Source organism: Rhipicephalus sanguineus, chromosome 5 (genome assembly GCF_013339695.2).
Source record: "Rhipicephalus sanguineus isolate Rsan-2018 chromosome 5, BIME_Rsan_1.4, whole genome shotgun sequence".
Classification (NCBI taxonomy): Eukaryota; Metazoa; Arthropoda; class Arachnida; order Ixodida; family Ixodidae; genus Rhipicephalus; species Rhipicephalus sanguineus.
The window spans coordinates 185,094,917-185,164,370 of record NC_051180.1 but is presented as its reverse complement, the minus strand read 5'-3'; the positions used below and the strand labels follow the sequence as shown (position 1 = coordinate 185,164,370).

Genomic DNA, 69,454 nt, shown 5'->3' with positions numbered 1-69,454 from the left:
TTAGTGTCCCTTTATGTGTTAACAGATGTGTTTGGGACGATCATAGTGCAGTGGAAGCCAACGTTTGTCTAGAACTGAACAAATGCTTATGACTGTTATACAATAAATTTTTGTTCCGAGTGTATTTTGGGCATTATTCCATATGTAGAAGCCGTAGCTTCACGCTCAGGTGCCTCGGGAAACAGTACGCTGTGCCAAGATCTTAGTCGAGCAAGTGTGCCCGTGGTGTGCATGTCTCGGGAAAGTGTTTGCTGCCGCCCCATCAATCAATATCGCGATTAAATTATTCATTCTTCCGAATTTGGAGAGTTATAATTTTCCCCACACAAAGCACTTGTGCCGCAGTGCTACAGATGACCTGCCGAGGGGGGAGGCGAACCCCTCCTTGAAAAATGGCAGGGAGGCCGGAACCCCCCCCCCACCCCCTTGATTTCATCCTGATCAGCCCATAGACAGATTGTTCTTCTCGTACCAGTAACCCTTGTTCATTCAAAACAAAAGCTACTTTGGACCATTATTCAGTATTAGGCCTACGCTCGATTTCTTTTTTCGTATCGTCTATTTCGTTTGCTCAGTGTTTTCCTCCGAACACGCATGCTGCAGCATACGTCGAAATACGAATATAACCGCAGTAAGGTAGTCCACCGCCTCCACCGTTTGCTCCAGTGTGTCCGACTCATGAAATGTCCGCGTGAAGGGCCTCGACAACTGACGACGCATCGCCACTTTTTCTTTGCGCACTATGTGCCGATGACGACGCGGATGCGTTGCCGCTTGTTCGTCCACATCTCCCTTTTCCAGCGCAGGTACGACTCGTAGTCCGGAACCTTAAGGTCGCTGCCGCTGCCAGCGGCACAAGACACGGTAACCTGCGCAATGGGCAACATGCAGACATCGTCATCGATACCTGGTTTCTCACATTGTAGCCGGCAGTCCGCGGTTCATAAACAACTGCATTTGGGGAGTTTGTGCACCCTCATAAGCTTCTAAATACATGTAACCTTATTAGACAGATACATTGTGGGTAACAATGCAAACTCATTAACATCGGAATGCACAAGTGACGACGCGTTAATGTACCAAGATGAAGATGCAGGCGATAATACTGGTTATGAACAGGTGAGGTCCCCGTGGACGGAAGCAGCCGCAAGTTCAACTGTCGTTTAACGACAGTGTAATTTTTCTTGGCATGCGGCATTGGTGTACTTTGCGGATCACTTGCTCCGCCTTCATTACTTAGATCTGGGCTAAAACACGTAGTAGGGATAAGGGCGCACAAGAGACTGGCCATCGGTGCCTATTCAGTTGGGCGCAACAGAAGCGTAATTACGAAGAAAGGCGTCAAGTATCCCTTCGCCAGTGTGCTTGTATATGCTTTCGTTTTTCAGTATACTCTTGAGCACGTACACTCTAAAAAAACTCACTGGATCCCTTATGCACTCAATTAAAGGGGCCCTCCACACTTTTCTGAGTTTTTTAAGAAATATCTCACTATTAGCGCATGACGCTTCAAGAGTCACGTGCAGCAAAGTTTTAGAATCGGTCGAGTAGTAGTAGTGGTTCTGGAAAAGGAAAAGGGCGCTAATTTCTGTCTGCCTATAGGCGACACGGCTAAGCGCCCTGTAGGGGTAGGGGATGGGATAAAAGAAAAGTAGAGAGAAAGAGAAGAAGTTAGAGATAGTCGGCAAGCAAGAACGACGAAGAGAAAGAAGGCAGGAAAGATGGGGGGCCGGTCACAAGAGTTCAGGGACGGGACCACGATTCAGCCAGGGGCACGATGCACGTCGGTGACGAGGCGGCGAAGGCCCCCGTCGATGAGAGGCGCCCGCATGGTGGTCGAGGCAGCCGTCACGGGGCGTCGACAGCGAGAGGCACGAGGAAGATCCGGGGTCGCGGACGATGCGACCGTTCTTCAGAAATCCTGCAATCAACTCGCTCGGTCGAGTACGAGCGAAGTTACAGGCATTTTTTCGCATGTTCCAAGTTGCCTTCTCTTTCCTCTCGTACAGCGAGCGCTCTGAAAGCTACCAGGATGGGGGATGACAAAGGGCGAGAAGAGGCGTCCTCGTCAGTGCGCGTCACGACCTTCAGCACTTTTCTTCGTGTTTTTTTTCTCGAAGACGCGCTTCATTTCAGTGTGATCGCGAGCACAGGCACGTGGCGGCATCTCGCGGCGGCCACGGTAACTGCCAGGCCCGCGATGCTCAAAGCACCAATCCACGGACTTGGATATATGGCGCACACGAATTTGGGTATGGATGCATCAGAGGAGAACGATTTCTAGCTGACTGAGAATTAATTGTAAATTCCAGGCCGCGTTCAGCGCTATAATATTTGACCCGAGTGTCTCGGTAGCCTCGACTACCGATCAGCAGGGGACGTTAAACCCCGTATTTATTATTATTACCGATCAGCAGCGTTTCTGACCATGCTGGAAAAGTGGTTGTAGGCCGCTTTAATTTTGAACTGTGACTTCCTCAAAACAGCAGCAACAGCGAAACGAACGACTGTGCGGTAACATTGCCGTTTTCAAACTATCCTAGAATGCCTAAGGCAAGTACAGTTCTTAAGTGCCCACTACGCATATTCTTCCTTTTGTGAATCAGCGAGGGGCCCACTACGCGTCCGTAAGGCAACGCGAACCTTCGCACTGCTCACTTTTAGATGCTTTTACAGCTGATGATGACTAAATATCTGAGTGTTTGTAATGGGCTAGGCCTTTAAAACACCCACTCGTGGCGCGATTCACATGTTTGACTCCTGGCGCGATTCTACGCTTCTTCCACCAATAGTCATGCGTTAAGGAGACTCCTTCCACTATACATGACATTCATATAGTGTTTTTTTTTTGCTGAAGCGATTTCAAGTAATACCGTGGTCTGTGGTAGAACACCTGCTCGCCACGCAGACGCCTGGTTCGATTCTTACTCGAACCGAGTTTTTATTATTTTCTTTAATTTGCATCTTTCTCGATTTTCGTCACGGACAAGATGATTTTTCCTCGCAAACCAACGACGCCGACACCAGACTCTAAGGCGCTCTACAGTGCCTGATATTCGCCTACGCCGGGGACCTCACGAGCAACTACTGTTGGAATTTAAGAGCGCTCCATCACATCTTCGTGCAAGGACATGACATCATCTTTCAGTGGCTTCCAACTCTCTGCGCATATGGGCATGACATGCCGACGCAGCTGCTCGAACTGTACAGAAGACGGCGTACAAGAACCCATCCCGTTCAAGACGGATGCTACAATGAAAATTCGGAAATTGCCAATGAATAAAATCCTTGTGGAGCACACCAAGTTTACAGCACACACGACTGCTAGACTGGACCCGTTTCGTCGACTTCGGCCTCCGTCCGAACTCTCTCGACACGAGGCAACGGTGCATTGCCGACTGTGCTTGGTGTTGCTTTCACTAAAGCTTTTGCGTTCCGAATCGGCATGCTACAGTGCTGGCTTGCAGCCAGTGTGACAGCGAGAGAACGATAGACCCGTTCTTTGCCGCTGCCCTCGCTACAGCTCGCACAGACTGTCGCTAGCTGCTGTGTTGGCCCGCCTTGACGACCGACCTCTGTTGGAAAAGTCAGTGCTAATGCTGACCCGCGCTGTCTTCACACCGAAAATCAATGAAGGCCTTACTCACCTTTTTTGCGTGCCATGGCCTATTGAATAAGCATTAGTACTCCCGCTCTGCACCTTCCTTTTGCTTATATCTTTTTATCGCGCGCCTGCTCTTCTCTCCGCTTTCATTTCCATCTGTCTTTCCCTTTCCCCCTCCCCTTAGTGGTAGAGTAGCAACCGGATTCTACAATCTCTGGTTGACCTCCCTGCCTTTCTCTCGTTTTATTCTCTCTCTCTCCGTGACTTGTTCCAGCTGCGCGCTGGGGTGGAACTGATCGCGAAGGCCACGCTTTAACAGAGCTGATGCGCCGATGACGCGCAACTCGAAGATGACGTCACGCCTTCGCTCAGCAGCTCAAGAAACCCTGCGCTGCAGCCGCTTTTTTTTTTGCCAAGAAATCCTATTGCGTTTCCTATGTGAACTCTTACATTGGTTTCGATTCAGCAGGGTCAAACTACGATTACACACTCCAAAGCCATTTTTTTAAGTGATTCAGCTTCCCTTAAGAACTTCGTCCTGGCTAAAACCACGATCTAAGCGTCTATCCCAGCCGACAAGATAGTACACAGTATCGGTGCGACACAGGAACTGTCGCACACCACGTTTCTGCGCATAAAGTTTGCCGTCAAAGGTAACAACAGTAGACCCTGAGTAGAATTCCAATACATACATGGTCTTCAACACTAATACCTGCTCTGTTTTGAAATAAACCGTCCCCATAGTTTCAATACAACTCCCTTTCGGCAGCGAACATTTCCGGCATCGACTCGGGTCTTCCTTTGCTGTGACTCGTGAATGCAAGGACTTGCCGTGCGGAGACAAGACGGCTGCAAGTGCGGCGTCTCGAATGTACGGGGGACGCGGAATGCGAAATCTAGAGGACTCGAGGTCCGACTGAGCGACGGGGACCGACGGATGTTCAGGACGAAAGAGCCCGGACGAAACTACAGTGGCTGCTGCAGACAACGCTACAGCTGCGATGAATTTACTCCTCCGTGGTGTTGGAGGGTCCCAAGGCCCTAAGTTCTTCGATGGCGTCGATTGTTTCATCGGACTGCTGCCGTGATGCGTTGAAGGTAAAGCATGCGCCTTGGCGGGGTTCTCGGATGGCCATCCTCAACCGTGTTGGACGGCTAGATGTAGTCCTGTCGCCGCGGCTGGGCGCGGGCGCCTTTTGTGTTGCACTCGTTGGTTGCTCGCTCGAGACGAACGCTCCACACACGCGAGCGCACTCTTATCAGTGATCGAGACAACCGCCTCGTATCACGGGTTGCCGCCGGCGCACCAGGGGAGCTATTCTGTACATTGTCGGATTCCGCCCTTGGTGGACAACACTGGAGGCCAGAGGACTGTTATGACCTCTCTGATTGCTTTATTGGCTTAAAATACTGCCATTACAAAATCTTACAATATGGCAGAATTTGAATGTGTCCTGGATAGCCCCCCAGAATTCTGCCATGTATAGCTCCCCGTTATACATGACCCTCGCGGCAACCTGCCGCAACGGCGCGGGCCGTGGAACGTCGGCCGTCGCCGCCCGCGCGAGAGCTGTCCAACGTGCACGGCAAACTTCGGCGGCAAGGCAATCGCGTTTCCAAAACAGACCGCACTGCCAAAAGCAGTTGTCGTCCACCTCAAATCTATCGAGTGCCGCTGTGCGCTCTGTGGCTTGTCAGCTCCGAACTGATGCTTCATTTGCTCTAATTCTGTCCTTAAGCTCGACAGCAATGTATTTGTCCCGATTCGGCGCGAGCTTTGAGAGCCTTAGTCAAATAATCAATGCTGTAATCTTAGCGAGTCGAGATGGGCGCTTCCAAAATCTCGGAGGACATGATTACGTGTTTTTTTCGTTGTCTATAATCGCTCCTAGCTGGCGCCACTTGACCTGGCCCCCACTTGGGAACCCTTTATTTTGTTTTACGTATTCTCCGAACGACAAGACCGGCTGACGTGCGCGAACGAAACCGTTTGCGCACAGCAGCCTGAGAACGGCAATTGGCCGAGCTGCCGTGCCGCTAGCGTGAGCGGGCCATCACGCGCAGGTGTCTTGCCTTATTAAAATTAATGCAAGTCTCTAAGGAATGTGAATTGCCTCCCGGTATTTTGTACCGAAAGTACGACTAGTTTATGCCTTTCTTTAGTTTCGAAATATTATTTAAATAAACGCCCATAGCAAGCGTTCTGCTTCTACAGCGAAGCTGTTTAGCAAATGTTCATTGTCCAGTGAACCAAACAACTTCATCATCATAAACGGTATCACCACTGGCCATGGTCTCTAAAATGACGAAGGCGACAGTTTAGCCCAACAATGGCTGAAGCGACGGCGGCGAGTCGAAGACCCCGAGTACCTACAACCAGAGAATACTAGGGACGGGAAGGGCACGGCGGCTACCAAATACCCTTAAGCGAAGGAAGGCCTACGCCAACGACGACGTGCCTGTAGATCTATAAGAGGTGGCCAACGCTTCGTTTCAGCGCGAGATCCTGGCTCTGCAGTTTTGGACATCCGTCGTGTCTGTGGCTCGCTGCGCTGAGAATCAACGTAGACCACCTAGCATCACCTACTAAACCCTAGCACGACCTAGAAGCAACGTCGAAACAATCTGCATTACATAGCTAAGGGAAGGAACCCGGTCAGTCTACACAATCGCGCCGTTTTGCTGTTTCAAGCCTTGCGCGTCTTAGTGCGAGCTTCGCCAGTTTTTGATCCCACATCGGAATTACCCCAAGCTTAACAGCTCCGGAGTTTAAACGCCCGCCATCCGCTACTAATGCTTTTTACTGCGTTGCAATCTTCGCTACAACGCACTCATTTGCTCCCCATAATTCATGTTCTGCAAAGATTGCTGTAGACCAGTGGTTTCGACGCTTGCCTTCGGACTATGACGGCCCGGTTTCAAAGGTCGCCTCGCCAAAACAAGTTTGCTTTGTTTTATTTATTACTTATTCTGTTTTAAACGAACGCCGGTGACACCTGCGCAGAGTCCGCAAAGACAGCTTCATTGTAAAACAAACATTCCTTCATACTTCGCCTGATGGCAAAGCACACCGATAGCCCCGCCAGAAAACTTGTTACCACGGCCAGACGCGGCCCGCTGGAACCGCTTGTGCAGAGCTCGACTCTGGCGCCCGAACGCGTCCGTGCCTGGAGCCATATTCCCTGGACCCAACAAATGGCCAAACGCCTATGATCACCGACAATGATGTTTGTTAACAGTATGAGAGGCGTTGTACACGCGGTGCAAAACCACCATAACAAAATTAACGCAACTGCGCACTAATGGTGCCAAGCCTGAAGGAAGTGCGGAGCTGGCGGCCTTCTTTGTTTCCCTTTAGTTCTCTCTTTCTTTCTTCCTGTCTCTTCTCTTTTTCTCTCTTGTCTCTGTTTTTTTCTGTCTTTTTTTTTCTCTGTTTACTTCTATTCTCTCTATCTCTATTGCTTTCTCTTCTTCTCAAGCATTAACCTTTCACGCTAGCATAATTTGTAGTTTGTCGTTAGTACCCCTTTAGGGCTGCTCAGAATACTGACGAACATTACAAAGAAGTCCCCCCCCCCCTTCCGCCCTGAGAACGCGTTCTGGGGAAGCCGCATCCTACAATGAACCCTACACGCTTACTCGACCCTTAGACCAAAGGAGATTTGGCTCCCGTCAGCTCCGCTGCTCCCCATGCTGACAGAATGGAATGGCACTGAGTTCTCGCTTCTGTGAGTTACAGATTTCGGTGGCCGCGGCGGCATAGTTTGCGAGTAACCCCCCATGAGTGTACAGAAGCGGGTGTACGCAAATGCAGCCCTCGAAGGTGCGCCGTCACATGCTTATTTAAAAGCGCCATTTCCAATAATTCTGATCGTGGGCTTGTCAGCGATCAGCCGTTTCTGATATGACAATCTGATCTTTTATATCAAAGTCACTTGTCATTTGAGGTTGCGCGCATTTTAACACGACATTGTTAATGTGCTCGTTTCGCAGAAATTCCGGTGTCGGCGGCGCCGTCGGTGCCGGCGTCGTTGGTTTAAGCGAAAAAATCATCATCTTGTCCGTGACCGAAAAATTGAGAAAGATGCAAATGAAATAATAATACAATATAGGTTCGAGCGAGAATCGAACCTAGGCCCTATTGGCCTCGAGATCTTTAATTGGCGCCCTCTCGCGTGTGCGTCCGAGAGGACACTCGGGTTCCGCTCTTCGCGCGCGCGCTCGCTGCGTGAAGCTTGCTCGACGCTACCGGCCAGTCTCTCCTGCTCAGTTATTGAAACATCAGTGGGCAGCTTCATAAAGCAATTTGTACTGAATGTTCAAGCAAAATGCCCAGCAAAATCGAGCTGAGTTTGCCGTCAGGAGCACGTTCTGTGTCGATTGCTCCTGGTGTCGTCGGCTAGCCACGAAGCCATGACTGTGTACATCTGCATGTATGGCGACGATTTCTTTTCGCAATTGTCCTATGGCTGTGGCTCACTCAAATGACTTTCCGGCCCATTTCGATCACTGATTTCAGCGTTCGGGCTTCGGCTACCGGGTCTACGTTAAAGTGCAATATAACGTATACAGCGTGCTGCGCGTGTTCGTTGCCAAGCCTGCTCCAGGCCGTAGCCAAGGAGAGGGGGTTGGCAGCGTTGAAACCCCCCAAAAAGTTTCAATTTTGCTTGCGTGTATATACCGCACGATCATACATAAAGTATGGTTGACCCCCCCCCCCCCCCCCTAAAAAAAATTCTGGCTACGCCCCTGGCCCGTTCCTTAAATTCAATTCCTTTGTTCGGAGTTTAAGCGCATGACAAGCGACGTGTGATGTCATTCAATAATTAAATGGTCGTTACAGGCAACAACTCTCTATTAAATCCATGTTTTCAGCAGCTGCCGTGTAAGCGCATCGTAAGTACTTGAAGTTTAAACAAGAAATAAAAGGTTGAGAACACTGTCAAAGGGATGCACGACGGTGCATGAAATATTTCGTAGGATGTGCGGAGTATTTATTTATTTATTTTGCAGCGTATAACCCATACGTTAATAATCAACGTTTGCTGACTCGTTCCCGTAGTTTTAAAGGTATGCTGAACAGTAATCATACAAACGTAGATGAATACAAAGCTTTCGCATCAGAAGTCGTAGTAATGTATTGCAATAAATAGTGTAAATCACTCTCAATGGTCGACTCCTGATAGGGCATGATGAGGGTCACTGTTAGTGATGCAGAACTATCGATGGTACTATCGATACTATCGATAGCGGAGTCACTATCGAACTATCGATGTAAAAATACTATCGATAGTGCTATCGATAATAAGTACTATCGATAGTATAAAAACAACAGCGCGAACTCATTGCAGCATAAACTTGGTTCCCCGCGCGCGTGGCGCACAGTGAAGCCGGAGGAGCAGGCTGAAGAGCAAGAAAGTTGACATGCTTGTGTTCTTCACCAGAGTGCTTCACTGACACGTAATCATAAAGTCAAACCGTTCAGCTGTAGCGGAAAGGAAGCCGTTACATGTGATGGAACTGCGCGGCTTCAAATTTATATTGCATTTTATGACTCCAAAATAAAAAAATTATCAAGAACTAAGTTTGTTACGTACGGTGTAACTGGTTGCTTTGAATATGAATTTATTTTTTGGACATATTCCGCCATTTTCACTGCGCATATAATTTATTTCTCTCGACGAAAATTGCTCATAATTAAGCGAAGCGAAGCGTGTCGGCATTTATACATGTGCCGTCGAATATTCCAGCTTTAATCGCTGGCTGTCGCGCAAGCTCTAGAATAAGCTCGAGTGTTTCGCGTCTGCACGCAATCTGTAACAAAACATCTACAACAATCGCGAAGCTTCTCGAACAGTGAAGGCGCAGTTTGCGCTGACGTTGCTGACGTATTTGTGCGCGAAAACCGAACGGAGCAAAAGTGATAATAAGAAACGCACGTGGCAATATGCACGCACCCCCCGATTAGGCGGCAACTGCGAAACCGAAAGCATGAATTTGGCTCTCGAGCGGCAAACCGCAAGAGCGTATCTATCTCTAATCCTAAGGGGTGCGGACTGTACTACACTGCAAAAAATCTGGCCCCTAAACACGGACAAAGCTGAAGGTATAGCGGTGCCGAGCACTTTTCCGCGATCCGAATTAAACGATTTCTCTAAAAAGGAGTCTTCTTACGAAGTGCTTTCGTTACCACAGATAAACAAAGCACTCCGTCACTTTGTTTGAATGAGAGCACTGTTCCGTGACTCAGAATAAAACAATTTCCTTCAAAGAAGGTCTTCTTACGTGCCTCCTACGTTAAGATACTAAAGACTGGTCTGCCCGTACTGTCCAATATATACGGCACATTTGCCTTAATGCAAAATAACTGTTTTGTACCACAACTGCACCATAAAATCCCATAGAAGCTTTGCCACCTATGCAGGTGGCAGTCTCGGTATACGCTGGCAACAAGTGAGCGGAGGTCGACCAGTCCACTAGCCACATACGTCCACGTACACGTTCGGTATGGGTCTGTGGTTGTTGTTTCAAGCAGATGCTTCATGACGCATGAACCATAATTCCAATAGTTTTCCTCCACCTTCGTTCCTGAGCCAGCATCGTCGCATTGTTAAGGTCGAAGCTATAACCTGTCGTCTTGCAGTATTCAACAAGCTGTCTTAAAATGCGCTCCATGGGTGGCTTTAGCAACATTCCCACTTTGTGTTCTTTGAACGTCTTTGGCATTTTCCTGCCCAATTCGCCGATGTAAGTGGTGTCATGAACCCCACAACGTACTCTGTAGAATACCCTGCTCTAATCATCCGCAGGTGTGCGGTCTTTGGGCTTTGTGAACACATGTCCTAAGGACAAGGTATACACAAACACCGCCGAAGATTAGAGCGGGATCATCTACGAAGTACAATGTGGGGATTGCGACACAACTTGCATAGACGAAATGGGTTGAAGAAGGTAATCGAAGGTTAAAGAACACAAAGAGGATGTTGCGAAAACCACCCATGCAACATGTTCTAAGACGGAGCTTGTTGAACGCTGCTGAATGACAAGGCATAACTTTGACCTAATCAATTCGACGATGCTACCTCGTGTACAAAGGTCGGAGGAAAAGAAAAATCTTGGAATCATGGTTCATTCATCACGGCGCATTGGCTTGCAACAACAACAGCAGCCCTCTACGAGATGTTTACAAGGAAATGTGCGACTAATGGACTGGTCAAACTCCGCTTATATTTGGCAGCGTATACTGAAAATGTCGCCTGCATAGGTGGCAAAACTTTCATGTCATTTTGTTAATAATTGTTGTGTTAAGTCAAAGTAAACATTTTACAATCAAGCTACACATCCCGAGCTGGTAGATGTGGGGGTAGCATGCCATGTGTAGATGCACTGTACTGTGTGAACTTGCTGATGGCGGAAGCATACCTGCTGCTTCATGCCAAATAAACAGTGAAGTACACTACTACATGCTTCTTTAAATGCCACTTTGGCAGATGTATTCAGGAACATATTGTCAAAAGTGTTGCAAGCCTGCTTATGAAACTGTGTGCACGGCCCATGGACAGCTCCACTTCGCTCCTTTCTGTACGTCTGAAAAGGAAGTGAAAGAAAACACCTAGAGCAACAGCAATGTTCAGAATTTATACACATTTAAACATTGCCATGGTGCATGTGCACATGGCCTCCCTTAGCATCACTGTTTCAGAAACCAAAAAAGCAGAAACGGTATTTTGCAGATATTTCTGGACTCGTTCTAATTATATGAAGAACAAGCAGCATGATTTCACGAAGACTTATTGCTATAGTACACAAGAACTCAGGGTTAAACACACTACGTTCTAACTGCAAGAGTATTTATTTACGTGCATTACCAATTCTATTCAATTATTGTCATGATGTTGAAGCAAAAGTCTTAACAGTTACAATTTTCGAGAGTTATGTGGGTGAAGAAATGAAGAATTGCGCATGTATAAAATGGAATCGGCTCGCACAAGACGAGGCAAATTGTAGACCACTGCAAGGGCTACTGCTGCAGTGCACATATAATAAGGCTGAAGATGACAAAGATTAAAGCGTAAACGTAAAGGATGAGAATTAAATTGAGAAGCAAGGCTTGCTGTCAATAGCTCTTGAATTCTATCAGAAAACAACATGACAGTTGTATATCCTGTACATCTTAACGCGACAAAAGTTGAGCTGAAGATGGCGGCTTGAATAAATGTCAAACCATTGAACAAAGCGTGTTGTTGGAGCCAATGTTTCAACAAATTGATGTGTCTAAGTTGTTGCAGCAACCTTGATGCAATTCGTTGCCCCTCTAAAGAGGAGTCCTCTTGTTGAATCACTAGCTCCAACAACATTCGTTGTTCAACAATTATTTCATGAGCTGCACATCTCGTTACATTCATTACAAACCTCTACTGTACCAAATGCTACTATGGCAATGATAGTGGGTGCAATACTTAAGCTGCAGTGTCATAAGCAGGTGACCGGCTATTCAGCTCTTTAAATATACCAGATCCATAAAGACTGCAAACCATGAGGCAAGCACAACACAAAGAACAAGCGTAAGGAAATTGAAAGAGGTTAACTTTAATAAACGAGGTATGGAATTAGTCATCCCCATTTTAAGCATAAAAGGTGGTTTTTTAACGAACTTCTTTGCTGTTGAAAAAGATCATGCTGCTAAAAAGATCATACCTGTGGTCAAGTGCTAATTTCCAGGACGAAATTTCGTGATGCTGAGAGCATGCATTAAACTTTATGCACGATAAGCGTTAGGTGCAATGTCAGAGAGGTGGAGATGATTTAATGGATAGCAAATACTAAAAATGAAAAGCTCTGGAGTAACTATCGCAAGAATAAGGACGAAGTAAGGAGGGAAGCATATGATAAGCTAGTGCAATGTCTGAAGCGAGTTAATCTTGTCTTAGAATATGCAGTCATAAAGTGAGATCCAGTAAGTAGGCGTCACATGCACTGATTGTGAGAGATATGGAAATGACGGACCACCTTTTAAATAAATGTAAAAATGTCCACCCATGTACGTGTTGGGAACTAGCTCTCATGAAGCCCTAGGCTTAGAGAAAGCTTGATAAAGATGAACACATCCACAGAGAAATCAGTAAAAGACGGATGGAGGATTGGTAGTGGAAAAGCAGCGAGAACAGCCAAAAACAAACTTGCAGGGTCTTTTGTACAATGCCGAAAAATAAGCTACCTATTATAAGTTTTTTTTAAGGAAAGAAATTTAATTCAGGTAGGAAAGGCATTAAGCCAATTCAAAAATTGAGCTTGGCCACTTGCATGTCAATGCTTCGCTTTAAAGGGAACACACATAGCATCCATCCATCTACAGATGTGAAACTGCGTCATGCAAGATAACTTATACAAAGTTATTGCTTTGAGCAACTAGAGCAAAATATTTCAGGATAGCACCTAACTGGGCTGGTTAGTACATGATTACAACGGGAACAAACAGCGCTGGGCACGGGACGGAAAAAAAAGGTAGACGAAGGCGACAGCACCCTCGTCTATTGTTCTTTCTTCGTCCCGTGTCCAGCGCTGTTTGTTCCCGTTTTAATGCAGAATATTTCTTTCTTTAATCTGAAGGTGGCAGTGTTTCATGGCTAAAATAGTTTACTAATTTGCATTTCAAGTTACATTTTTTCAGCCATAAGGAAACACTGCAAAATGCTGAAGTTCTAATGTTAACATTTATCAGAAGAAAGACTAATTCTTTCGTATGGAATACCGAAGGTTGATTTCCAAAGTTCATTGCCTTTGTATTTTGTGCTGTTCCCTTATCATTTTCCTTAAGACGGTTGTATAGATGTTCTTGGTTTATCTTGTGTTTTGTATATGTTATGCTCCTGTTTTTGCTTAGCAAGATCATTTATGTGTAACTTATCACTGTAGCCCACTTTGCAATACTGCTTACTGGTGTCAGCAGTATTGTCAAGTAATAAATAAATAAGTAAATAGATATCCACTTTGTCATAAAACTACTATAAAAACAAAATAATCAGAAACGTTCCACCCAAACTGTAACAGTCGGAAAAAATAGCTTTTGACCCATATTGCAGCTTAGCTTTTGCTATGTAGCATTACAAACAGAAATGTCGCCAAGACATTATTGTGTGGTATACTTTGCTGGCAATTTATATTCCATTTAAAAAAATATATACTGCTTGGTTGTAAGCAAGGAAAAATTTACTGAAGTGAATAATCCCTAGCCTGCACAGAGTCTCGTTCCTTGACCTTCGCTGCACAGCACATTGGCACAGGATTCACGCGGGTGCCCCTGTGCTCATATAGTGCAAGTCTAAATGTTGCAGATTTAAGCAATACTTCTGTCTGAAATACCATGCAAGAACAATGATGTGCTGTGCAGTGAAGGCAAAGCTCCAAGAAACTTCCACAGCCTTGATATTTTTCATTTGAAAAAATTATTTTCGCTTGAAGATAATATTACACCTTAAAAACTTTGTCTAAATTATCGCACGAGGAAAGCACACTATGATGTGTAGGCAACATTTTAGCTGGGATTGCTACACAGTGAAAGAGAGCCCGCAATATGGGTTCAAAACACTACTTCTTCCAAGTGCCAATTTGAAGACATTTTTGCTTCTTTTTGCCAGCAGCATTTTCAACCCTTGGTATATGCACTGAACGCATACTGTGAATATATTTCACATGAAACATTCAGTCTTTTTACAATATACTTAAAAATGGTGCATTTTGCAATGTTTCCTCACGACTGCAAATAGCATAAATTGAAATCAAAATAAATTCGACTATCATAGTCATGAAAGATTGGTGACTATGTTAAAGAAACAAATGCTTTGTAGTAATAGCTCGACGCAATAACCACGTGTCAATTAATTTGCCTGACACAGCTTCATTTCTGCATGCGAAGTTTGAAAGGTCTTTGCTGCATCATGCAATTCTTTCCCCGAAAATAACGCTTGAATGACTACTTCCCATACTGAAACATAACAGCACCAGTTTTACAAAATATTGGAAATGGTCAAAAAACGACCTGGCACACTGGCGTGAAATGACCCAAATAGGTACTAAAATAAAACAGTGTGCACTGTCAGACACTAAAATGAAGCACTAATCTGCTTGTATTGCTAAATTACTTCAAAACCCTGCTCTGAATAACTGCCCACAAGAAGTTGATTGCGAAAAAATTTACTTTAACCTCTGACCTATTTTTATCTATCTCTAGTATAATGACTCCTAACCTTCGGCACACACACAAAGGCACAAAGCATTTCGTATGGTTCAATGCCTTCGAACAGTACGGAAGGTCATATGTTAAGAATAGCGTAAAATCTGGACTAATTTTAACCAGCTATGTGTTTATAACATGCAAACATCGAGAAATACACAATAATTTAGTAACTCGCCCCCTCTAAAAGTGTTGCTGTCACAGCTCCAAATTCCATTCACGAGCTATACTGGCTAAAATATTAAAACACAGCTGAATTTCCATCACAATGGTGGATGCACACAAGTCTACAATAATTTAGTAACTCACCCCCTATAAAAGTGTTGCTGTCACAGCTCCAAATTCCATTCACGAGCTATACTGGCTAAAATATTAAAACACAGCTGCATTTCCATCTCAATGGTGGATGCACAACAGTCATACATGAACAGGACATGCACTTTAGATTGACTTCACAAGCCAGATATCCGATAATCCTGCCATTGGAGAACGTTACCAAGTGTATGAGCTGGACTACTACATAAGCTAAAATGGATGCTTGTGTGTGTTGGTATGACAGAGCGTAAACAAAGCAGTGCAGAAGACTGAGCACACGAGCACAGCACTGTTTGTGTCTTCCTTTTTCTTGTGCTCCGTCTATTGCGTTTTTTACACTAATGCATTAATTGTGGAAACAACTAGCTGCCGCAATTTGGTCATCTAGGTCGAACTTTTTGGGCCTTGTACCAGACTAAAGAGCTCTGCTGTGAAAGCAACAGGGTATAACAATATTGCACTACAAATCAGGGAATACAAAGCATCGATAAGAATGTTCAGCCAAAATAAAAGGCTTCAGCAAAATGTTTAAGACACATACTCACAGGTTAATGCTCATTCACAGCTTCTACGGCAGCCCCATGATTTCAGTGCGTCCATCTGTGCGTGCCTTCCTTCCGCCTTTGGGCAAGTTCGTGTAGAATGTCTGCCAGGAAAACAAAAACATCAGAAGAAAGTCGACTTTTTTTAGCATGCCTCACATAACCCAAATGAACTTTTCTCTCCCCATGAGGTAGCTGTTTAGAAAGCATCCAAACAGCCTCTGCTTTGTCTATGTATAGCTCATAACCAATAGGTAGCATCCAACACGACACCTGGTCATTGTCAAAGCATACGAGACAATAAACTGAGTCAAGTATAAGCAAAGAGCAAACGGCTATATTTCGCCATTATATTGTTTCCTAATCCAGCCCGATGCATTCATCGCTTAAATTTAATTTACACTGCTATATTGGTGTTCGCCCTAAACTTACTTTCCAAATAACTCACTAGATAACCTATTTCTCTTACGCACTATATGAATACATGTTAAAAAGATGGGGCATGCAAACATGGACACAAGAGAGTCAAGACACCTAAAACGCTGAGATCACTAACTGGAGGCTCATCACCTAATCTACCTTTACATTGCTGAGAGCGTAAATGCACGCCAAAATTCGATGAATGCAGTTTTGTACAAGCACATGAATGAAGAAATGCGTCCAATTGTCGAGGCCTGGCATATCGATAATGGCAGTGCACAAGAGAGCCAACCGTCGATTAACTAGCATAAAGAAGAAATCAAATGCTTGAGCAGTTATCTCTCACGTAGACTATCGCGCGTGCCAGATTGATAGGTATCGCCTCTTGCCTGGGCATGCACAGATAAGTTTCTGTGTCTACTTTATTTTGTGCCACTGTCCACCTTTCCAGTTGGCGTTAGTGGTGTCTTGGTTTCTCTCTTGTGTCCATGTTTGCATGCCCTGCCTTTTTAACATGAATACCTACCAACCAGCTCAGCTGTCTGTTATACTAAATATGTGTACAATCTAGAATTACCACTCTGTCCACTTGCTGATGTAATAATAACAATGGGGTTCTGTATGTAAACGTGAAATTAAAAGCACAGGAACCTCTAGGATTTGCACCTCCACCGAAAGTGCAACCACTCCATCAAGGATCGAACCCGCACAGTTCAGATCAGCAGCTGACCATTATAACCACTGTATTGCAGCGGGGGATGTTCACTTGGTAATGTAGGTTAATGTTAAGGATTATGGAAAGAGCTGTAGGTTGAAGAAAGACATGCAATTAAGCAAGGAGCTGCAGACATTATGCAGTTTAGATGTTTCTGTAATCCAAAGGGCTGGTGCTCAGGGCATGCACCTAAGGAACTCCTGTTCAGCGTCTCTTTTCGAACCAAAGCTTAGCAGAATTGATGTTCCTGTCTAGATATGCCCCTGAAAACCACAGTTAAATAGCTGCAAAGTAAACACTAGAAGACAGAAAAAATCCATCACTTGTATGATATTAAACACATCAAGATGCAATACACCAAACACCCTGGACTGTGAAACGCAATGATTGAAAAGATATCAGTTAAACAAAGCAGCATAGCAATGAACTTCCATGTAGCTGCCACACGGCAAAAAGCAGGTGGCTCTGGTGCCATGAAAAATCTATAATACACTTGTTGAATATAGCAGGATGTTTTGTATGATAAATGTATAAATTACCACTCACAGAAGCTGACATGCTATTTTAAAAATCAGCATTGCAAAAAATAAAGCAAGAAAACCACGTGACGTGTGAATTTACCATTCATAATTTAAGGCTAAAGGGCCCCTAAACAACCCCGGAGTCTAAAATTTGTGTCAACTGCACGCTTGTACAACGTGAACATGTTGTCACATGAATTTTTTCATTAAGTGGTGTAATAATGAAGCCACAGGGGATAGAACGAACATTCCAGCTGGTTTCAGTTTCTCGCTCAGCCTGACCGTCCTGAAGAGGGGCTTCCTCGAAGTGCCACTGTGCCAGAGCGGTGCGGTGAGGAAGCACAGTAAAAGCACTGGCGAGATAAACCAATTCGCAACTCTTGTGACAAACCACAGATACTGCATCATCACAAGCCAAAATGCCGTTTCGTATTGCAGAGGACTATTCAACAGTCAGCGTTACTTATGTTGCTCATAGGCAACATTACACCACTTCGCTAGCAAAGAGGACTGGTCAAGCGCTGAAGAGGAGGTGCGGTTATTGTTTTTAGAAGTGGAGTGTCTGACATTCGGACAATGTGATTCCTGCGGCCCTCTGTACGAATTAGCGAGCTTGTTTGGGAGGTGTAAAAAAAAAGAAGTCGGAGCTTGCTGACTGGCCCTTTAAGAGAATGTAAATATACACTAGAAGGAAGTACACTTGTAGACATATTACTATAAGCTATAAAAAACAGGCAATTAACATGCTCAATCCATGCAGCATAGGGATGTCTCACACCTTTGCAAGAACTTTACTATGGTGGCTGCATGTTTGTGTAGGCCAGAAGCAGCAGGCACGTGGCTTCCATGAATTTGACCCGTTCGTTGAAGGGAAACTGCTGCTCACATCCTTGTAGCACTGCTTTTTGAAGATGCTTCCTGCGATAACAAAATGACCACAACACAATTATGGTCTGCAAATATCCACAGATGACCTAGATTGCTGCCCTTTCTCATTAAATTCAGCTCTAGACTAAACACTGCAATAGCGGCATCCTCCTACATTACAGGGCATCATACTGCTTTCCTTGGCCTGGTTTTTAGTTCAATAATTGTTTTCACCCATAACAGAATGTAGCACTAGTAAAGATTCAGTTGGGGAGGGTGCAGTCGTAAAGTGTGTATGCAAAGTAAGAATATGAAAAAAAAAACAATGGCATAATTTCACATGAGATATAACAATTATCATAATTCATGTAATGTCAGACACCAAGAAGTGTTTAATTGAGCAAGTTTTGACCTTAAGCTATCACAAAACAATGCCCTTTATGGAAAGTGGGATTTTCAGAGTGAACTCTGATGATGAAATTGGCTGCCTTTACTGGCTCTGTAGCTGCAAGTGCATTGCTAAAGCCGCTTGAATGCACTTAACAAGCCTGTGTAATGATATTGACAAATGTACAGAGAAGACAAACTCATTCGTTCTCACTTAGCTGCCATCACAGCAATACGTTGCTTCGTGTCAGGTTTCCTGGTATGCAGAATGCACGAACTTGGTGGCCGTGCCATACCACAATAAACATGATCGACATCTGCTCCAACTGCGCAAGTAGCTGGAAAGTGCTAAATTACACAATCAGCTGTACCATGCACACATAATGTAAATTCTAGCAGTGGCAACATTTCGCACCTCATAATAGCCTATGGGCATTGTACTCGTTGATGCTGCCAGCTGCATTCCCTGTTTTCATTTCTAGCATGCATAGCACATGCACACAAAGCACCCAATAACTGTGGGAAGCAGAGTAGATCGTCCGAGGTAATCAATAAAATTGATTGACAGGAATTCCACACATCACTCAAGCCTGTTGTTTAGCATAAGTGATGAGAATGTGCAGCCAAATGTACACAGCAAATTCAGTATTGGCCTTGAAGAATTGCAAGATAGGTTGAAGCTTTCCAGAAACAAATCGTATACAGTAAAGTCTGTCCCAGATACTGAAATCATGAAGTTATAAATTTTAAAGTGGGCCGCTATATTCTTCAAGCACCATGCATTGCATTTATGAAAACTCTAACATCCCTGTACAACAATGCGTGCTGCAAGAAGTCATAAACCTTAATATTTTTGGCACAATGCCATTTCCCAGTACCACGTTTTACAGAAAGGCAACATTTTCCTTTGCAAAACTAAGCCATGTTCCCAGGCAAAATGCACTGTCCATGGTGACAAACATGAAGTACGCTCCTCTATACAGCTTAGCTGGTTTACTGGAACTAAAAGCTACGGTAACGCTGTCTTAATTGAACTGGCTAGCAAGAGCCTTCTCGCTGCTGTTTATGTGAAGTAATTTCACCTTGGTGGAACGTCACAAGAGTAAGTGGCACATAATAATGAGTGCGAAAACACAGTAACAGGTTGTGCAACGGCTACCAGGTATGCCCATTCGTGGAAACTGTGGGCTCTTCCCCTAAATGAACCAGTTGGAAATAACCCTTTTGCATGAATAAACTTAAGTTGGTTGCTGGCATACATAACATTGTTACTCTGCATTTCCATCTCATTTATCTAGCGCTCATTGTTTCCCTTCGACATGACTAGCTCAAAACAAGATTCTTCTTCATTAAATGGAACTTTGTACATTACCTTTACGTTGGCTACAGATGCTTATTTCTTCTGCCTGAATAAGCACCTCCTATAGCATACTTGCCTCAGCCACCTTCTGGACTGCATGGTCAGCACTCCACTGTTTGTCGAGGCACTGCTGTTTGCTACCTGCAGTACGTTGCAAAAAACTTCAGCATTCAAAAAAAAAAAAAAAGGTTAAGAAAAGCCGAACCAGGTGTGCCAGCGGCACCTTGCCCTTTGAGGAGGGAGGAAGAGCTCTGATAAATGGCTAATTCAAGACAAGCGTCGTTCTTCACAAGCTATTATTATGCGATGAGAGGTGGGACTTCAATACACGGACGCACATATAGTGCTAAAGCAATTGAAAATTCAGCTGAAAGTACGGCTTGTCAAATTACGTGAACGTGCATAAAGGATAAAAATGGGGCAAACCAATTGAACAAAATACAATGTCATGCTGCAGAAATTGCATTTTTAGCAAATCTATGTTATCTATTGCTTGAAAGATGATAAGCAATGTCCAAGAATGCTAACCTAACGCTTTTGAGGGTCACGTTACATAATGACAAATAAAATGCACGCCTAAAGAAAACATCCCTAAATACACTATATTTCTCCCACTGTACCGATTCACGATTCACACGGTGGCTGATGATTATTCCTTCAGAGCTCGTGCGAACGAAATGGATGTTGAAGCTTCGGTTTCACGGCGTTACTCCAAGTAATTTGTCGAGAGACATGCATAAAACGCATGACAATGGTGAGCCTGACAAAAATGTTGTCTCCTTTCAGCAAATATTAGCGTAGAGCAGTGCGTGCAAGCGAGCTAATTACCAAAACTTTATAACACTACCGACTACGTTCTTGACAAATGTCATGCGCGAGCAGAATCCTCACAACTACAACCGCATACACTACCAACACGTTATGCGATTTTCTTCGGCGACAAGGCGTACTACAATAACAATAACTCATAATGTACGAAGCGTAACGTTCACTTACCTCTGGCAATAAAAAATACGCTGGCAGCGTACACTGCTAGATGACCGCCGAGCTACCGGCCGTCCCCGAGCGTCAAAGCATTTTCCAGGGCGACAGAACGCGTCGTCGACAAAGGATTGCGGCGCTGCTACTCACTGACGTGCGGAAACATTTGAAGGTGTTCTTCAAAACTATGAATCGCGTCCGTCGGTCACACCGAACAAAGCAGTCGCAGAGATTGAAGTCGCACGGTCGGCATCTGGTGACTATTTGCCTGGTACCGCGTATACTTGCGCTTACGTCAGTAACCACGAAATACAACACACAATACACACAATGCGAGGCAGCGCGTTAAAAGTCGACCGCACAAACAGAACTCGGCACGACGATCACACGAACGCAGAACTATACGTACGGGCTAGGAAGGTCTCCTTAGTGTCGTGAGCGCGCCTGCCAGGTGGAAAGATTGCGCGATCCAGCGTGCAGACGGCGCTGCCGCTCGCTGGCGTGCTTTCGCGCGTGTGAGCCTGCGCTCTGTGGAGTTTCCCGTTGAAGCCAAGCTTTTTGTTGCGGTATAAGCTCGTCGTGTAGGCCACACATGGCGCTGATAAATTGTAAAACGAAGAAAAGAAAACTCTGGAGACTATGCGGGCAGATTAGCTTCTTCTGAACGGCACATGCTGGCGTAGAGAACAAACATGTAGGAAATTCGGGGTTTCCGTTCTAGTTGATTAACATTCTTTTTCACGCAGTAATGTTTGAGTACAATGATTGAAATATTCATTGACAATTATAGCGGTTACATCAAGAACAAAAATAAAATGAACAGACGCAAAGACAGATATTTTCGCGCAGAATGTAAACAGTGAAAGGAAAAGATAGGTGCATATAAAAAGAAAAATAATTAATTAAAAGTAAGAATCAGCCAACAGTCAAATGAAATTTATGTACACATGAGGGACCTCCCTTGATGTTTCACGCCCACTCTTGCAGGCATGCTGGATCCGTAGAAGCTCTGAATGAGAATCGATGCCTTTTCATTGCACGAGTTCTTTTGCATAACGTCATGGAACAGGTTGTCTTTTTCTTTTTAGGCATGTTGCGTTGGAGAGGCTAGAAAGATTTGCAGTCGCACGCGAGCATGCACGAACCTCTCAAGACGCAGCTCGGAATGAAATTGCAACAACCACGAAAATTCCAGGGTCGGATCTAAGAGGAACAGGGTACCGGTGCCCTTACCCCCTCCCCCCTTTAATTTTCGACGACCGTAGCGGCAGCCGCTACGGGTCGCTGCGAGCGCCTGCACCCTAAAGCTTTACTGCACCCTAGAGTTACTGTAAATGTTACTTTTATGTGGCGGAGTTGCTCATCTGTTTTCAAAACGCCGCTAGCAATCGTGCACTGCAGAGAAGCTGATGCGCAGGCCGCCGCCGCTGCAGCGAACCGGTTTGTACTCCCGTGCCACAGTCCCGAAAGGAGGCTTTCATAAAGGGACGCTTTTCACCAATACGAAGCAGCGCCGCATGTTCCTTGTGTCCTTGTCTATTAGGCACCGTGGAACGCCGCACAGAAGCCTTCGCGGTAGGGATGTCCGAAAAGCAAATTTATTTTAGGTTCGAAGCGAACAGTGATTACCTCGAATAATTTTGAATCGAATAGTTCGAATAGTATGCATCACACATTATATAAAAAAATTAGCATAAATATTGTCGAGGCCCAACTAACCTGCACAGCGTTTTTTTTTTAATTGGAACGAGGCATGTGCGACTGTCATTCTTTTTGCTGCAAGTAAACGCTACTAAACTAAGCGCTACGCTACTAAACGCTACGTTTAGTGGCGTTTAGTAGCATCAAATAGTAGCAGAATTTCAATTTCAGTAAGATGCAAGTTATAACCGATAAAATACGTCACACTATAAAGTTACTATACATATAACATATTATAACATATAAGCCCGTATAACAAGCTTTTAAACTTAAAAAATAATCAGGGGCGTAGCCAAGAAGAGGGTTGGGGGTTTCAACCCCCCCCCCTCGAAATTGTTCAATTTTGCTTGCGCATATATTCACGCACACATACAAACACACGCACGAACATACATAAAGTATGGTTGAACCCCCCCCCCTCCCCCCCGAAAAAGATTTCTGGTTACGGCCCTGAAAATGATTAATCTATGTCGGAGTAATATGTTAATTTAACCTTGAAGTGGGGCTTCGCGGCATTGCGCAATTTTGTTGGTTAGGTGCTTTCACGGCATTGCATTTTCAGGCTGCAGTGAAACCACCTTCACAGGTGGGTTACATGCCATCCAATATACGCCTATTCGTTCATTATGAATACTTTGAAATTTCGGAACCTTAAATTCGTGTCGAAGCGAATTCGAATACTATAATATTCCTTCGAACATTCCTAGTGCTCGAATATTCGCACATGCCTACTTCGCGGCAAACAGACGCAGACAGTCTGCCAGTATGTCAGGACGGCAGCAAAATATTGTCTACCCTCGTTGCTCGCGAGGGTAACATGCACAAAGCAACAAATTTAACCACTCTCGGTTGACCTGAAAAAAAGGTTAAAGATTTAAACCGCTCACATAGAGAACAGTGGTAGTTGCACGCTCCCCAGGCCTTCTGTAAACGCATCGTGTCTGAAGAAAAAAAGATCACAGTTTCACCCCAAGCGCGAAGCAATGAATGCAAAGGCAGCAAATTGTAATGTTATACGAAGGAAGGCTGGCAGCTAACTGTTTTGGATCCGATCTCGCGTAACTATACAAAACGTTGGTGTAAGAGAATACGGCCGCTCCAGGGAGAGGTGCGCTTTTCGCAGTCTCTTTGAGTTGAGAGCGCGCGTAAAAGAGTATACGAGCCGTTTGCTGATGCCTGCGAGATAGCGAGCGCGCAAGCGATCGTGAACGCGCTTTTAGGATCAAAGTTCGCAGTTGCTGCTCAAGCACCCCCCCCCCCTCGCATCCCTCCATGCTCATTCAAGACGGGCGGGGCGTTTCGTTTCTGCTTGAGCAGCATCGACGGCAGGTCTAACACGCGGGGGGATGTTATCGCATGCGCCGTCCGAGTGACGCAGATAGGCCAGCTCGTTTGATCTCTGCATCAGCCGCTATCGTCGCCGCTGCTCGCGAGCTTTTACTCACGGGTAGAACCTACGATGCGCGGTGGGATGTTATCAATTTGGACTTTACACTGAACATGACGGCGACGACAAAAAACCGTCGAGAGTGCCGATATAATTGCTATCGCAAGAAAAGTAGCCACGTGACGGTCTTTGGTTGGAAAATAACTTAACAGCGCAGTCAACTTTAAGACTTTTCGACTTTAGGACTTTTAGGACTTTCTTTTTCTTTAGGACTCTAGAACACTCTCTCCCTAAATGAAAATAAAGCAATATGTCCGTTGGCAGTTACGAATATGTACTCCCTATTTCCATATAATGAGAGCCATCTGTAAGTTCTACGTAGATCTTGTTCGTGGATCTGAAGGAATCTAAAGGACAGTTTTTGCAGTGTACGCGCATGACTGCTGGCGTTTCATTCGGAGCCGATAGTACGTGTAACAAGTTTTAATGTGCATCCAACTCGCCCGCAATAACCCGCTGGCCGATGAAGTCATCAATTTTATTTTGTCGGCAAACGTTTTTTCTACGTGACTACAACTGGGTAATGGAGTGTGAACTTTCGCTCAAGTCTGTTTACATAACGCTAACTTTTGCTGATAAGCCGTAAAATTGATCGCACTTCACTTCCAAAGCAGCGCAGACTCTCTTTAAGTCGCTTGGTGGGACGTTGGCGCTTTCACGTAAGCTATTTCAACGCCATCCAGCCCAGTGAGTGACGCTACGAACTCGGTGGCATGATCCTAACCGCGGTGGCTCTGTGTATATAGAAGATACGTTAAATATTAACGTTTCTTAACCTCCTGTAATGCTAGCAGCCATCTAAAGAACTATCGTTACAAGAAAATACAGCTAGTAGTCGACGCCGTGCGACGTGAGCGAACTGTAAAGAAAATGCTGCTGTTCTAGCCACAGCCTAGCAGACGACAAAAGCCAAATCCCCGCCTTTGCGTCACCGGAGCGCCGTTCGCAGCGCCGCCATCGGTGGCGCACCAGGCGCTATTGCTTCAAACTGCTTCGGCGTAAAATCGCGCCAGGTCTCAAAACACATGAATTGCACAACGAGTGGGGGTTTTAAAGGCCCACCCATTACAAACCGCTCATGACATATTTATTCATCAGCCGCAAAAGCATCTACAAAGTGAGCAGCTGCGGAGGTTCGCGTGCTGCCTTACGGACGCGTAGTGGGCCCTTCGCTGATTCGCAAAATGAATAATTATGGCGTAATGGCCACTTAACAACTGTACTTGCAGCAGGCATTCTAAGATAGTTTGGAAAAGTCATTGTTACGGGCACAGTGGTTTGTTTTCTTACGGCTCGGTTGAGGCATGCACCGAGAACCGAAGCAAGGCTACCGATTGAGAAGGCGATGCGCACGGGGCCCCATAACGCTATCGCGTTCTACTCTTGAACGCGAAGTTCAAGCGTCCTTCAAGTTTTCATTGCTGCCTTTCCTTGTTTCACGAATGACCACCGTTGTTGCCTGTAGCAACAGAAGTGCTGCGCTGCTCAGCACGTGGGTGAAGATCCAATTCATGGCATGGAGGAAGGAAAAAGTTACGAAAAAGGAAGGAAAAGCGCCCGCCGTGTGTACGTCTCTTCTGTTGTCCATGTTTTTAGAGCAGCCATGAATCAAGTTACAAGTTTGCACCAACTGGCCCAAATGAAAGCATTACTGCATTAAAAGGGAGCACTGCGCGATGCGAAAACAAGAAAGAAAGAAAGAAAGAAAGAAAGAAAGAAAGAAAGAAAGAAAGAAAGAAGCCGCAGTTTCGCCGCAAGGGGGAAGCAATGAATGCGACAGCATGAACTTAGAGAATGTCACACGAAGAACGAGATGCAGCTCGATACTTGCAGCGCGCCGCTGAAGCACAAAGGACGCCCGAAAACAATGCACAGACATGCACAGGGCGAACGTAAACTGGTGTGCCCAGTGTTTTGTTGTTTTTTTCTTCCACATCACGAGTGGGTATAGACAGCGCCTCCTCTATTTTTCTGTGCCTGCCGCGTGAGCGGCGTGGCGCCCGCCGAGCCCTCTCCCATTACTCTCTCGATTTCGCCCCCTAGACGCCGCTTGGAGCGCTGCCTTATTACCCTCTTGCAGACGACGCTCTACGCCGCTCGCGCGCCGGCCTTCGGCGCTTTTTCTGTCGTCTGCTAAAAAGAAGCGCGAACGTCGTTCGGAGTTGTTGCCATCACATTAAAAGAGCTAGTATTCATGTGTAAATAAAAATAAAGGTGAAATAAATTGTCAGTATGACTCTTACCGAAGTGATAATTCCTGTGCCAGTCACCTTGCAGACGACAAGTTTTAACCCGTCGTCTGGTCGCAGAGGCAGTTGTATGTCCGTCTGTTTGCTTCGGAGGTGATGTCCTCCTGCCTTTTCATCGGTCGCTATGCGCTGCTGTTGCGTTCCGTTCTGCACTTCTAGCCAACGAAAGAAAGAAGCAGGAGTGTCCTTTCACGAGATACCGGCGAACACGGAGCTACGTGCAAAGCACAGCTTCGTTCGTTTCCTCGGGGAGCATTATTAGGAGCGGCGAGACAAGCAGCACGTCATCAACAAGCGCGTCCGCAGCAGTGAACTTGGCGCAGCACCTACTGCATGAACTCTGCACTTCGACGAAGCCGTTTCTGCCTACGACAGATGTAGCAGCAGTTTCACTCGTCGCAGGATACGCGTCGTGAGCGAGAAAAGTGACTGCGAGCGCTGCGTGTCGCTGGTCTTAAAGGCAAAAGGGAGCAGCACTAGTGCTACGAACGGCTTGATTTCCCACCAGGACAGAGGTGGCTTGTGCTACCCCACTCCGGAGCTCGTGCGCGTTCTCCATGCTCTGAAGAGATTTGTGGACGCGATGCTTTTGGACCGCGTATCTCTCCATAAGCCTCTGGAGACGTGCGTAATGAAGAGTGTAGATGTAATTGTTCGTTTACCAGTACTGCTGTGCGACCGTACGTTGCGACCAAAGCCAACGGCGCAAATGAATATAACTGGTGTGCAGAAAGTTTATGAAGCCGCTGTTCACAAATCATGCTGTCGACTTCACCGACAAAAAATCTGTGGCCAGGCTTTATCAAAAGAAGCCGTTGTCAGGGAAGTTTTTGAAGCTTTGATGCTTGCACGATGCGCTCACCTTCTCTGTGGACTGACGCAAATAAGCGGTTTCAGCTAGTTCACCCGGTTGTTTCTTTACTTGTTCTGACATGGTTTGTTTTTACATTCCTCCTTTGTATATATAAAATTGCTGTCTCGTTTTGTCACTTCCACCTGTGAATTTCATTTATATTTTGATCGGTATATCGATCTCGTCGTTCAGAGTACTTTCCTTCGAGCGCTTACCGTTAGGACGCTCTTTTTCGTGATGGGCTATCATAAACAAATAGGCGAATTCGGAAGTGCCGAATACGAGTGAAATAAATCTTATAAAATTAGAAAATGCGAGCGGCTGCGCAGCATTCAACCATAGCAATCAAGCAAAGAGAGAACGTGAGAGAGGGTAATAACCTGACGCCACCACGCGGTCACTCGGAGAAACAGACCGCCAATCGTAGAGCAATGGGAACTGGCGCGACGCAACAGGCACAGAAAAATAGAGGAGGCGCTGGTATAGAAAAGGGCCAATTTGTCATGCGCCTCTCAAGGGCCGTTTTCACATTGAAAGAAAAATAGGAGCGTTGCGTCTGCAAGTGTCGACAATGGAGAATCAGACGCTCTTAGATATTTCTTTTTCTTTTGACCTGTGGCGCGTGGAGTGACCCCCTGCGTCTCCTACCACACGGGGGCGTCTGATGTAAGGCATGCCCTGTGTTCTTTGTTTTTCTTTTCCTTCCACATCACGAGTAGGTACAGAAAAGGGCCACTTTGTCGTGCACGTCTCAAGGGCAGTTTTCAAATTGAAAGAAAATTAGAAGCGTTGCGTAATAGAAACCACGCTCAAGCTCCTCTGAGATTTGCTTACCACCAGCTGGAAATGATGCATATAAATAGCTCACTGTAATAGAAAACACGCTCAAGCTCCTCTGAGATTTGCTTACCACCAGCTGGAAATGATGTATATAAATAGCTCACTGTTATTTCGCCGGCGCATGCACGGGGTATGGTTGAGTTGTCTAATGCAGCAGGCTGGGGAGCGAGGGGTCGATGGTTCGAATCCCCGGCCCCGGTCGGGGGCTTCGGAATTTTTTTCTTCTGCTTTATTTTTCCTTGCGCGTTTTATACATATACATATCTGGGGCATGACGGGGATGGCAACGGCAAAAATCAGCCCAGAGTGTCCATATAATTGCTATCGCAATAAAAGAAAGAAAGAAAGAAAAACTGTAGGTCAAGGCCCCACACGTGAAGCTTCGCTTGCCCCCATTTAGGGGATGGGCTCCTAATCTTTCTATATTCTTTAAAGGGTCCTTGCACCACTTCTTCAGCATAGTGAGAAAACACTGCCGATTGGTAGTCGAGACTCCTGAGAACACGCGAGCCAAACATTATAGCGCAGCACGTGGCCCGGAATTTACAAATAATTCTCAGTCAGCTAGAAATCGCTCCCTCTTCTCTCGAAAAAATGATGCCATAAACCCAAATGACCGCGCCATAAACCACAATTCCGCGGCCATTGGCTGATTTGAGAGTCGTGAGCTGCTGGATACCGCCACGTGCCCACGCGCGCACGCTCGCGATCACACTGAAAGTTCGAAAAAAAAATCACAGCATATCCACGGAGTGAATCGTGATGAGTGGGCGAAGCTGCGGAGGTTCATCGGTAAACCGTGAATCTTCCGTGAATTCTGCCCAGTACAACATCACCGACGTGAGATCGGGCGCGTTTATACTAAAGGTCCGATGAGTTATGACGACTTGCACCTCACTTTAATTTTACATGTACGCTGTGAATTTTCATTGTTTAGAAAACCATTTCTTTAGAAAACATCTGGCGTCTTTCGTTAAGCAGCTGGCGTCTTTTCGTTTTGCTTTAGAAACATCTGGCGTTCTTTCGTTTTGCTTTTAGAAAACATCTGGCGTCTTTCGTTGGTTTATTTCATCAATCAACGGCGTTTTGAACAAAATTTTTATTGTTTAATCACGCACAGGAGAAATCTCACCAGGCACTACCTTGGAGGTAAACAATGGCTGCTAACGGGAATGAGAGACAGAAGAAGTCGGCTTTTAGCTACCACTTACACTTCTACTAACGTTTCCTACTGGAACATGCCAATGGCTGCTAATGGGGAATGAGAGACAGAAGAATTCGGCTTTTAGCTAACGCGCACGCTGCGAATTTTTTATTGTTCAACAACGCACAGGAAAAATCTCCCACCGGCACCACCTTGAAGGTCAAAGCGTAAGACTGGTTACGCACTACGACTACGAGGGACGAACGGGTGCCGCCTTAAGGAGCTTCGCCCCTAAAAAGAAAGTGCTCACAATCATGACTCACGCTGACGAAGGGACGCATCTTCTTGCCCCCTTGTCATCCCTCTCGCTGCGTATCTTTCGGCGCGCTCGCTAGTAGGAAAGGAGAGAGAACGCGCGTGAAGCGTGCACGACAAATTGCTGTAGCTCCGCTCGTACTTAACGGATTCTAAAAAAAAAATTTGCGCCAGTCGATTCGTGAGACAATAACCTCTTTCAATGACGCCATTCGACGATTAATGGCAAAAGTGTTGCAGGGCCTCTTTCAGAGAGATGCTGTGTTCTGGGAGCCCTCTAATTTGCCGGCTTCGTCAAAATTTGAGTGGTGCCTGAAGTGGTCGCTGTCTGCTTAGCCTTCTCTATGGCCAGTGTGGCATAACAGCTCTTAGGTAAATGAGACAAAGTGGTCTCTCACAGGGGTCCCTGAGAAGCAGCGTGTCCCACAGGATGAGCAAGCTCTGCCTGAAGTCGCGGAAGATCTCGTGGAAGACGCACACCCAGCTGGCCAAGAGCACAGCCGCCAGGGCCAAGCCCACGAGGAAAGCCAGCGTCGCACCGATCAGCCATTGCATCTCTTCGTCCGCCCTGCGCAACACATCGGCGAACTGCGCCACAGCCGCATGAAAGTAAGGTAGCCGTTACGATAGTGACGTCATGGGCAGTCTACTGCATTTTACTTTTCTTATGGCCCAGTATCCGCAAAGGCAGACAAAGCTATTAAAGCTTTATTTAGTTTATCACTATCACAGTGTAGTAGTAGTACAAAACTTTAATTTGCCAGAGAATCACGTATAAGAGGCGGTAGTCTGCCAGGCGATGCCTGTCAGCCGATACCTGACCGGCTCCTTTATGGCCAGTAGCTGGACCTCCGTATTATCTAACGAAAGTATTTTTTGCACGCCATAGGTGGGATAGTGCACTGATATTGAGGGGGGGGGGGGTTCCCTGCAGTTGCAGATAATATTGGAGAGCAAAACCGCCATTTGGGCTAGTTGGTATCGATTCATCTTGAGAGTGAAGAAGGGGAGGCGCAAAATAAAACAGGGACGTAAAGACTGCGTTGTCAGTCTCCTCTTTACGTCCCTGTTTTATTTTGCGCCTCCCCTTCTTTACTCTCAAGATGAATATGGGAGAGGGTGGCTATCGCCCCGCATAGTGAACAACGGGGACTAATGAAGTCATGTGAGTAAACACATGGGGAGTGGATGGCATGCGTCTGGAGACGGCGCCAGGTGATCTCCTGCCACTAGGCCAGCTTGCGGTGGGGTGCTGGTCTTGCTTGTATCGAGATTCGGTAGTAGGTGGTGATGTCGTTGTACGAGGCCAATGGTTCCCGATTCCGGTTTCTCCGGATTGGAGGCCCTATACCCGCCACTCGGTGGACGAATCCTCGAGTATGGTGGTGGGCGGCCTCGTTCTCCGGATTGGGCCGTAACCCATACAAGTTCGATGGGCAGGTGAAGTCGCAATAAAAGTCGTACTTTAACGTTTTCTGCTCGTTTCATGAGAAGTTTTGCGATAAACGAGTCAGCAATCGGCATCTTTTTTTTTTTTTTCAGTCAATTAGTTGCAGTACATTGATCATGCACGTACGGTAAGTGGGAAGTGTTGGCAAAAAGGCACTTTAATGCCTGACAGAGTGCCGTAATCTATCCCAGTAGTTAAACAGCACAAGGAGCAGTAATGTGCACGGCATTTAACAAAAATATATTAACAACGAAGCAGTGATAGTTATACAATGTTTTATAATAAAGATCCCCCCCCTCCCGCACACACAGCCGCCACCACCCTCATGCAATATTCGATATAAAGGAAGGCCTTGAGTATATTTAGTGATGCACGAACGGGCTCTGAGATCGCAGAAGACAACAGCAGCCAATGGCGTAGAGAGAAAGTGGGTTCCACATAATCTCTCAAGCACACGTTGTAGCATTTTCCCTGCCTCTGTATGAAACACTGAAGCGATGAAACTACTCTTCAGATATTTAGAGACCATCGGTCAGCTCGACAAACTTTAATGACACCTTGAGAGCACGTAATGTCACTGTCAGCACACGTCCCGCCCAAGATACAAAAAACTCAATTTGTGTTTTTACCTCTTTTTTATTCTGTTTTAACTTTTATATATTTTTTTCTATATATCTCTCTCTCTTTGTGTCTTTCAGTCCCCAATCCCCTTCCCCACGCAGAGTAGCAAGTCAGCGAATTTACACACGCCGGCTAAATTCTCTGCCTTTCAAGAAAGAGCTCTCTCTCTCTCTCTCTCTCTCATTTTCCCTGTGTGTGCGCGTCTAACCATCAGACAGCTCAAAAGTTAAGGGCAAGTTTTCTAAGGAGCTAGTCCCTGCCGAAACTAATGCTATAAGATGCCTTATAGCTTTTTAAGACATGAAATGCTCTAGAAAGGTTTTAAAAGCCCCGTTGTTGGCGGCCATCACAGAGACCGACAACTGGCCAGAACGTGTGATTAGATCCTTGTGGAAATGAAACAACCGTGAGTTACAGTGGCATATTCAAGCACCGTTCTCGCGATGTGAGTGCGACTTGTATTTTTAAATAACGTTTAAAAGTAAAAAAAAAAACGGTATTTCGCGCAGCCTAGCGGAAGAGCCTTGAAGCTGGATTATGGAGTCCTTCACTTGACTGCTATCGGAAAACCTAGTGGCACTGTCCCAGTGCGTTACATGATTATTGGGCCAGTTTGGCGCTATAGGTACTGGGACGCTGGCGCACTGCACACTGGGACACTCGTTACGGGCCGAAATCGGGCTTTTAAATTGCTTTTAAAAACTGTGGTTATGCCCAGATCGTTGTTAGGGCTGACACACGAGCACTGCGACAAAAAAAACTCAACAAAAAAAAAAGAAAAACGCCGAGCGAGCGGGAATCGAACACACCACCTCGACGCACCGTACATTCCGAGTCCGACACGTTACCGCTACGCCACACCTGGGCTTTTTTCTTCATTTTATAACTACTTCCGGTAGCCATTATTTTCATTTTTCTCGCTTAGTAACGCAGATTTCAGTCGCTTCGTGCTCGCGGCAACCTACCAGAAGATGATTAATTTGTTTATGTGCTGCCTAGGATCAGAACGTCTATCTCGCACGTTTCGCCTCAGAACATATATTAGCGTAACAGCAGATGTGTTGCGGCAATCGCACTGACTCGCTAAGCAGTTAGTCATACCTATGTCGAAAACAATGTGCATGTGAACTGCGCACTGAATACTTTAGTTTCCGTCACCCGTTTGGACATATTTCCTGTACTTTTTGTTTACGTTCCGCGTACTATACAGCCGCAGTTCACTCTAGCCGAACCGACCATTAGGCTTAGAGCTGTACTTCGTGCCCCACGATCGCTGTGGAGAATGTGGATATTCAATTACGAAGAATCTAGTAACCGTTGAAATGTAGTTCTGATCGTACCTGACTCAAGCGAGGTCATATTTGCACCATCGACTACACAAATCAGAAGCTACAAGCGTCGAGATTGAGCATTTCATTGGCTCACTGTCGCCGGCGACGTGCGGCTTTCAGCGTACGAGCCCAGTATGGAAGGACTGACTGCTAGAGTAGGTTGACGTTGATTATCACACTAATACAAATGTCATATTGTGTTGCGAATGATACGTTCTTTCGATGCAGTTATACGAACTACATTCACGACACTCGATCACACACTTCAGAAAAAGCGCACGCGCTCGCGCTCGACAGATGATTGCTTGGGCGTCTACACGTACGTATGTCGCTTAACTAAAACCAAAGCTAGATATGTGTAGTACACACGATAAAATAGTATTTTGAAAATATTCGATAAGTTTTCAATGCGAAGTATTTCTTAGCCAACCTCAGGCACTTTGGCCGTTTCTATCTACGTATCTATCTATCTATCTATCTAGCCGCCTACGTCTGGGCGCTCTCCTGATCGTCTCCATAAGTTGTAATATACCAAAATTGGCATAGTAGGGGATCAGGGTATGAACAACACGATTCACTGGTCATGACGTGAATAACGCAAAGTATCTGTCACGTACGTCATGAAACCCTTTCTCTCAGTCACGTGTGGCACATGCCCGCATACCAGAGTTCATGTTATGCGGGTATGAGCCACAGGTGATACAGTCTCAATCAACACAGTAACCGCGAACATACACATTGACACGCGAATAAAGTGATAACCAACTTTAACCAGTTTTTTACCAGCGTTCTTTATGCACTAACATATCACAGCACACAGGCCTCTATCATTTCGCTTCCATCGAAATAAGACCGCCGTGGCCGGGATCGAACCCACGACCTTCGGCTTATCAACCGAGCACCGTAACCGCTACACCACCGCGGCAGACGCAAAGAAATTGAGGGAGCTGAAGACAAAACAGCCCTGGAAGACGCTCGACTACCATCCACTCGTTCCCGTGGTCCGCAACGTGGACCACGTGGATTGCGCAAAAATCGGGGTCAGTGCGTCCCTACAATAACTCTGCCGTGGGGACCATGCCCCTCATTATTGCCGGTCACTTGAAGATTGATTTATCAAAACCCAACAACGCCTGCTTCTTACACTGCATGAAAGACGGCTTGGATGTGAACAGGGCATCACAAGACCTCGTTGCCAGGTCCACGACAGGAGGAATCATAGATCATCTCTTCGTAAGAGGCATCCACGATTTTCACCAGCTGTACTATACCTTGCACTTCATTACACATAGACTCCTCGTAGCCGGGATCACGAACGGATTCGATAACAAGTCCTGTCCAGCTGCTGGTGCTCACTGATCACGGTGATAATGACCTTGTTCAAGAACTGTCAAAACCCCTACCACACATGCACGCGAGTTCGTGAAACGTGCGTGCGTTGTCCGTCATAACGAACAAGTATAAGCATAACAACTGAAAACGCAACTGTAACAACTTTGACTGTGAGTGTAACGTAGTACGTGCAGTGCGCCTGCGCGTGGCACTCGGCTGTGTATATATCTAGAGAAAATATTCTAGAAAGCTTAGTTGCACGTAGCGCCTGTCCTGTGCAGCTGTGTTCCTTCTTTGTCCTGTTCGAATCCGTGCTATCCATTACTGAAGAATATAAGCACTACATATCAGCTTCCCGTGTCTGGTGTTGGTAACACCCATGTTGCTGCTGGCATCGTTGCGCAACTGTAAACAACTGGTTATGTAACACATGCGCGACTCTTCAACATATGTGTGTGTGTATACCATTTGCACATTTCTCTAGGCTCATTCCGTCACGCTGTGCTCAATGTGAAAAATTACGCAGCAGCCACTTTCCCGCGCATGCTTCGCATAACATATCGATTCCCACGGTACGTGGGATCTGCCGAATTTTTTCTTTCGACTTCTCGCGATCCAATACCAAATCATATACGAATTTCACCTAGCGCCCAGTTTTTTTCCAATGTTCTGCCAGTGTTCCCAGTGGTGCGGGCAGACACTGTAGAGCGTGGTCAGTGCCTCCCAGTGCGCTGTAAGACACTGGGCCACTGGGTACAGTATTTCCAGCTTCTTTCCGCGCACTGGACGGCACTGGCCACGCTGTACAGTCTGTCCCAGTGCATCCCAGTACGCTATAGTACATTGGGGAACACAGTACAGTGCTTCCAGTGCCAACCACTGCGCTGAAAGGCACTGGGAGGCACTGGAAACGCTGGTTTTTCCGATATACATGTATACGTAGTCTGAAATATGCATTTATGCGCACCATAAATACTGCTTAAAATTAGAGTATGTACGTTATTATCCATCTCCAGTCTCCACTGTATTCTATGCTCCTTGGAGTTGCACGCTGAGAAGCGGCTCTGCCTTCGCGTCAACTAAAGGGGAACATGTCGAGCAGCGGCACATGTGCGTGGAGTGCTGCGCACAAACACGCACCGTTCTCACGTTTACCTCCCACTGTTTGCAGCATATGTTGTGTGTATGCTACTTCATAGTCGCCGCAGACCCATACATTTAGATTATAAATGTTCCTCAGCGTTTTCCATGTTATCATTCTGTGATTAGACACTCTGATCAGTAAGCTTTCCGTCGCGCTAAAGAAAACAGGTACCATAAAAAACATGGTTGATCCCTCCGTCATAGGAATCGGAATAACACGAAAGTAAAGCGCGCCCTTACAGAAGTAATTGAATCTTTACTGTACAGTGATATAAGAGAGTTTGCAAAATGCATGTTGATATCTCGCGGCTATAGCACCGTTTAACGTGAGTGTACCTACTTTGATGATTGGTGGTACGTCTCTATCCTGACGACTAACGTCCATGCTAAATGATTAAACAAACCCTTGTGGTAGTTGTAGTAGTTAACGGTGAAAGCGTAATCAGAGAACGAGGTGTGATAGCCAGAGGAGCATAGGCGTGCGCAGGGTTCCCCATCAGAGGGGGCAAAGGTTCATCGCAGCGCCCCCCACCCTACTAAGTCAAGGTATGGGGAAGATTTTCCGCCCCCCCCCCCTCTTAGGTGATTAGAAGGGTCAGTGTACGGGGCAGATTTTGCGCCCCCCCCCCGCTGCCCCCCCTGTGCGCACGCCTACTAAGAGGAGCGTCGCATATTGGACGCAGAACTTGGTCGCCATCCCGCGGCATGTTACAATGTGATTGAACACCACGGCCGGACTAGAGGGAAACGCAAAGCGCGTCGTGCCGCCCCGGTAGCCCAGCCGCGATTTTTCCCGGGGTGAGCGCGTGAGCGAGGAACGCGCGGTGTTACAGCCAGGTGAGACAGGCGCGCGTCGCAGAGCTAGTTTTGGTTTGGATTAGCGTGATGCAATGAGCGAGGCAGACGCTTTTACGACGCTTGCGCTAATGTCGCCCCCTCGCGGTGTGTTAAGGCATTGACAAAATTGAACTATTGAAAACGGGCCGAATGGGAGGGACGTGCAACGCGTTGGAGGTGCTAATCGCGAAGGCCACAGTAATGACGAATTCCTTTACTTTACCACTCCCAGAGAGCAACACCACTGCGCCGACGGGGAGAGTGGTAGATATAAAAGGCGCGTTTGTAAAGCCTATGGAGTTTGTCACCGTGGCGCAGTGGATAGCGTGCCCGGCATGTGTTGTCGCGGACCGAGCGGTCGTGGGTTCGATGCCCGTTGACGGAACTGTTTTTCTTTGCCATCTGATCGTGTAAATTCTTTCGACGTCATTTCCGTGACGGAAATACGTCACTGAAGTCTTGGTGGACCCTGCAAGCTGGATAGACAGGCTCGTCTAGTTCACCCTCTACACGTGTGCTTAAAAAAAAGGCAAGGATCAGGCAACGCGAGAAATCTCACAAATGTTTGCTATAAGCGAGAATGAAAGAAAATGTGTCAGTGTTGCGTCGGTCGCTTTGTCCCGTAAAGAGCTTGAGTATCTGAAAGCAAATCTTGCGCATGTAAGGTGGTAACACGTGGGTATGCAGTTATAAGAACGCACCTCTGAGTGTAATGGTGCGCATTCGCTCATGTCCGACGGTTTTTGGCTTTTTCGTGTTGTCTTTCAGTAATAAATCAGTTGATGTCTAGCGCCCGTCCTGTGTATGTGTTCCTTACTTTTATCTGCGCCTGGTTTTTTGCGCTACGAATATGATTACAAGTGACAAGTTTCACTCCGCATACAAACGCTACATTCGTCACAGTGTCGTCAGTTACAGTAAACAACACAAGCTTCCCAGCACACAGGAGACAGTTCATGTCTGGTCCTGGTAAGGATACACTGTAGGCAACCTTCAATGGTACACCACATAACGCGTGCTTTCTCCAGCTGCCTGACGGCAGAGCAACGTCCCCGTGGTAGAAAGGAAGTCTAGGCTCAGAAATGGCTCTCACAGGCTCATCCGCATCCTCACCTGGCAGTGGCAGCAGCACGTAGCTCATCCGTTGTCGCTTTTCTGGCAAGGCCAGTGGTGGGCACATCATCTGCTTAAGAATATTATCTTCCTGGGAACGGACTTTGATAGGTAGCAGGCACATTCGGAAATATGGCGGGAACGGCACCAGGCAGAAAGACCGGCCTCGTTCTCTCAAGGCGCACAGTACACAGGAGACAGTTCATGTCTGGTCCTGGTAACGATACACTGTAGGCGACCTTCAATGGTACACCACATAACGCGTGCTTTCTCCAGCTGCCTGACGGCAGAGCAACGTCCGCGTGGTAGAAAGGAAGTCTAGGCTCAGAAGTGGTTCTCACAGGCTCATCCGCATCCTCACCTGGCAGTGGCAGCAGCACAGTAGCTCATCCGTTGTCGCTTTTCTGGCAAAGCCAGCGGTGGGCACATCATCTGCTTAAGAATATTATCTTCCTGGGACGGGCTTTGATAGGTAGCAGGCACATTCGGAAAGATGGCGGGAACGGCACCAGGCAGAAAGACCGGCCTCGTTCTCTCAAGGCACACAGCTTTGCCGTCAATAATATGTGCGAAGTAGACATGTGCGCCGGTCCCAAAATCGCCGGCGGCGGCGCGCCGGTGTTTCCACCTCCGGCGGCGGCGCTTGAACGGCGTGGGGTTGATCGGATCGGGGGGGGGGGGGGGGGGGGTGATTCTTAAAAGGAAGAAGGAAATGAAAATGAAAATTGGGTGTAGAGTGCACGATAACTTTCTCTCAAGTGAGGACACCTCAACCGATACAATCACGGGGGACTGGGGATTGAAGGGACAGTGAGAGTGAAAAGAGCATGGTAAAAGAAGAAAAAGAAAGGTGGCGCGGGAGGGGGGGAGTGGGGAGAGGAGATTTAAGAGTGGTAAGTTGGGCGAGTTGGTAATGATCCATTATGTTTGTGCTTTCCTCTCCTGTTGTGTTACCGTCCGTTTCTTGCGCAGTTACATAATAGAGATTTAAGAGGTGGTGGGGAGAGAATTTTGCCCCTTCATTTTTAGAAAAGATCTCTTTAACCGAAATGGCGAAGCAGTGAATCCGATAGCAACATGTCGTTATGTTATACGAAATAAGGCTATCAGCTAACTCTTTTTGTCCGATCTCGTGTAACTCTACAAAACTCTGCTGTATGGGAATACGGCCGTACCCGGGAAAGAAGCGGTTTTCGCGCATTTTCTCGTATCAGTGGACACAGCACGAAGCGCTGAAATCACAGTGCGTACAAGGGTATACGAGCCGTTTGCTGATGTCTGCCGACATAGCGACCACGCCCTTACAGTCAAAGTTCACAGTTGCTGCTTCGAGCCCCGCAGACCCCCCCTCCCTTACCCCAGCATCCTTTCATGCTCCTTTCATGCTCATCCTTTCATGCTCCTTCGCCCAAAGAAAGACGGGTGGGGCGTTTCCTTACTGGTTGAAGAGCAATTAACGGCAGGCCTCACACGTGGGTCAATGTTATCTCATGCGCCCTTCGTGCGACAGAGAAGGCCTGCTTGTTTCATATTTGCTTTAGTCGTGTTCCTCGCGAGTGCTCGAGAGCTTTTACTAGCGGGTACAACATACGATGCGCGCAGCGCTATTGTCGATTTGGACTTTATACGGAAAACCTTTCCAGAGTGTCCATATAATTGTTATCGCAATAAAAAAATACAGAAAACCCGTGGAAAGGGGCTCGCCTTTTTTCTGGAGAGCTGCATCATCTCCACTGTAAGGAGTTCGTCCGTTGGAAGAATCAAATAATCCGACACCTTTTCCATCGGTTTCGTTCTCGACTTCACTACCCTTCTTACAGGCGATATCTCCTCGCGCCACATATTTCTTCATAAAGCATGCGTACAATGTCGGCACTAAGCGTTGAGCCCATCAGGATTTCGCGCTTGTCGGCGACACCACGTTATCTCCGCTTGAGCAGTCGGAAGCGCATAAAAGGGAGCGAAATCAGTTGATTGCGCATGATATACAGTAAAACCTCGGTGACACAATCACGGCTCGTACGAATTTCGGGGTGGTACGAATTTTTCTGTGGTCCCGGCCAAGGCCTATTAGCCTACATTGTTTTGGTGTACGGTTGTTGCGAACAGATTTGCGCCGCGCGACGTTTGATACGAACGTACACTCTAAATATTTTCACGCGTAGTAAGCGTGAAACGCGCCCCTCGACCTCCTAAAATTCGTTTTATGTACCACGTGACTCAAGATACGCGTTGTTTTCCTCCACCCAAGCGTGACGCCGGTCGAGGACACGCACATTAGCTGTATTTTACGCGTGATACGGGATTCTACGCGTGAGAACCGGAAAACTCACGCTGAGGAAAAGTTTGCGACGCCGATCGCGCTTCTCCTCATCACGCGTATATATATCCTGATACAACCGCCAAGACAGCCGTGCATGCGACGTCGCCGTTACTCGCCTCTGATTTGCTGCTGCGATTTGCGCCTCCTTTCATTTATTTTTGTTTTTCACGCGAATGCTTTCAAAGGTGGCGCTTGCTTCGATATATACTTTTGGCGGGAAAACGGGGTTAGAGTCGTTGGAGTCATTGACTTAGCAAGCACTTTGTGCATCGTCTCTGCCTGCCCTTCGAGCGTGTAGGAGGGTTCGCTTTGTGGTGTTGAAAAGTGGTGAAGTCCTGAATAACTTGACATCGATTGACCTGCGTGGTGTGCCGCGCGGTAGAAGCAAGAACACCGAATGCGACTGCCCGGAGTTCTCGCGCGACGCGGCGCCACTCACTGCGAGCTCTGCTATTGCGGCCGGATGGTGTGCATACTGCGGGCACTCGCCTGCCATTCACGGCCGCTTGGAATACCAGGGTAAGCAAATATTTCGATATGTGTTTGCTTGTTATATATTTTACAACTATTTTCCCAACAGTGACGTTTCTTCCTATTGACCTCTGAACTTGACATTAGTATCAGGCCAAGTTCTCTGTGTACAGCACTGACCGACAGAAACGCGAAAATTTAGGGCTATGTAATTCACGCACTTACATTTTCAACATCTCCATTTCGTGTCATAGCGGCGTAATTTTGGCTCGAACACTTACCTCAGAGCCAACATTAACTTTAGATGCCGGATTCGTAGCGACGTAACGTGGTTACCTTGAGTAATTGCTCATGGAAGTATTTGTAGTAAAGAAAGTGATGTCGCATTCAATCTGAGAGTTTCTGTTTCACTCGGGTCGTGCGATCGACCGGGAAGGATGACAAGAAAGGAGGGTTTTTTGCTCTCGGTGCCGTGGCTGTGAGCCGTTTCTCCTTCGCCGTCGGGTATCCACCTGTACCCGCGTCTAGCGCTCGTTAGCTTTGGCTTGTCGGCGCCCAATTTCGTGACCGCGTCGCGGTTCGCGGCGGTGGCCATTTTCGGGCCAGGAGGCGGAACGCCGGTAAAGGGGCCGCCTGGCGCCTCGCGCGGTGAATAAACAGCGCCTGCTTCCTCCGTCCTTAGCAGAGCGCCTCGAAAATGACCAAAAATATATTGCATGCCGTAAATTCATGTAGTCGATGCGTACATTACGAAGCGTTAAAATTGTGCCATATCCTACAAAACAAGCGCGTTAAGGCCACACTAAAATTGCGTGTTTTTGCTGCACATCAAGGCTGAAGTTCGCTTTTTTTATGTGAGTGCGCAACGCATGAGTCAATAAGTATTATTTGAAGCCGCTATTGCCGAGAGACCTTTGTGGTTACAGGCGAACTATTTATGCCGCAACCTAGCCTTTTATAGTAAGATACGATTGCGTCACCTTCAGGAATTTCAGGCTACTGGGTGAAGTAGCACTTGTGTGCAATTAATAGGGAGTTTTCGAATAGGGGCCCCAAACGTTCGAGGCCCCAAAGCCTCTTGCGTGGGCTCGCTTTGGGTCAAGCAGGAGTTATAGAGTTTTCGAATAGGGTCTGCGGTGATTTGGGCACTCCCCCTATTAGGTCACTGTGGTCTTGGCTGAGAGCCGTCGCTTCGAAGTGAGTGCCGTCATGCTTGGGAGTCCCAGGCTTTGGGACTCCCGCTAAATTCGCGAAATAGCGTCCCCAACGCAAATCCCGAAGCTGTTTGGGTCTCGCGCATGCGCAGCGGCCTCGACGCTATTTCTTTGGGGCCCCTATTCGAAAACTCCCTAATATTTGCGTTACCGTAAGGTAGCATAAATAGTTTACCGTACGGTCCACTACGTGGAGCCAGTGCCTCGGCGGTCGGTAATGCTAGCTGTCGCGGCAGCAAGGATGGAGCTCTGTTGCAGTCATGTTGTGATCTTATAGCAAAATTATACGGAATTACAGAAAAGCTGTTTTTATAAGCGGCTCAGTTAGATCATACGTGTCAAAACAGTCAATTCGAGCTTGCACCTTTTACTGTAAAAGCCCAAAATTGTCGCGAGTACAAAAATGAAGTGCTTCGTATGGTACTCAGTGGTGTAACTAATAGCTGATATTTTGAATGCCGTTTCTGAAATTCGCAGTGAAATATGGTCAGTATACGATCCCCAGGTTAACGGTTTTCTTTCTAATGGATGAATATGTCTGAGATACCACGCTGAGTGCACGTGTTCACAGTCGAGTTGAGTTCTACTTCCACAAACACTATAATTGCGGAAGAGTGCTTAGCTCACCCGGCTGCCAACCGACAAGACAGTGGTTCGATTCTCACCGCGGGCACAAATCTTCTTTTTCCTGCAGCGGTTCCTCTTTATGGATGAACGGTTGCACCACAATGTTCCTTCTTTGGGGCTTACGGTTGCGTCATACGGGATGTCAAACATACGGTTAACCTCTCTGCATTTAGTCTCGAGAAGGACTAACGGTTCTGCCAACGTAGTTCGTTTGTCAAGGGAACAACTTTTGATTGAAAAGCTCGCAAGATCTGTTGGAGTGTATGGGGTTCAGAAAGAGGCACTCCTCTTACGTCCGCAATTATAATTATCGCTGTGAAATTTATATTTGTTTATCTGTGCAGACAATAGATGAAGAAGGACATTCTGAAAGCGGAATAGATGCACCCCGCGTGAAGGCACTTTTAAAAGCACCCTTTATATCCTGAGGAGCACGTCACCAGTGGCGGCATTACCGGCTTATTTCCTAAACGAAGAACTGGTAAGACAGTCCTGTACCTTCTTATGTCCCTCTTTATTTCTTCAGATTGCCATATTTGAGAAGATTTTATTGGCGCCCAGTGTAATCTGGAGCACTCACTTTTTTTTTCATTCGTGCTCAAACAGATTGCCGGTGTACGCACTATACTTGACTTTACGACTTCAAAACTCCTTTGTACTGTTCTTGCTGACCCCAATGCCGCTATAATTAAATCAACAAAGAGCCACGAAGTTTTGCTGATTGTGCGCTGTATTCTGTGTTCATGAAGTTTAGTTCCACGTTTTCTCTTTCAGCTTGCCTTTGAAAGTGAACTGAGATTTTTAAGCACTATCGAGGAGAATGTCAAAAGCCTCAGCAAAATTCTGCCTGCAGTGGCGACAGTGTCATCCTTAGCGGACCCATCGTACACAGAGGTGGGTGCGTACCTGAGGCCAAGGCTCGCGAAAATGGCCGTAATTTCAGAGGTGAGTAAAATAGTTTTTTAAGAGCCAAAGTTTCAGAAGCAATCCATAACGTCATCATTCTTCTGACACTATATACTCAGTTTTCAGCAGTGTATCAGAAGATTTAACGCCGCAGTCGCAATGGGAGCTTTGTCGACAAAATCATTTTCATGAATTTGTAGTTCTGTACCAAGTGAAATTGGACAACGGTTCATTCCATCAGGTACCAATTTAATTTCTCCTTTTCATCGTTGCCAGGTTTCACCCGCAGACATTATTGGCCCGTGCATTGTGTGGGGTGACGTGAAGGAGCTTGTATGCGGCAAAGAGCCCACCGAAACCATGAAGCTACAGCCGAACACGTCGCTAGAAAAAGCACTCGCGCTTTGTTTGTGTGTGTACTACGTCAAGGACTTTGCGTATCCGGCTGCTTTTGGCCAGTTGCTTGGCTTTGTTCTAACAGTCGTTAAACGTGCCGGCATCGACGAAATTCCATGGGCGCAGAAAAGGCTACGGGATTTGTTCACGAAACTACACTTCGTTTGAGTTAAGTACAGATCAAAGTTTATGTGTTGCATAAAGAGACATCCAAAATTCATCTAGCGCCTATTTTACAGTTCCTGCGTCTTTTTTTCTTGGATTGCTCTTCCATAAAAAGAAGCGTTTTTGTAAGTTATGGTCAATAAAATTTTACTCAAATTTAAATTCTTGTAATATTTCGTTCTACTTAACCCCTTATCTTTGATTCAAAATGTAAAGTGTCAGAGCACTCCGCGCAAGATTCCTCACTCAAATTTCTGGATTACCGTATATATAAGTAATCGCCTCGAAAGAATGCATGCACATCAGAGGCTTAATTGTAGGATTCGCCAGATGCACCTGTGGAAGATGCTTTATGAAAGTTTGCCTTGCACTGCCTTCCACGGCGCTGAGGTTTGTGACAAGCGAAGTTTGAGACAATCCAGAACGCCTTCATTCTGCTAACACTACTAAACTCTGAACGGTGTTTAACGAAGATCTAACGCCGCAATCGCGATGTGAGGCTTGTCGATCCGTGACGGGAGGCTTTCCTAATGCTTAGTTAAGGTGTAACAGAGGATTTTTACTTACTTGATGCGGGATTCTCCTGCTCTATAAAATGTGTTTCTAACTGTCGGAAAGTGTTTAAAAATAAATTTGAGAGAAGATAATATTTGTTGTGCTGTATTTGTTGATGCTTGGCGGCTGTTTGGCGGGTATATATGCTGGTTGCCCGGCATTAAATAGCTAATTACAAAAATCAAGTTTCAATTTTCATATTGGGCATGGGAACATTCCATTCGTTCTGTGTAACACGAGCGAGCTTGCTAGCTGCACCGTAAATACAGACCGCACTGCCGATGTTGAGCTGTGCGTATACATGTGCCGTTGGGTACAACATGGAAAGAGTAGCCAGTGAAATAATGAAAGCTTGTCTCTTATTTCTAGCCTACTCTCTGTACTATAAACCGAAATCCATATTTATGTTTCAGCCAGCAAGCTCATTTTACCCTCTCGCAGTGTCGCGTTCTACAGTTTGCACATGTGCAAGATGAAAAGGAACAATTAATTTTTGTAATGCGCTGATTAATGCCGGGCATCAGTATTTATACTGAGCCGCCAAGCCCATACAGCACAACAAATATTATCTTCTTTCAGCTTTCTTTTTGGATGATTTCTGACAGTCAGAAAGGCATTTCAAGGAGCGGGAGAACGCCGCACTAAGTAAGTAAAACACCTCTCTTACACCTTCTCTAAGCGTTAAAAAGGTTGGCAGTCACGGTTGGCAAGCGTGGTGCGCTTAGCGTGAAAGCGCACCACGCTTAGTACAAGCGTGCAAAAAATCGCCTCCACTCACGCTTCGCAAGCGTTACGCATCCCGCAAGTCACGCTTAGGAAGCGTGATTTTTTCAGCGTGAAAGCACACCACGCATACAACAAGCGTGCAAAGACACGCCCCCCACTCACGCTTGCTACGCGTGAAAATATTTAGAGTGTACGTTAGCGCACAGGTACGAACAGGTGCTGCCCGCGCTGTCGCGGAAGACGCGGCAGTCACGCGCGGGCGTGGGCATGAGCGCTGCACGACCATTAACGGTGCGTCGTTGCCTCCGAGATAGTGCGCGCGAATCTTGGAGGTCGTTAGGCGCCTTCGTGTTTGGATTAGAAATGACGCTAAACGTCGCGCTTTTTTTTTTTCGACACGTTGACGCGGGCTACTGTGCTCGAGGCAGCAGCGTCTTTGTACTGTCTTAACACGTGCCTGCCACGTCGATGCAAGCCATATCGACGCAATCACACGTTCCATGAATCAAGACTGAAACTTGGGCTGCGGGTCCGTCATGAAGTCCCATTAAAGGTGGACGAAGACCCCAACAGATTAAGCGGACGGTCTCGGCGAAGGTTTTTGGCCTCTGTCTATCGTGTGCAAAGCGCTTCTTAAGTCACTTTCGCCGCAGTACTCTGCTGTAATGCAGAAAAGCGTAGTAAGATTAGGAAGGGGCTACTAGCTGTCACGGGGCACGACACATCTGGTTCATTAATTACACACGCGCGCATGCACCGTATATTTACGAGTACAAGTATGATCGTTGACGTCTAAAAACTTTACTGGCAATCATTCAGAGCTGTTCATGACGTCGCTGCGGCGCTGAGAAACACTTAATCAAAACGTATGCCTACTTTCTTTTGTCGCATACTAATTTTCTATGTTTTCTGGTGATACGAATTTCGGATGATACGAATATTTTTGGTAACCCCGCGAGATTCGTATCACCGAGGTTTTACTGTATAGTCACGCGAGACAAGGAAGAAAGGGTGGGCGACTCCATGGCAAAGCAGGGTGGGAGACAATTCACAACTGATATTTCTCGTATATCGAACACTCGAGAGCGCGTACTCTAATGATGTCATGTGAATCACTATTGTGACGTCACTAAGTGCGCCAAAAAAGCGAGAAACGCCAAAAGGGAATAACGCGCTCGAGAGCAGTCAAGACACCACAAACGCCGCTACCAACTCAAAAATGAATTGATGTAGATGAAATACGCACCCTTACGGGCCATATGACCCGGCGCATTGTCGAGCTGGAATCTCGTGTCGATAATGCAGAAAACCGCAGTCGTCGCGATAATCTAATTTTCTATGGCATTTCGGACACCTCCAGCTCGGAAACATTCGCCGAATCTGAGCAGTTGGTCATTGAACTCTGCCGCGATAAACTACAGATAAACGTTGACGCAGGAGAGGTGGAGCGTGCCCATCGTCTTGGCCGCTATAACCAGCAAAGCTGTCGCCCTATAATTGTACAATTTTCGTCTGACAAAACTAAGAGCAAGATTCTTTCGAATGGCCGAAAACCTAAAGGCACCACTTACAGTGTTGGGGAAGACTGCTCTCCTCTGGTTCGTAATGCTAGGAAACAACTTCTTGCATTCGCGAAAAACAATAAAATGCCTCACTCCCTCCGGTTTAAGACACTATTTGTTGGTTCAAAGCGATACACATTTGATGAATCCTCAAGTACCGTGAGGGAAATTTCATAGCAACCATCTTGCCGTGGCAAACTAAATGAAACGCCCATTATTACGTCTCAAAATAAAACCATGATATCGGTTCTTTACAATAACATACGCAGTTATCTTCCAAAACGCGACATCATATCGAATCTTGTGTTATCATCTGGCTGATGTGCTGGCAGTAACTGAAACATAGCTTACCTCTCAGATTAGTGATGCTGAAGTCATTGCCGACTTACCAAACTTTAATGTTTATCGGAAAGGCCGTGTTGATACACGTGGTGGTGGTGTGCTTCTAGCAATTGCTCGGCAACTGCCATGCTCAGTAATCGATATCCCGTCCGTTCTAGAAATGCTATGGCTAGTCGTTTACGCAACCCCACACAAAATTCTTCTTGGTGTATGTTACAGACCTCCCAAGCTTAACTATGATTTCTGCCTTGAACTTAGTACTGCCATCAATAATCTACTAGTGGTGCACCCAAAAGCTGAGATACTTCTCTTCGGGGACTTAACTTTCCTCAAATAGATTGGAACGACGTGACATCTGTTGAACTTTCAGGACAGACAGAAGCGCGTTAATTTGCTGATTTGTGCCTTAATATCAATTTAACCCAACTGGTAACTGAGCCAACTCGCGTAACACCGCAATCTTCGAGCATTCTTGATTTGATACTCGCGACTAAACCTGAGAGCCTATCCTTTATTCATTGCCTTCCAGAAATTAGTGACCGTAAAGTTATCCTCGCCACTTTTACACACACCCTGCAAAAACAGGAGACGTATAAGAAAACTGTAAGACTCTATGATAAGGGCGACTATGAAAAAATAAATGAAGAACTTCACAATTTCTTTCCCGTATTTGAGGCAACCTTTCACTATCACTCAGTTAACGACAATTGGACACGCTTAAAAGACAAGCTAAGGAAGCTGACAGATAAATTTATTCCTGGGGTTGTCTTAGCGCTAACAGAAACAAGCCCTGGTTTACAAATACTCTAAAGCGTCTGGAAAATGAAAAAAACGTCTTTACCGTACTGCCAGATACGGGGAAGACCAGGGCGCCTGGGATAGATGTTATGCTTCTGAAAACGCCTATTTTACTGCACTACGCCATGTTAAACGTACTTTTTACCATGTTGATCTACCTAATATGCTTATCAATAATCCGAAGCAATTCTGGAGGGTGGTGAACGCTGATGACGCTCGGGATCTTGTCATTTCCAGTGATTCGGGTAAAACGTTGTCTGATGCGAAATGTACTGAAGTGTTCAACTCTGCTTTTGCCGCCGTTTTCACATCAGAGCTGGACGCGCCACTTTCCTTACCTCCAAGTACAATAACTTCTTCTATGCCTAACCTCACTTTCAGCGTATATGGAATTTCATGCATAATCAATAACCTTAAACTTTCGTCATCAGCTGGAACAGACGAAATAAATACAAAGGTATTGAAAAACACCGGTCATGAAGTTTCATGCTATTTATCTTTAATTTTTGCACAATCACTTTCCACATCAGCTATTCCAGATCACTGGAAAATCGGTTAGATTGTTCCAGTCTACAAATCCGGCAATAAAAACTCTCCATTAAACTATCGTCCCATCTCCCTAACCAGCATTCCCTGTAAAATCATGGAACACGTCATCTACTCCCACATCATGGATTTCCTCGATTCTAATAATTTCTTCCATCCTTCACAGCATGGCTTTCGAAAGGGCCTCTGGCAATATTCCTGCATCTGGCAATATTGCATCTGGCAACCTGCATCTGGCAACACAACTGGCAATATTCCTGCATGATATACATCTTACCTCGACATGAACACACGAACTGACACAATTTTCCTAGACTATACTAGAGCCTTCGACAAGGTACCTCACAAGCGACTGCTACTTAAAGTTTCGAGTCTTAACCTGCAACCTGCTGTCGTAAAATGGGTAACGGAATTTCTTAACAATCGTTCACAGTCTGTCACTGTATATAACAACCTGTCAAGCCCTGTCCCTGTAACATCAGGCGTCCCTCAAGGTTCCGTCCTTGCACCACTTTTATTCCTCATATATATATCAATGATCTTCCACTGCATGTTACTAGCAATATTAGAATGTTTGCAGATGATTGCGTTATTTATCGCAGTGTACGAACGATAACCGATCAAAAAGCCCTACAGGAAGACCTCTATGGCGTATTAAAATGGTGTGACACCTGGTTATTGTCTCCTAATGCAAAAAGAAGATTTATTGTGTTGGTTGGCTTGTGTGCGACCGATTTATTGTGTTGGTTGGTTTGTGTGCGACAATAAATCTTCTTCTACGGAAACCCAGGGACCTTCCACCAAGAGAAAGAGCGCAAGGCGTCGTCTACAAAATCAAGTGTTCCGACTGCCAGGCCGCATACATTGGCGAAACTAAAAACTTGACCGAAAGAATTAAACAGCACAAAAACGACGTCAGGACGTTCTCAAGACAACGGAACTCCCTTGCAGAACACTCGGAAGATGCCGACCATAAGATTGACTTTGAAAAAAACCGAAATCCTAACAACAGAAACTAACCAACAAAAACGGCTGTTATTGGAGTCGGGGTTCGTTCAAAACACCGAAGGCAACTCAAACCGATGCAAAGGAAACCTGCCGTCAGTATAGATTCACGGACTAGCTACAGCAAGAAAAACCAATAGACCGATCTCACCGCGAGGTGCACTACGCCACCGCTGCCGCAGTGCATGCCGGTACTTAGAGTACTCGGTACGTTCAGCTGCATATAGCTGGTGCATCGGCGAGCTGCATTATCAAGCTTTAGGGGCCGTATTTGGATGAATCGCGATGGTTGGGTTCACGTGCTGCAAGCTGAGATGTTACAACAGCAAACTGAAGCAAAAGGGCTCGGATTTTACGTGTTTTCAAAGGATGTCAATCTCCGACAGAAATGTGTGCGACAGTCAACGAAGTCGGACGGAGCGGCAACTACGGCGCACTTTCAACGTGTTGTTCACCGTGTTTGTGAATTGTGTGTGTAATGCATGGTAATTTAGCAACAATCTATTGCGTCATAACAAGCTTTCTGCGCTACTGATGTGCCGGTCAGCGACAGCAAAACTTCATACAACGTGTGCTCGATCCCCTCGTCGGGGCGATCGCCGCCAGCGGCGACAGGTTGGATACAACGTGTTTTCCGGGCAAAACAGAGATCGCTTAAATATATAGCGACACCTAAACCGACCTCTCATCAAAAGCGATCACGACTGTGAAGTGTCTAGCGTGAACGATACCTGTAATACAAGCCAAAGGTATGTTTACAGCTCGCGCCATGGAGTGCACGGCGAAAATTCGACCGTGCCGGCATCGCAGCCAACTTCGCCGCCGGGATTTTCCCATTCTTTTCGAAATGTGATATTATCGCGAACGCAGCGTAAAGCAGCAACAGCGGTAGCAAAGCTTAGCTTCATATATAAGCGTAGACGGCTCTTAACGTGCGTATACATACCTATACACTGCGGCTTCGAAGCAGTATAGGCCTAGCGACGATATCGGCGCCGAGCAATCAGCTGAGCCTGCCGCCGCCGGCCTCGGGGGGCACTGCTCATCCGCCACATTGTGTGTGTCACCAAAGCCTCTTACTGACTTATCCATCCCTTGTGCAGCAGGAGATATTTTGCCGTGCAGAAGATTTCCGTGACGTTAAACTTTTACAAACGGCATGCGGCCAGTCGTCGCCCCGCGGGCGTGCTTCTAACCTGCTTCACGGTGACCATCTCATATTCATTCACGTTTAACGCATCACTGTGCTCGAAGTCCTGCGCTGACAACACAGTGTACGTACATTGAAAGTACTGCTTGAACAAAAAATAAGCGCAAAAAGCTTTCTTTTTTTTCGTCCCGTCGGTTTGTTTTTTTCCCGTCTTCGTAGTCGCGGAGAGCTCTACGTTTGGGCAAGTTGTTTTCCATACACTGTAACTTGTATCGCTCGCGTGCTGACGTTCACTAAAGATGTTTGCTCTCATGACGACAGCAACATGATTTCTCGTCTTTATTTTTTTTTTTACCTAATACTTATTCAGCGAAGCGACGCGCGCCCATCAACACGAAGAGACCGACCTGGTCACATGTAAACGTTGTCTAACTGTTCTTTTTTTTCCTTAAAGCTAGGATATGCAGTGTAACCTGAAGTAAAATAACATACATGAGCGGTCCGGGCACAGTTTAACACGGCGTTCAATTGTCTTCTGTGCCGAGGATTCATGCCAAACGACAATATACCTGAGACACACAGCAAGCAGCCGCACCAGCAGCGCTCAGAGTACTCCAGCTAAGATGGCGGCACTGCCGCTGTCGGAAACTCGCGCGTGCGCAGATCATCTGGTGAGATCGGTCTATTCAAACAAAGTCGCAAGTGAGCAAAACCGTCCCCGGCCGCCCACAGCCCATCAATCCCACGCAACCGCACCAACCGCAACCCCCTCAACGCTCTCACCACCAAAGAAGACGCGCCTTCCCTCCTTCTCCCCAGATGGTTCGAAAGAGAAGAGTTGCACCTCGACCCTTCCGCTGTCACTCCCCCTGAAGAAGGAATCGAGTTGATTCCGAAACGTCGGGAAATAAACCCATTTTTGGTTGGAGCCCTTTGAAAGTCTTAATTAACCCAACCAGACAGGCAAATCTGTCAAAATGTTCAGCTTTAAGAATAATGTTGTTATCAGGCGGAAAAACTAGGTCATTTGCTACCTGGCAATGTAACAAGGCCTGTAATAATAGTGTGGATGAAAAAGCGCACGGGTACGGCCTGCCGCGTGCTCCGAAATCGGCGTGACTGGGCTAGTTTCCCGGACCACCACCGCGGTGCCACCAGAGGGGGGACGGACTTCGCGGACTCCCGTGGGATCACATGAGCGGCGCGCCTGCGGCAGTTATGCTTGAGCGCGTGCGCCTTCATGCGACGCCCGAAATCTTCTTCTAAAATCTGTCTATCGTATACACATTAGTTAATTACCCGGCCTTTCTTGTACATAATTGCAGCTCTTGAGAATTTTTGGTCTTGCCTTGCCCAAGGTGCAACTTCGCGCACCGATCACTTTTTGCGGAAGTAATCGTGGGCATATTTTTCTGATATCCTGGAAGACCACAACTCACCAACCTGCAGGCGCTACACCTTCCCTAATGCATCGAAATTCTTTATTTTCGCTCTGAGTATGTTGATTCAGATTTAATCATTTCATTTCGAAAAAGTGACCTGAAAAATTCCAGCGGCCACTGTTCCCTTTACACAAAATAAGATAAACTTTTTACTTCCTCCAAACATGTTTATAGAACACATACGATACGGTATCGCATGTAACTGTCATGAAATAAAGCTTAACATGTGTGCGACCATCTCATAGAAGGAGATTCGAGCCCCTTTGAAATTTCAGTGACTGTAGCTTCAATATTGACAATTGGGCGAGCTATTACGGATTAATTAATAAGAAAATGGTCAGACCACGGAGCAAGAATTCTTGAGGAGGCGAAACTGCGCTCGCTCGGGCGTCCTAATAAAGTCACGAAATCGGGCACAGCGCTCACGCGCCCTCTGTCGTGAAAGTCCGCTAGCGGAGAAGCAAAAATGCGCGCGTCCCTCTCACCGAGCTCTCCGACGAAGCTCGTCGGTTCAAGGCCATTCGTCGCCGATTCGCCGTTCGCGCTTCACGCCCGAATGGATGTGTTTTTGTGCGTCCTCGCCGGCTCCATATTTTAACGCGACAGCGTTAAAGAGCCCGTTTCGCAGAAATACCGGTGTCGGCGTCCGTGTCGGTGAGGCAAGCAATTGAGAAGGCGATGCGCACGGGGCCCGATTACGCTATCGCGTTCTACTCTTAAAGGCGAAGCTCAAGCGCACTCCAAGTTTTTTCGGTAAATTAACGAGAAAAATGGCGTCACATACCGGAAAATTACCAGCGTGATATATTTTGTACAACGTGAAATCTATAATTTTTGATAACGCCAACTCAATGAGTTAGGTGTAACTTATTTCAATGAATGATGGCACTTACCCTATATGCCATCAATTCAGATTTAGGTTGTTGCGGCGGCCGCATTTAGATGGAGGCGAAATGCTAAAGGCCCGTGTGCTTACATTTAGGTGCACGTTACAAAACCCCAGGTGGTTGAAATTTCACATTGTCTTTTTTTTTTTTAGAACAGCAGACAAGTATCTGGGACAGCGCGCGGAAAGATTGAGGGCACGGCGTCTCGAAACAACACCGGCCGTTTCGGTTTGTCAAGGAGAACTTCGCCACCAAGTTCTCCATAATAGCGCCGCCTGTCTATGTCACTGTCCGAGAAGTGCTTCTCGCAAACGTAGTCACGAGGCGTCAGCTGTCGGTCATTTCTTGGTATGGCGCGAGCCCACGCTTCCAACCTCACTGGGTCTCTAGGAACTTTGAAGGTAATTACCTTCTCCTTGCAGGATGCGTACCCACTGCTGCAGTTCGGCACGACACATTTCCGCCCCATCCTGAAGTAGCACTGGTCGAAATCTGCAAAGCACTCTCCTTTTTCGCGGCGTGAAAAGCGCGGGCAAACATCGAGGAGTCGGCTCCGCCGGCGCAACGCGCGGAAGCCACTGAGAGCGCTAAAGAGAAAAAAAAACAGCAAATCGCCAATGGAACTTTCCTCCCAAGGCCACCTACGCATGCGCGCGCACAACATGCGAGCGAGGAGCGAGGGGCGCGTGCATGCGGCGGCAGATGTCGTCTGCTCAGGGGCCACTACTAGCAGTTCGTTCCAAGCGCTGTACGGCCTATAATTCTGCCAGTATCGATTAGGAACTGCAGCTAAAATATCTGCCATATCTACCAATTGATGTTACAGACAGAAATCTTACAAATTTTACAATGTACGAGGCGCTATCACGATTTTTATGCGTCGCGTCCATAGAAGAGCATGTAAAAGATGGCAACAGGCCGAAAGCGTCATCTGTCGTGCTTCGGCGCAACCGCATTCCGCCGTGACGCTAACGCGCCGCCCTCGCGCGCTGCCGCGGCCGAGAGATTCTCCTCCTCAAATACTTCTTTCTCCGTGGGTCAGACGGAAAGAGTGATGAAAAGGCTGAAAAACACACGAACACAAATGCTTGCATCCGTGCGCTTTTCAGTATTTTGTCTCTTTCTGTCACGCCGTTTTCATGATAATGTAACGAATTCAACAGTGAACATAAAATCTGGACAAAATGTGAGAAGTTATTTCATTTATTTTCAATTCAGGGATCATTACCGCTGGCTGCAAACGGCGGCGGGTTGCAAACGTTGTTGAAATCCAGCGACCGTGACACCACCTCCCCGTTCTCTCTTATCCCTCGTTTTTTTTCTAGTTCCCACCTTTAGCCCGCAGCCCCTTTGTCATCGGTTCCGGTTGTTTCCGAACGCTGTCCCGTTGCGGTGGCGTGCGTTGCCCCGTAATGTCATGTGGTACTGATGTTGGTTGCCGTGAAAGGCACGTGTATCCCTTTCATTCAGAGAGTTGGGTTGTCTGGGGTCATTTGCGGAACGGGGCACAGACTCAAACGTACCTCAGCAAGACATGCGGAAACAAAAAAATTACACCATCTCCCGCTGAAGGGGACCATGAGGCGATGCGAAGCCGGAGCACTTGCACGATCGCGTTCCGTTGGCGTTCGTTGGGCATGCTACCGACCTCGCGTCGTGGAACGCGAAGAGGAACACTACGTGCGTCGTACCTTCCCTCTAGCCTGGCCGTTAATTCTCACAGCGCGAGAGGGGGGCAGCGTAGGAGAGGAGAGAGAGGGGGAGGGAACGCGCATGCGCTGGCGCTCATCGCGGCGTTGCACAGGAGAGAATTTCGGCACGTCGAGCCCACATTTCAGAGGAGTCAACCGAAGCAAGCGCTGGACAACGCGCGCAGCGCTCTACCCGCTTTATATTCACACTTGAAGGAGAGGAGACTAAAGGAGGAGAGTAGCGCATGCGCCGCGAGAGCAGAAGCGAGAACGCAAGAGAAGCGCGAGCAGGTGCTGAACGAGAAGCGGAGAGAGTAACGCGCAGCTGTTGGAGAGAGGGAAAGAGGAGAGTTGCGCATGCGTAGTGTGAGTGCGGATGCGCAGGCCGACGCCGCGGGACATACCCCCAAGCAAGAGATGCTTCGCATCTAAAATTGCAGAAAAACGGCTGGTGGGCGACGACAAGATTTCATTTCAAACACATATACATGGCAGCCAATACACGTTGCGAGCCGACAGCTATACCGTTCGACAACAACAACAAAAAAAGGGCGGGAGGAAACGCTTTCTTTATACTCGTCTGTTTTCTTCTTTACGTTATTTTTTACTATCGCTTAATTACGCCTCCAGCTTGCGAGCCCAAATGTTGGCTTCCCTGTCCACTTTCAGTCTGCCCATAAAAGATTCGTTTTGGTCTTTTGATGCTAGCCGCTGTACAGGCACTGGCGAATCTTCGTTGCACATCAGCGTGCTTGTCTTCTGGCGGTCTCCATGATGTGGTTCTGTCATCTACAACTGTTTATTTTTTCTGTTATATATTGTCTACAAAGGCACCCGTGCTCGCTCCAACAAAGGCACGTACTCGACTGTCCTACAGCAGCCATGGTTTTGCGTGATACTATAGTATACTTGTGTAAATATATGAAAACGTGGTTGTCACTTGACCCGGCCGTCTCAAAAAAAAACGAGTGATTGTCACGCATGAATATACCCCGCCATTTCGTGGTTTTGTGTCTTGAGTTGTGACCTACTATTGTTGTCAGCTTCAATCTTCAGGATATTAGTCACTCCAGTAATCGGCCTTATATACATCAATTTGATGACACTGCCCTGCTCATAACTGTCAAGAAATTCGCAAGCCATTTCTAATGAATATATACTTCCGCAGCCTTTTCAACAGTTACGAGGAGTGCGTCACTGTATTTGTAGAATCCGCTAGTATCAAGCATCCGAAGCTCAATTACTTTTCCGCACAGTATCATGAAAAAGATTCAACGTATGTTTTTACATGCACTTTCTGTGTATAATGAACATGACGGTGTGTTGTCAGATGTTTCAAATAAATACCTGTCAAGCATTTTCAGCTAAGAAAACTCAAAGGAGCTGAATAAATGTCACGAAAATTAATATGATAAAATAACAAACGATGTATTCATTACACGCACATAAATATAACAACCACTTTTTCACACATTCAGCGCCATATAATGTTGACGCGCATTGTGGAATATTCTTTCAGACATAAAGCGAAAAGTTAGTCCTGGAACCGACGCGGCAGGCCGTACCGTGCGCTTTTTCATCCAGCGGCCGTGGTAACACGAAGGTCGTGCAAGAGCAATCTAATTTTCTGCGAGTCTGTCATATACTCATCACGCTGCGGTCATTCATGTTCGCGGTACGCAAATTCTTTAAACTTGTGCTGAAGAAGCATGACTATGAGCAACAGAGTTGGCGTTACCTACGGAAGAGAAATTGTAATCGGTGCTTGGACATTGTGGGCGAACCTATGTAGGTCTGTGTATGCGCGCGTCAAAGGGCAATTTGGTATTCCGCCGTCGCTTTTTTTTTATTGCGAGAGCAATTATATGGACACTCCTGGAGCACCTCTGCCGTGGCCGTGAGGTCCCACATAGTGTCCAAGGGCGGTGTTATTGCCCTTGAACATTATACAAGGAAAGAGACATTATGCAAAAAAAAAGTGGCCCATACTCACCGCCATAGCGACGAGTGGCGCTGGATTGCACGCACAGAGATACCCACTGAAGTAAATGGAAGTCTGAACGTTGTCTTAACGGCCCCCTTTAAGATTGTGTAAACTCAAAAGGGGGATGCGCTGGGGACGCCTGTTTATATGTACACACGACGGGACATGTACGTGAGCCGCGTCACGTGGTGCCGGCGACATCTGTCGTTGCGTGATTGACCACGTGGTGCGCGGAGCCTATATAAAACGTGTTGTCATAATGAACGGGGCTTCTTCGGTCACCCGAGTGCACGGCGTGGAGTCTGCGTTCTTTGGCCACGTGTGGCGTGCGCCTGTAGTAAAAAGGTGTTATTAAGAAGCGAAAACGAAAGTGAAGAAGACGACGGAGTGCGCGCGAGAGAGGCCAACGTGAAGCGCGTGAGCTTCAGAACGGCGACGACAGAGCGTGCGTGGCCAGCGATCGAGCTAGGGAGCCTACATGAACGGCCGGTCATATAGGCTCCCTAGATCGAGCAAGAAGCCGCTCGTTCGATCCGCGAGCTGGGGCCATCAGACCAGCCGGGACGAGCCTGGCGTTTCCTGTGGCGAACGGGTGTCCCAGGCGAGGCCTTGCGGCGTGTTCCTGCGGTGGACGTGCGAGCAGGCCAGGCCAAGCTACTGATGGTGTGCCAGATGGTGTGTCCGAGACCAGCCAGCTACCGAGTCGGGCCCCTCCTTGGTCGGGCCATGGTGCTGAGGCTGCTGGGGTCCGGCACTACCGACTTCTGAGGGCGTGGTCCTCGCGCCACGTATTCCGGTCCGGCACTACCGAATGCTAAGTGGACTCGGTGCTACTCCGGGTACATCGTGGTCCGGTGCGGTCCTGAGCGAGCAGCTCGGGATCTGGGTCTGCCACGTCGACGGCTCATCGTGCCTCTCCTGCTGCGAGCATGCGTCAGCTACGCGGTCGTCGGTGCCGTGAGTGACGTCTACGGAACCCTAGACTCCGTATTAGGCAGAACGCGCGGATAATCGCGTAGACGTATAGGACTGCTAGGACTGAGGATTTAGGGTAGAGTGCTTGTGTACATTAGTGTCCAGCAAGTGTATGCGTATTTGTCTTTTGATGAGTGTTGTGTATAAATGTTGTCTTGTCCCTGACTCTGTCTGTGTCTGAGGGCCCACGAACCCATCATCACAATTTGGCGAGCCTGCCAGGACGGCTTATTAAAACCTGAAGCCATCACTCAGATACAGCCTGTGTCATGGAGAAGGAAAGATTTATTGCACTTGGCCGAGAGCTAGGGTTGGAGAATGCTGAGCTGAGAGAGTGGGTAGAACGAGAGTGCTCTCAAGCTCGCGATGAACGCGCTAAAGAACGCGAGGTCGCGAAAGAAAATGCAGAGAGACAACAAAAGCTACTGGAGCAGCAGCAGAAGGTGCAAGAACAGGAGCTGAAGATCCTAGAGCTGAAGCTTCGACTTCAGGAGAGTACAGGGAGGCTACAGTCAACTGGGACAGATGAGCAAGGAGGATCTAGCATGAGCACCAGAGGGATAACGGAGGTCTGCAGTCCTCATAAATTCACCCTTCAATGAAGCTCGAGACGACCTCGATGCGTACCTGCAGCGATTTGAACGGTTCGCAACGTGTCAAGGGTGGCCGCGTGAAGAGTGGGCTCTTTCGCTTATCCTATGTATGACAGGAGAAGCACTAACGGTCATAGGCCGGTTAGACCCAACAGCCACGCTTAATTATGATCAGCTAAGAGCAGCGCTTCTCCAGAGGTTCCGCTATACTGCGGAAGGTTACCGTGAAAAATTCCGTCAAGCCAAGCCCGAAGAGAACGAGACTGGTCTGCAGTATGCTGCAAGACTCTCCGGCTGCTTTGACCGCTGGCTGGAGATGGGCAAAACGGAGACAAGCTTTGCTAGCTTGAGAGAATTAATGATTTGTGAGCAGTTCATGAATGGTTGTTCTCCAGCACTCAGGATCTTTCTCAAGGAAAGAAGTTGCAAGACAGTGAGTTCGCTGTGCGAGACTGCAGACAACTTCATGGACGCGCAGGCGCCCACAAACTTAGGAAAATAATGCATTCCCAAGGAGCCAGGACCGTGTCGAAGTCGGAGCCTGCGAAAAAGATGGAGAGGCCAGCAAGTCGCTGTTACCTGTGTAACAATGCAGGCCATCGCGCAGCTGACTGCTGGTCCCGCACGAAAGGGAATGCTGCCAGCCGATGTGAAGTATTTCAGAAACGTGGTCACAGCAGTGACAGATGCCCCGGTAAGAAATTTGGCAAAGACCAGGCATCATGTATGCTGTCGGCGACACGTGAAGCTTTGACACCTGAACAGCAGGGGAGGGGCTACGTTGTTCTCCAAGACGGCGAAACCATACCCATCGTCAATGCCACATTAAGTCGACGATATGAGACCGTTGGAGTCACTGACACGCCTCTTGTGAAGGGGTTCCTAGAGAACAGACCAGTGCATGTACTTCTAGACACTGGTTGCAACACGGTTGTCGTGCGGCAATCCTTGGTTCCGAAGGAGAAGTTCACGGGAACAACGAGCCCAGTGTACTTACAGGACCGCACTGTGCGATACCTCCCAGAGGCAAAAGTCTTTTTGCAATGTGCATTGTTTACTGGGGAGGTACTCGTTAAATGCATGGCGGAACCATTATATGACGTCATTTTGGGTAACATCAAGGGCGCGGCATTGCCGGATACGTTACCTTCAAATGCATCAGCACCAGAGTATGACCATGCCCATGGGAAAACCGAGCAGTGCGCGGACTCCGGCAAAGAGAATTTTATTAGCGGTACGCAGAAAGTACCCGGTGATTTGGCCGCATTCCAAGAAAGTTCCAAGGGGAAGAAATCGAGTGAGTTCCTACATGGCAACGCATTGGAATAGAGTCCCGAACCTGACAAAGAACTGGAGAAGGCGAAGAAGCCGCAGAAAAGCTACAACGGCAAAAAAATGAGAAAGCGCAAACTTGTCCCTGGGGACCAGGTGCTAGTGTTATTACCAGCCGATACTAACAAGCTGGTGCTTTCCTGGCAGGGTCCCTTCCCAGTTGTCGAGAAGCGCAGCATGCGGGACTGCCTTGTCAACCTTGGAGATAAAGTTACGCTCTTCCATAAAAACATGTTGAAGAAATGTGAAGAGCGTAAACCATTAAATCAACAAATGACCGCATGGGCTACCACGCGAAGCCGCGTATACTACAAAAGAGAGAAAAGCATTCACGACAGTGGCTTCAATCCACAAGTAGCATGTTTCTATATGACCGGCCGTTCACTCTACGCTGCGACCGGTAAGCACTGACGTGAAGTCAGTCAGTGAAACACCGAAATGAGTGAATTCTATGGTGGAGTCTCCTTCTTATATGGAGTATGACTTTAACTTAGAACACATTCGTGGTGTGGACAACGTTGGTGCTGACTATATGAGTCGTGCGGCTTTTACTGACCAGTGATTGCCGTTGTACACACTTTTTATCACGTATTGTGATTATAATGCTGTATTTCTTGCATTTGTGGACATTTCATTGTGCTTGAACTTGTGTCTTATATTGAACTTGTGTGTTACCTGTGTACAACGTACTGAAAGTTGGGGGGGATTGTAGTAAAAAAGTGTTATTAAGAAGCGAAAACGAAAGTGAAGAAGACGACGGAGTGCGCGCGAGAGAGGCCAACGTGAAGCGCGTGAGCTTCAGAACGGCGACGACAGAGCGTGCGTGGCCAGCGATCGAGCAAGAAGCAGCTCGTTCGATCCGCGAGCTGGGGCCATCAGACCAGCCGGGACGAGCCTGGCGTTTCCTGTGGCGAACGGGTGTCCCAGGCGAGGCCTTGCGGCGTGTTCCTGCGGTGGACGTGCGAGCAGGCCAGGCCAAGCTACTGATGGTGTGCCAGATGGTGTGTCCGAGACCAGCCAGCTACCGAGTCGGGCCATGGTGCTGAGGCTGCTGGGGTCCGGCACTACCGACTTCTGAGGGCGTGGTCCTCGCGCCACGTATTCCGGTCCGGCACTACCGAATGCTGAGTGGACTCGGTGCTACTCCGGGTACATCGTGGTCCGGTGCGGTCCTGAGCGAGCAGCTCGGGATCTGGGTCTGCCACGTCGACGGCTCATCGTGCCTCTCCTGCTGCGAGCGTGCGTTAGCTACGCGGTCGGTCGTCGGTGCCCTGAGTGACGTCTACGGAACCCTAGACTCCGTATTAGGCAGAACGCGCGGATACTCGCGTAGACGTATAGGACTGCTAGGACTGAGGATTTAGGGAAGAGTGCTTGTGTACATTAGTGTCCAGCAAGTTATGCGTATTTGTCTTTTGATGAGTGTTGCGTATAAATGTTTTCTTGTCCCTGACTCTGTCTGTGTCTGAGGGCCCACGAACCCATCATCACAGCGCCACACTGCGTCCCACCACGACATCCTCGGCTCCGGCTTCCAACATCACTCCACCAAACAGAAAAACACAGTGCTGCCTTTTGGCAGAAGGCTTCCCAAGATTTAGTGGGGTGCATCCACTTCTATCGAAGGTGCCACTGCCATCGATTTCCTTGTGTTTTCGTATACATTTCTGTATTTCCGGTTCGTCTCGGGCACGTGCGTTAGCGTGCGCCTGTTGAAGTGGCGTTCGGGGTTTACGTCTGGCCCGCAAACCATAAACCTATTCAGCGTCATTAGATGGTGTCAAAATACAGGACACAGGCGTCCGCCCAGGGAGGGGGAGGGATTCGCGAGCCGGGGGAGGGTGACGTGTGGACAGTGCATAATGTTGAGTATTTTCATGATACGTCCACCCTACGGTCACGTGTGGACCACCTGATTTCCTTTACATCACTCCCCGCTCCAACCTGGGTTGGGCCGTGGGCTCGGGAGGCGAAAACTCGAGCCTGATGGTGGTCGGCCTCATTACCAGGAAGTGAGTAGTGGGCTGGTGCCCAAAAAATATAGACAGTGCGATGGTTAGTGAAATGGAAGAACACCCGCATACATAGACTGAGGTGCGCGTTAAAGAACTCCACGTGGTCAAAATTAATCCCGAGTCACCCATTAGTACTGGCGCGCAAAAACCTTCTAAAATAATTAAATGAAGGTAGACGTTTCCTGTTTGTATACTGCTGAGTGAATATATCACGACATTCTATTACAACGCAATGCGTAGCCTCCGGTCTTTTTTGCAGTAGATGCATGTTGAGAATATTTTCTTTCGTAAGTTTCTTTTTTTTCCTTTTAACACGAAAGTGTTCTATGCTGGGCTCCACAAAGACTTTAGTGACGTATTTCCGTCGCGGAAATGACGTCGAAAAAATGTACACGATCAGATGGCAAAGAAAAAAAGTTCCGTCAACGAGCATCGAACCCACGATCACTCGGTCCGCAACAACACATGCCGGGCACGCTGTCGACTGCGCCACGGTCACAGGCTTTACAAACGCGCCTTTTATATCTACCACTCTCCCGATCGGCGGGGTGGTGCTGCCCTCTGGGAGTGGTAAAGTAATTCGTCATTATTGTGGCCTCTGCAATTAGCACCTGCAACGTGTTACACGTCCTTCCCATTCGGCGCGTTTTCAATAGAAGTTCAGTTTTGTCAATGCCTTAACACACCGCGTGGTGGCGACCTTACCCCAAGCGTCGTAAAAGCATCGACCTCGCTCATAGAATCACGTTAATCCAAACCAGAAGTAGCTCTACGACGCGCGCCTGCCTCACCTGGCTGTAACAACGCGTTCATCGCTCACGCGCTCGCCCCGAGAAAAATCGCGGCCGGGCTACCGGGGCGGCGCGACGCGCTTTGCGTTTCCCTCTAGTCCGGCCGTGGGTGTTCAATCACATTTTAACATGCCGCGGGATGGCGACCAAGCTCTGCGTCCAATATGCGACGCTCTTCTGGCTATCACACCTCGTTTTCTGATTACGCTTTCACTGTTAAGGGGAGGCGCTGCGAGCGCGCGACCATGTCGGATGTGCAGCACACCGGCTCCGACAATTTTCGTTCGGAACCCCGGATTACCTCTTCGAACCTCCGAGAACATCTCCCCACCGTCACCGGAATGCGATCCGGTTCATCTGGATACCGCATTTCGGCAGGTGGGCGCCTTCTACGTCTCTTACGGGCGATTTACGTCTTCATCACGCCGGCGACATCGCTAGGCCTAACGGCCATGGCGCCTCCCGGTAGAGCGGACCATAGAGTTTCATATTGTCACGTCGCTTCAGAGGTCCAGGCAGGGTTTATTTAACGTAGAGCAACAGGGCTCTTGCCAAACGCGTCGGTTGGGCTTGTTCGCAAAAAGGGACAGCGCGCGCACTTCTTCCTTTCGAGGCCTGTGCCTCTGCCTTTGCATATAATATAACCCACTACTACAGGTGGCACTACTACAGGTTCTCCCGACAAGAAGGCTGTCCGGCGCTTCCTGGGCTTGTGCGCCTATTATCGACGATTTATTAAAGGCTTTTCCAAGATAGCGGAACCCTTGACTCGCCTTACAAGAGACGACACGCCATTTGTTTGGGATAACGAGCAACAGGCTGCTTTTGCCGACCTACGACAGCGCATGCAGTCAGCACCCGTTCTTGCACATTTTGACGATGATGCTGACACAGAGGTGCTCACTGACGCCAGTAACATCGGCCTCGGCGCAGTGCTCGTCCAGCATCAACACGGAGAGGAAAGAGTAATAGCCTATGCCAGGCGCTCCCTGTCCCGTGCCGAGGCGAATTACTCGACCACAGAGAAAGAGTGCCTCGCAGTCGTATGGGCAATCACCAAGTTTCGCCCTTACCTCTATGGTCGTCCATTCAAAGTGGTGACAGACCATCATGCCCTCTGCTGGTTGGCGAACATACGTGATCCCTCAGGACGACTGGCCCGGTGGAGCTTGCGTCTACAGGAATTTGATGTAACCATCGTCTATAAGTCTGGCCGGAAGCACGAAGACGCTGATACACTGTCGCGTGCACCCATTCATCTCATCAACCACGAAGCAGAGGACGATGACGGTTTCCTGGGCGCCCTTAGCTCGTCGGACTTGAGCAGACGGCAGCGAGACGATGAAGAAATTCGGCCGGTCATCGATTATTTAGAGGGTCGTAGCGCAGTTATACCTCGCCATCTATCCCGCGTGTTGACATCATTCTGCCTCCGAGACAATGTCCTGTACAAGAAAAACACTCGTTCTACGAGCCGCGCTTACCTCCTCGTGGTTCCAAGGGACATGCGAGACGACGTCCTCTTCGCTTGTCATGACGAGCCCACATCTGGCCACCTAGGCTACTCACGAACACTCGCTAGAGTAGGCGAGACTTACTATTGGCCCGGACTTTCGGCAAGCGTCAAGCGGTACGTCAAAGGTTGTCGTGAATGCCAGCGCCGGAAGACATCATTCCGTAAGCCGGCTGGACTACTTCAACCAATTGACCCTCCTCATAAGCCATTTGACCAAGTCGGCATGGACCTTCTCGGCCCTTTTCCTCTGTCTACCGACGGCAACAAATGGGTGATTGTCGCAACTGACTATCTGACACGGTATGCCGAGACAGAGGCGATCCCACGAGCCACGGCTTCCGAGGTAGCACAGTTCTTCATGTGCCACGTCGTACTGCGTCACGGGGCTCCATCTGCAGTCATAACAGATAGAGGCACAGCGTTCACTGCGCAGCTCATGGATGTTTTTCGATTAAGCAACACTAAACATAGAAAGACGACTGCCTACCATCCACAGAGCAACGGACTTACCGAGCGGCTAAATAAGACCGTCACAGACATGATCTCCATGTATATTGACGTCCAACACAAAACATGGGATCGAATTTTACCTTACGTGACGTTCGCTTATAACACCGCCGTGCAAGAGACAACGCGATTCACACCATTTCGCCTTCTCTACGGCCGCGAGGTTCAGACGATGTTGGACGCTATGCTTCCTTGTCAAGACGCTGATCAGTTAACAACTGACGCCGAAGAATTCGCAGAGCGTGCCGAGGAAGCTCGCCAGCTAGCGCGGCTGCGCATAGGTCTGCAGCAACGGGCAGATGCACGACGCTACAACTTCCGCCACAGAGACGTATCCTACAGTCCAGGAGAAAAAGTTTGGGTGTGGACCCCTGTTCGTCGCCGTGGCCTCTCAGAAAAGTTGCTGAGCAGATACTTCGGTCCGTATAAGGTGTTACGCCGCGTGAGCGACGTAAACTACGAAGTGGTTCCGGACACTGCGTCGTCAACAGGAACACAACGAAGACAACCGAGCTCCGACATAGTTCATGTCGTGCGCATGAAGCCTTATTTTGCGCGTTCATAATTTCTCCTACCGTTCACTTTTTTTTTGTTTCCTTTATTTGTGCCATTAGCATCGCCTCACCGTTTATTGACTGTGCGCGAGTGACATCTCACCATTGTCCATTCACGTTATGTAAGCTGCTTTATGTTTTTTTTTCTTACAACTACCTTGCAGCATCGAGTCGATGCTCTTTTTCGCGGAGGAGGGAATAATGCCACCTGTAGTAGTGGGTTATATGCAAAGGCAGAGGCACAGGCCTCGAAAGGAAGAAGTGCGCGCGCTGTCCCTTTTTGCGAACAAGCCCAACCGACGCGTTTGGCAAGAGCCCTGTTGCTCTACGTTAAATAAACCCTGCCTGGACCTCTGAAGCGACGTGACAATATAGATACACTAGAGGGAACTCTGGCGCTAGTGTCTATAGGGGCTGCAATGCACGGCGCTTCAGCCATCATGGGAATGATGGGTAGTACACGGATTTGCCTAGTCTTCGTTCTTCCGGCTCCGTTTGGCTCCGCGTCGGCTGTATCCGCTTTGTCGCAAAACAAAGTTGAGCAAGAGTCAGCAGTTACACTCCACCACTTTAACCTTTTTAGGCTCGCCAATTGAAATCTGGTCACGAAGTTCACAGCGGTCCATTCTTTTATCCAAAAGAAAACCAAAATACAACAATAAACAAAGCCACAAGTGCGTTCGAAGTCCGCAAGCACGAAGACTAGGCAAATCTATGTACTACCCATCATTACCATGGTGGCTGAACGCTCGCAGCGCCAGAGTCCCCTCTAGTCAATTTTAGGAAACTCCATGGAACGGGTGGCCGGCCCCGCACCGCAGCCGCAACCGTGGCGGACACCCAAACTGGATATGATCCTCACAGCATGGTGTGGACACCGTCCCGCCTTCCGACAGCCGACCGGAGCTGCCCCAATCCTTCAAGAGCGCCGCACTTGCTGCCGCGGTCGCTCTCCGAGAGCAGGCGAGCCGGCGGCTTCTGCCGACGCGGACGCTGGCGCCTGCTCCTCAACACTTTCGTTCGCCTGAGACACGGTCCGCGGGCGCGCAGCGGGGGCACAGAAAGCCTTCGTGGCGGCCTCAAACCCTGCCGAAGCCGAAAGCAACGGGCTTCGTCGTTGTGCTCAAACCGCGGACTCAGCTGTCCCTCGCCGACGTTTTCCCCGAGAACGGGGCCGGTCGCTCGCTCATCGGTCACCTCGGAGCGACCGGGACACGGCTAATCACTGTTATGATGGTGCGGGAAGAAAATCTCATCTTAGTATACACCTCGCACCCGCACTTAGCGGACAAACTTATCGGTGAGTTTGCGGTTCCCTCACCCGCCGGACTGGTTCCCCTGTTCGGGTACCTGCGCGCAGACACTCGACTCCTGCTATGGAGTAGTGACGGTGCGCAACTCCGACGCCGAAGCTGCTCTTTGTGAGAGCCTTTACTGGCCCGAAGGCGAGATCCTCCACGCGCGGCGACTGGGCACCTCTAATAAGGTGCGCCTCACCTTTTCCGGCAAAGTCAAGCCCAAGTACGTTTCCTACGACGCCTTTCTGATCCCCGTGCAGCCATACAAAAAAACTGTTCCAGCCTGCAGTCGGTGCGGCTTCGTTGGGCATCGACCCGACGCTTGTCCCGGCCCCAAACCAGACCTTTGCGGCATCTGCGGAAAGGCGGTGCCGCTCACGCATGGCGCCTGTGCCTCTCATGAGTGTACGCCCAGGTGCGCTCTCTGTACTGGATCCCACGTCACCGGGGACCAGCGCTGTAAGGAACGCTACAGTGCACCTCCACCCAAGCCTCGCACTCCTGCACCAGAAGGTCAAGTCGGCCGCAAGAAGCGATAACGTCGGCGCCCACGGAAGCCGAGAAAGCCGGGCTCTCGAGCATCGCCGCAGGTGGCTTAGCCCCCTGCGATCAACCCTGTCCCGCCTCCGCTCCTTGGCGCGGTGGCTCGCGGGCCTTCCCAGCGAGGCGCAACTCTGGACGGACATCCGGCCAAGAGGCCTACTGCAGGGCAGGCTTCGCCCGCCCCACCCAAACCGAACCCGCCGTCACCTGCTGTCAAATCCGCTGCCCAGGGGGATTCATCGAGGGCAACCGCGTCCGGCAAGGATCTCAGGTGAGCGGCTCGGGCGGGGCAGCCTCTCCGCCCACACCCTCCGTGATCCCCCAACCCAAACCGCCAACCCCTTCCACTCCCACACGGGCACAAATTGAATTCCGCAGGTTGCAGGCCCATGTGGCCTCGTTAACGCAGGTGGTGGAGGCGCTTGCGAACCGCTCGTCCTCACCTAATCCTACGCCTTTCGGGCAGGCATCAGAAGCGATGGATAGTGCCCCCTCCAAACTCAGGGACACCGCGGCGCACCTCGCCCCGCTTGAGGCGCATCTAGGCAGCTTAGAGGCCCAGATGGCGTCCATAGTGACCACGATCGAGGATCGATTGGCTGCCGGCCTCCAAGCCGTTCTCTACCGCGTCCCGGGCATGATAGTTGCCCATTTGCCCCAACTCTCTGTTAGCACCAGCCGTCCCAAGCTTAAGCGGGTATCTCGTTCTCAAGCACCCCGGCCTCTTTCCCAGGTGGCCGAGGTAGACGAGCAGTCTAGCAGTTCGACTGCGACCTCGGAAATAAGCACCGGATCGAGCAGTGGAGCCCCTATGGACCCCTCTGCGCTCCTGGAGGCCCCCCAAACGTTTAGTTTCCACGATGGTGGGCAACGGCCCCAATCGCGCCGCGACCGCGCGAATTCGCACCCTTTTACAATCCTACAGTGAAATTGCCGAGGATTTAAGGCACGCACTAAGCGGGCTGCACTCCGGCTCCACTTAGAAACATATCCGCATTTTCCCGCGGTACACTCTTTAAAAAAAGGGTGTCTGTACTGACTACCTTTGGGTGGTAATCGCCTCGCTACACATATGATGACCTTTTGGGGTGTCAAACGACTCCCTTCGTTCTTCAGACCAACGACTCCCTTCTTCACAATTTGGGGTGTCAAACGACTCCCTTACTTCTTCAGACCAACGACTCCCTTTTTCACAAGCAGAGAGTCTACGTTACTCCCAACGCAGGAGTCTACGTGACTACCTTTTTATTTCCCGCTAGTACCTCTAGGTAGTCAGGGTGACCCCTTTGCCATGGTAACGCTGACCCCCACTGGAGCGTTCCTTTGACTCCGTTGTCCTTAAGGACAGTGGTGTACATGACTCCCCTGGCAAGAGTCAGTGTGACCACTTCGTGGTACTCAATGAGACACTCTGCAACAAATAATGTGTTTATTTTTCTTCTTGGTCGATATTGATGAAACTTGCTGAGTTTAGGTTTACTTATGTGGCGATTTCAAATATGCAATTATCTGGAAGAAAACGCAGTTTTTACACATAAAAATTTCATGTGTCTTGATGAGCAAGCCTTTCCAAACTTGGAGTTACAAAGTAAATCGACATATCGCTATAGTTAGGGGATAAAAACTGTATGCAATAGTTTTAAAGGAGTTTACTGCGCTGTTCTGGCATAATGTTCATGAACCCACTAGCCCACATACGAACTCACGTTTTAAACCCATTTGAGTTAAAAGTTACGTAATATTGAACTCTCGTGAGCGAATCACCAGCTAGACATACACTTACTGGTCAATGTTCAGCATACTATGACTATTGTTAAGTGGGTTTAGGACATGCATTCTGGTTATGTTGCATACAGTTCCCATTTCATACTATTGTGATATGCTTACTTTGTAACTCGTGCAGGCCTAACATGGCACATGAAATGTTTGATATACTTAACACGACATATAATAGTAGAAAAATATTTGCATTTTCAAAATCAGCGTACAAATACACATAAACTAAACAAGTTTTATAGAGATTGATCAAGAATTTCAAAAGAACTTCAAATCAGAGCGAACACCATTAGGGTTCTTATCTGACAATCGACGAAAGTTGGTGCCGCTACCTCTTGTTACTCAACAAGGCACTTCCACCGGGTTTACTCAAACAGGAACACTGTGGTGGATGCATGACAGCCGCAACAAGTTTTTGTAGCAACTTTACAGTGCTGCACTCGATTCCTCTGGGGGAAATAAAATACTACTCGAAGTTTATATAGATGAGTCTCAGAACAACTTCCGCTCGCGTAAAACAACAAAAAATGTTGATTCTAGAAGAAAGTAAGCCATGCAACACGGAAACAGAAGAGATGCGGACAGCTCAAACGCTAGCGTTTGGTTTGTCTGTGTCTTCTCTTTCACGTCTGCATGCCTTCATCCTATAAACAAACTGAAATTTCTGCGATTCGTAAAATTATTCTTTGAACTGGTTTTAAACACTTCATGCCATTTCATACATGGTCACATTGTAATGACAACCTACTGTTTTATCAGTAAGCACCTAAACTATAGACACAACATCCTGCGAATAATGCGTAGTCCTTAGCCACGTCACCACAATTGTTAAGCATTTTACATATATATATATATATATATATATATATATATATATATATATATATATATATATATATATATATATATATATATATATATATATATATATATATATATATAAATATCTGTGTGTGTGTGTGTGTGTGTGTGTTTGACATTTTTGAGCGCGCAAAAGAACAGGGACGAAAAACGACGCGGACACAGCGCTGACTTCCAACATATGCTTTATTTTCTACAGTGGTACATATATATATATATAGACAACAAAAAGCAACGCACGCAGGTGCATTGTACAGGAAGGCTTCATGTAAAACCAAAAATAAGTATGCATGATAAGCAATCAAACAACCTGATACCGGATTTTTTTCTTCTTTAAGAGATCAAGCGGTCATTCCTGACTACCACTATCGTCTAGTCACCCTGTGGGCCTTGCTTAGAAAGTCTAGTTCTTTTTGGATAGGTCAATTGAAGGTGCACTAATGCACATGTCTCCCAAACTTGCAATCTTCGCCGCTTCAATTATCTCGCGTGTTGTTTGTGCCTGGCTCCTTCCTGTCGCAGTGCACTGCGAATACATGTGATCGCACCCGCACTTCCTGCAGTGGAAAGCCACATGTCCCA

At 47.6% G+C, this 69,454-nt stretch overlaps 1 long non-coding RNA gene across 1 annotated transcript; it reads right to left on the bottom strand.

Annotated features, from left to right (window-relative positions):
• Positions 1-11,070: 11,070 nt before the first annotated feature.
• LOC125758492 (uncharacterized) lies at positions 11,071-21,008 on the bottom strand. Its single transcript, XR_007416127.1, has 5 exons — positions 20,961-21,008; positions 19,977-20,105; positions 18,129-18,268; positions 15,698-15,798; positions 11,071-11,191 (listed from the first exon to the last, which is right to left on the bottom strand). It is a non-coding gene; the product is annotated as an uncharacterized LOC125758492 (long non-coding RNA).
• Positions 21,009-69,454: the final 48,446 nt, after the last annotated feature.